General features: G+C 41.5%; 1 protein-coding gene and 1 long non-coding RNA gene across 2 annotated transcripts; one reads left to right on the top strand and one right to left on the bottom strand.

Moving 5' to 3' along the window:
* Positions 1-33529: 33529 nt before the first annotated feature.
* On the bottom strand, positions 33530-48406 carry LOC117017747 (uncharacterized). Its single transcript, XR_004422119.1, has 4 exons — positions 48334-48406; positions 37328-37426; positions 34895-35023; positions 33530-34693 (listed from the first exon to the last, which is right to left on the bottom strand). It is a non-coding gene; the product is annotated as an uncharacterized LOC117017747 (long non-coding RNA).
* Positions 48407-64976: 16570 nt separating this feature from the next.
* On the top strand, positions 64977-71526 carry ACRV1 (acrosomal vesicle protein 1). The gene is made up of 4 exons (XM_033098398.1): positions 64977-65025; positions 68455-68994; positions 70493-70642; positions 71402-71526. The coding sequence occupies exons 1-4, from the start codon at positions 64977-64979 to the stop codon at positions 71524-71526; spliced, it is 864 nt and encodes a 287-aa protein (XP_032954289.1).
* Positions 71527-72089: the final 563 nt, after the last annotated feature.

Here is a 72089-nt window from a genome sequence, read left to right as displayed (position 1 = left end):
AAAACAGAAAATTCTCAGACAATATGGCAGATCCAAAAAAGAACATAAAAGAAGTATCTCTGAGGAGTGTGTGTGTGTGTGTGTGTGTGTGTATTCTTTTCTACCATGAAACTCACCATCTGTGAGGATTTTCTGGGAATCTCAGAATTGTTCAAATGTTCACAATTCCCTAGATAGTCCCTTCCTGTGATGATGAGGGCTGGAGAAGATAATATGGACATTGAAGTGACTAAGCAGGTAGGTCTAGAATTCAAGGGAGAGAAGTAGCCAATAGCCTATCCATTGCACCTGTTATCTCTTTACAGCTTAAATAAAATGTCTTGTACTGTCAATATGCTGTATCAACAAACCTACGTATCACCAGGAGAACTCTTCCCTAAGGGTGACCTCAGTTAAGGAGAAATTAGAAACTCCTCTTCTATTCTTCAGGATGAATCCACCAGTACCTGAAAGCCATACTCAGAGACCTTTATGCAAACTGCCAGCAGTCTCAAGGTGACACAAATAATATAGATTATGTAGATTTGTGCTGATGAGTTTATGACGTATTTTTACATGGATCCCTTCAGATTATAAAAATGATCTCTCTATATTCAGAGAGACTGGCCCTGACCAATTTACTGATGCAGATTCTCCCTTGTTATTTCCTATGTGGGTGTGTAGATGTGAGGTTTTCATATTGGTGAAAAGTAATACACATACCAAAAAAAGGTATAAAACCTGAAAAGCACATCTTAAATTCTTTTAAAGTATACAATGTGACTATGAACCAGGTCAGGAAATTGAATATCGCCAAAACCACAGAAAATTCCCACATCACTGCTCCTTCCTACCTACATTCTCCTTTTTCCTCATCTACTGGGGAAATGTTATCCTTTTCTTACAGAATTTAACTGTTGTTTGTTTTATAGTTTTACCACACTATATTTTTGCTTATTTTTGAATATCAAAATGATATGTATTCTAGAAATTATTCATGTTTTTGTATGAAACTTTCCTTTTTTTGTATATATTGAGGGTGCCAAAAAAATGTACACAAGTGGACACTTCGGTCAACATTGCTCAAGCAGTAGTTCGCCGTAATCAGAAGTGTCTGGACGCCGATGGTAACCATTTTGAGCACCTTTTTTAATTGCAAAAGTCAAACGTGACTTGTAGTCATCTTTTGTTATCAATATATATTGAGTATTACAATCTTAATACAGTTTTCCTTTCTTAAAATGTGTATACATTTTTTGGCACCCTCTGTAGTATTCCATTACATGAATATTAGAGCTGAAAACTTCATTATCTCTGAAAAACATCATCTCAGAGATTCAAGAAAACAAAAATCAAAACAAAATGCTATGCAAAGGAAATTCAAAAACGTAGTATTATAGCGAAATTTCAGAAAGTCAAAGAAAATTATAAAATATTAAAAGCAACTAGAAGATAAAAAAACACATAATACATTAAAAAAATATTACACTGGCAGCTGAATTCTCAATAAGAACAATGGTAGCTAGAAATTAGTGGGATGATATCTTTAATATGCTGAAAGATGATAACTACCAACACAGAATTCTATATCCAGACAAAAACTTCTTCAGGAATAAAGTGAAATAAAGACATTATTAGACAATAGTAATGCCATCAACAAACTGCACTGACAGAAACTGTGTACTATCAATAAATATTTGTTAAATTGACTTGATATGTTTGAACCGGCCAATGCTGGAGGACAAATGTCAACATTTGTGGATTCCTGTAGAAAAGAAAGAAGAGCTTTCTGATGCTGCCATCAGTTTTCACAGGCCCAGAGTCCTCACAATTCAGACGTCCTTAATGCTTCAGCCCATACTCCAGCAATCCCGAACCCCATAATCCTCCATGTCAGTCTTCTTCAATGCTCAGGTTGGGTCCAGTTGTTCTTACTGAACCTAGAGGAACACAGACATGTTATCTCTCTGGGCCAGCAGTACCCTTGTTACTCAAGACGTTCATGAAAAAAGCATCGCTTGTCTCAAGGGTGATGTACAAATTCAGTTCAAATTCTACTAAGAGACTCATTAGAAATGTAGCCTGAAAGGTACCAATGTAATTGAGCAGATAGAGGTCATTTGTGTACACAGTGAGAAAAATAAAGGAGAGAAAGGGGAAACCAGAGAAAGAGAATAAAGAATGAACCGTCTAGCAAAAAAAAAAAAAAGTTAGAAAATAAAGTTTTAAATAGTGTAGATTATGTGAAATATATGAAATGTCTAGGAATAAATCTAATAGAAGTTGTATAACTACTCTAAGGAGAAAATAACGTAATTAAGAAAAGCTAACAAGGATCCAAAATTAAATGGAAAAATAAACCATGATTATTAGCTGGAGTATTCAGTAATGTAAATATATTAATTTCTCTCAGACCTATAGATTAAATGAATCTCAAAAAAATTCAAACAGGCTAGTAAAAAACTTTTATTTTGACAATTTATTTTGATATAATTTAAAAATCACAAGAAGCCATAAAAAATAGTACAGAGCATTTCTGTATATTTTTTATCCAGCTTTCCCAATGAAAATATTGTAAATAACCATAATCCACTTTACAAACCAGGAAATAAACAACAGTACAATACTAGTAATAAAACTATGTACTTTGAGTTCCATCAGTTTTCACATGTACTCATGTTAGGGGTATATATTATTATGAAAATGCATCACATGTATACATTTGGGTAATAATCACCAAAATCAGGATACATAACTCTTCCATCACCACAAAGAAGCTCCCTTATATTATTCCTTCACAGTCAGACTCTTTCTCTTAACTCTAAAAGCTGATAGCCACTGATCTATTCTCCATCACTATAATTTTATTATTCAGACAGTGTTATACAAATGAAATCACACTGCATGTAATCCTTGGAGACTGAATCTTTTCACTCAGCATAATACCCTTGAGAGCCATCTAGTTGTTGTACGTATCGAAGGTCATTCTTTTTTTATTGCTGAATAGTATTCCATGGTATGGATGTACCAAACTTTGTTTACCTATTCATCTGTTGAAGAAAATCTGGGTTCTTTCCAGTTTGGGACTATTACAAATAAAGCTGTTATGAACATTATTTTTCAGGTTTTTGTGTGAACATATGTTCTTCTTCGTCTAGAATAAAAACATTATACTAAGTGAAAAAGTTAGAAATAAAGTGTTCGGTTCTCTTTATATGACAGATTGTAGAAGTCAAAACTTATCTCTGCTTACAGAAAGCAGAGCAATGGTTATATGTGATAGGAGGTGAGCTGTTGGTATTAATTACAAAGGAGCACGAGGATCCTTGTGTGGTCATGGAAATGTCCTGGATCTTGATCAGGTAGGTAGTTACACAGTTGTGCACGTATATCAAAACTCATTGAAATCTATACTTCAAATTGGTTCATTTCAATATATGTAATCTACACCTTAGTGAAATTGATTCAAAACGTCTGTGCATGAGTCTCATTATTTTTCCTTGCATTGTTGTCATGCGGGAGACCCTGCTCGCTGCGCCATGTGTCGTGCAGGGTGTCATGCGGAGTCTCTGCTCCCGCTCCCCACACAAGAACGCAGGACATGGTGAGGCCAGAAAGGAACACCCACGGAGCCATAGGTAGGGGAGTCACACCACTATACTCTCACTGACGGCTGGGTTGGAGACACAGGAACCAGGAGCAACACAATTCTCAACCCTCACTGTGCCACTTGCAGGCTCAGCCACCATCTTCTTGCTCGCCCCCATTTTCTGCTAGCGTAGCCACGGCAGTTATATTAGTGCCCAATGGCTCACTGGTTACAGCTGACGGCCAACTAGCCCCAGATGATGGCCATTTGATCACAGTCGATGGCCATTTACTACCTGAGCCAGCACCTTTCCGTGTGAGGCCGAGAGCCTGGAAACTGCTTTTCGGGTCTCTGTCCCCACAATTGTTTATATATGTTTTGTGAGCATTTTCATATGTATTTTATAATCCTCAAAAATAAAAATATGGAGAAAGGCTGAGTTGGGATGCTGTTGGTTAGAAGGGTAGTACAATGATGCTGTTTGCAGATGCTGAAGTCTCACTAACAAGAAATCCCAGCCATATAAAAGGTAAATCTTTTTTTTTTTCCTTTTGATCATGGAAGCTCAGGGAAGATTTTCAGTTTTGAAGAGAAGGAGTAGGGTCAGTAGGGTCCAAACATCCACTCTGTTGAAGCTTTGATTAACATACTGTCCTCAAGGTGAAGGAATTAAAGTCAGACAGTAGTGGAGGATCCAGATGTAAACAGAGTTTCATCTAACTCCTGATGGTGATACTACGAAGGCCAAGTATGGAAAGAAGGTAGCTGGTTTCGCTAGACCAGGGTTTATACGAACGCGGTAAGATTTTTAAAACTCCTGTAATATTCCTGTGTTTCAAGAGATTGGCAGTAAAATCCTGAAACTGAAAAGTGTATGTAGGGAGATGGAGCCTAGAGGCCTATTGCATGACCAGGCAGAAATGGAGAAAATCTCCAAAAGATGCAGTGGGTCGTGGAAGTCTGGGGAGGAAGAAAGACAGTTGAGTCCCTGGATCATCGTGGGGAAGACTTGGGGGTCCTGGAAAGCTCCCAGGGAGGGCAGTGCTCTTTCCTGGTTGCTCCCTATGCAGACAGACCCACTCAATGCATCCTAGGCTTCCACAATGGACAGCCTTCCTCAGGTCCCCACGGAAGCCCCATTCTCCGTGCTCATGCGTTTTCCACTCTCTTCCTTGCTAGGAAATCTGCTCCATTTCAGGTCTTGATATAAACGTTCCTTCTTCTAGGACTCCTTCTCCAACTCCCAGCTCCTCGTGTGTTCCCACGGCGCAGTTGAGAGCCATGCTGTGGAGTCCTCGTCCTCCCTCATCCCACATTAAATCAGTGCCAGAGTCCATCTGCTCTGTCTTCATAATATCGCCACTAGTATCCCTTCTCCAGGCCTGTTCTCCACGATTGCTAGTTTTGTGATGGCTTTCATATTGCTCACCGGAAGCCTATTCTTTTCTCAGTGTGGAAGCATTTGTTGAATTATAATAAATTCATGAAATTGAGTCTTAAGAGCATTGGGTTTGAGAAGAAGGCTTTCTTCTGCTCCTTTGAGTACAGGAAGGTGTTATTAAATAGCTGGGATGCCGAAGCGGCTTGGAGGGATTAAGGGAGGAGGATCCAGGAGCTGCAAGGAGAATGTTTTAAGCACTTCAACCTGTGTTTCATGAAAGGGCCGTGTATGCAAAGTGGCCTCCAAATGCCAAGGAAGCCAAGGCGGGAGGGGTGGAAACCGACACAGACAAGTCCAATTTGTTGGGTTAGCGGGAGAGTATGTTTACAGAGAGCAGTCCTGGGTGCAGCAGGAGAGAAAGTGAATCCCCTGCACCATTCACGTCCCCAGGCAACCTGTTTATATCTCCCTAAGAAATGGACCTACTTACTCCAAAGGAATGCGGGGGGAATCTAGGGGAACAGAGGGACCAGACACCAGAGCTCTGGCACGAGGGCCAGTTAAAAGACAGAAAACGCTGACGGTGCATTGCCCTGGAAAGAAGCGCTAAATGGTGAAGAAAGGATTAATGGCAGTTCGTGATTAACTGGAAGCCTATGTGCACATTCCAGAGTCCACTGAGAGAAAAGTGGAGGAGGACGAGGGTTCGGATGGATTAGTTTTTAAACGGAGTCAGCTTTTTAAGATAAAATCAGGTCTGTCCACACAGCGTGGGAGAAGGTTCAACGGAAGGAATAAAATGATGAAACTGCAGAAGGAGGTGTTGTATAACTAAAGTCAGGAAGAGGAGGCCCGGAGAGAAATGCACCCCCTGGTCATGACCTAAGGGGCACTAATGCCGGGGGTCTTCCTGGGAGTTTCATTTAGTTCCGGACAGGGTGGGAGGTAGGCTGCGGACCCAGTGACTCAGTGGTATGTAATCCTAATAAGCCTGGGACCATTGTTCTAAGAACAGCCTGGGATCTAGCCCATGGGGTTAGGGAAACAGAACATCTTCTTCTCGGGGCTTTGAGCTGAATTAGTTTCTGATCATTGAAGTCCAGATGGGCAGCAGATAAAAGGTGAAAATCTCAGTCAGGTGCGAAGAGGGAACAAGGACTACCTGAATAAGGCAGCACTGGAGCTCTTGGCACAGTTCAGAGGTGGGTGGGGAAGGAGTAAGAGGGTATTAGTACATTTAGAAAATATGAATATGCTCAAGAGAAGAAAAAGAGCTCTTATAATTTCAAAGACTTAAACATGTACCAAAATGTTGGAAATGCAAACTTAGAAAGAGGACACAGTCTTCTCTCCATGTCTTAGAAATTTCCTGAAGATGTATGCTCACACATAGTATAAGAAAGTGAGGTTCTGGTGACACCTCCACTCTACCCTCTCATCCCAGAAATGTTTCTCCCCTAAACAGAAGTCTGGGATGCATGTCCAAAGACACCGATGAGAACGCTCTGCTTAGGGTCCCTGGGGTACACACGTCTCCATAATTTCAAAATTGGTGAAATAACCAAAAGTTTAGGAATAATTTGAATCATACTATATTTTTCTCTTTTTTAATTGTTAACTTGTTTTTTAGTTGTCACTACCTGGCAGTTATTGACAATTGTGTCTTCTGTCCCACCTCTGACCATTTAGTGCCACCCCTTGGCTTTATGGGGTGTCGGGTTGGGGGCCCTCTTTTTGGCACTTCCAGTATTCTGATGCCCTCTGTTCTTCTGGGCTGCTCCTCTGAAGACAATTAGCAGGCACAGATCTAACTGGACTCATTCAGGAGGGTTCTTAGCAAGCAACTCTGCCAGAACAGAGGCCACAATGTGAGAGCCAGACTGAGAAAATTGCTTATTTGGCACAGCCTCTGTGCAAGCAGGCACACAGAACTGTACGAAACAGCGATGATAACAGGACCACTGCCAATAATAATACCTACTGGCTTGCGTTTCAGGGTTTTTTTGTTTTTTGTTTTTGTCTATTTTAAGCACTAAAAACCCGAGGCTATGGACATCACATGACTTGTTCAGCCTTCGATCTTCTGGTCCTCTTAGTTATCTCCTCCAGTGAGCACATGTTAGCGTTCGAAATATCCTCTCTACACTGATGACCCATAATGATGACTGTCCTTCTCAGCTTCTGAGAGAGAAGAGTGAAAGCTGGGAGTGAGGAAGAGATGTGTCATCAAGGAGGCTAAAGGAAAACTGCTCAAGAGGCCCCAGGGACAGAGTAGTTGCATGACATAAATTTAGAAAGCTCCCTTGCAATCTGGTGCTGGCCACCTTCTCCTGGCAGAGCCCAAGAAGGCAGGTATTTTTCCTCAAAAGACAGAGTCTCAGTTTGGTCTGTTTCCTTTGCCCACCCATATGTTCTTCTTTCTAATGTCTTCATTCCAATTTCCTTTCAGGACTCATAGCCTTTTCACCACTACTGCCTTACTTATATGACTATATCCATGATCTTAAGAGCACATGCGGTAGAATCAGATAGATTGTAGTTCAAATCTCAGCTCTGTCATTTATTAAGAGGCTTGGCTGCCCCTCTGAACACCCCCTGTCCTATATAAAAGACCTGTTCCTCTCCTTTGCTCTCTGGACTTGAGCATGGTTCACCATTAGACCATATGTTTAACATTGCCATTCTTTGTTGTTCCCAAATGAACCCATTTTGCTAGAGTAATTTTTGGCCATTTGTTTAAGGTCAACATAGTGAAACATAGTGAACATACCTAAGAGTACATAAAACATATATTAGCAGCTTATTGAAAAATAAAGCAAAAAAAAATCTCTGTAAACTCCACTCAGGTAGAAAAATATAATATTACTAGCATGTCCCAGAAATTCCTTTGTCCTTTCTCTACCTTTCCCACTCCAGTAGAAACCAATCCTGAACTTTATTAAACCACTTTCTTGATTTTTCATTAAAGTTTTGCTACCAAATTATATATCCCTAAACAATATAACTTAATTTGCCTGCTTTTGAACATTTATAAATGGAATCATGCAGTATGTATTCTTTTATGCCTTCACAATTCATTAATATTTTTGTGTGGATATGTAATTGAACCTATAACTTATACAGTGGAAAATATACAACATTTACTCTTGATAAAAAAAAAAAAAAAAGGAGTCTTGGCTGCAACATTTATAAATGGGGATGATGGTACGGAATCCCCAAACTTGTTGAAAGGAGTCAGAAGATGGGCAAGGTGCTCAGCACAGTACCCAGTGAGGCTTCCGGAAGCACTCAGCTCTCGGCTGACTGTAAAGGTGGTTCTCTCTCAAGACACACTCTCATGAGGCAATTCAGCTTGATCTGCTTCTCATGCTGCCGCCTGGACTTCCACAGGCAATTTCACACTACATTCACATCCTGGAACCAGTCCATTGTAAGCCAATTAGTAATGTTGGCTGTATGCCAGGACCGGCTCTAATAGCCTTACACATATTAACTCATTTAATCATCGCAACAAGCTTATGATGTAGATACTATGTTATCTCCATTTTACCATTGAGGGAACTGAATCTCAGAGAAGTTACCAGCTTGCTCGGGATTGTAGAGTTAGGAAGAGGTTCAGCAGGAATTCAAATGCAGAATGCCTGGCTCAAAAGAGGATCCTCTTAATCAATAAGCTACATGCCTTTCTTCTCCCCTTGTAATAATGAAAGCAGGCTTACCGGTTTCTTTGCCTTTATACTTGAGTTAGTTGTAAATTTGCCCTTATGACCAGTTATGTTTCCTTGGTCTCTAACACACTGATCCACCTCCCTGGCTTTCCTTGCAGAAATCAATGCTCCGGAATATCTTAATATTTGACTTATTGGCATCTGCTCGGACAGTGGAGTTATATACGAGGTATAATCAAAAAAATACAGTGACTGTTTAAATTTTAAAAATTTATTACAGTAAGAGACACGTTGCCATTAACCTCTTCAAAATACTCCCCCTTGCTTCAAACACACTTATCCCGTCATTCTTGCCATTTTCTGAAGCGGTTCTGGAAGTCCTCTTTTGTGAGTGTCTTTAGTCGCACTGTTGTGGTTGTCTTAATGTCCTGAATCATTTTGACTTTGGGGAAGAACTAGGAGTTGCATGGTGCCAGATTCAGTGAATAAGGGGGATGAGGACACACCATGATGTTTTTATTTGACAGAAATTGACATCTACCAGAAGTTATGTGTGACACGGAGCACTGTCATGGTAGAGGATGATTTACGGCACACTTTAAAACCCTCGGTCTCTCAACTGTAGCTCACACCCAACTGACTGCACCAAACAAGTTGAAACTTGACACACACTGTTACTAAGGTTCAATATGCCACTTCCTTTATTAAAGATCCCTGCCTTTCCATTGGATGGCACTCGGCAGCAGCATTCACCATTTTTTTTTTTATCACATCCCCTTATATGCTTCAAAGGAAGAGAAAACAAACAAACAAAAAACTGCTGAAAGAGTCCCTGCTGTACTGAAGTCACTGGGCCAGACACTTTACACACATCAGCTGGCATGGTGATTAAAAGCTACATGTATGGACCTTGAGTGTATTATATTAAATGAAATAAGGCAGACAGAGAAAGACAAATACTGCATGCTATCACTTATATGTGGATTCCTAAAAACAACAGTCAAACTCATAGAGAGTAGAAAAATGGGTGGTGCGGAAAATAGGGAGTTTGGAAAAAGGGTACAAACTTTCAGCTCTAAGATGAGTAAGACCTGAGGATACAATGTAAAACGTGGTGACTGTAGTTGATAACACTGTATTGTATAATTGAAATTTGTTAAAAGAGAAAAACTTAAATGTTCTCACCAAAATGAAATAAAACAAAATAAAAATGTGAAATGATGGATGTGTTAGTTAACTAGATCCAGGAGAGAAATCCTGTCACAGTATATACATGTATCAAATCACCAAGGTGTACACTTTAAATATCTTACTATTTTATTTGTCAATTATACCTCTATAATGTTGACATTTTTTTTTAAATGCTGCCTGGGCTTTGGTGACAGCCCCAAGTTGAAATCTCAGTTCTGCTCCCTAGCATTTTGACCTTAGCAAATCAATTCGAAAACTGTAAAGTGGGTAGATTGATGCTTCAAGGAGAAAACAGTTTAGAGTCAATATCTCAGAGTTTTCTTCAAAGACCTCCATCAGAATGTCCACAATGTGAGATACAGAAAATGTGTTACAGAATTGTACACCTGAAATCTAGGTAACCTTACTAACAATTGTCACCCCAATAGACTTTAATTTAAAGAAAAAAGAAAGAATAATCTGAGGAATCACCTAGAACTAGAGGACGTGGGATGGAAATAGGGTGACTTGTCCTGTAGCTCCCATCAAAAGGCGTTCTTGACCGTAGCACATCTATTGGAAGAGTCTCCACTAGAATGCAGGACATCGACTTATGGCTCCTCACTGGAGTCAGTCACCTGCTGGTCCCTTGAGCTGTGAAAAAGGACTTACCTGACATTCATATAGCCATATGTAGACTATAGAGTCAGTCTTAGAAAAAAATGATTGCTTGCTGCTTAGAAGATTATATTAGCTAAGGGAAGAAAGGGGAAAGGGTGCAATGAAAAGCTCCTGGGGTTCCATGTTGATGTTTTTATTCTTCCTGCGTGTTTGTATTTGGGCCTTTGTTAATTTGAGTGAAATTAACACAGGGAATTTTTTTTGTCTTTGTCAAAGACTTCTTTTTCTTTTCAGAAGCTAGCGATAATAATGACTATAATTTTCTAAGCACCTACTCTGTTGGAAACACTGCAAATACATTTTCTGAAGTCCTCACATCTACCCATGGTGCTTATTGTATTAGGCAGTGGGCAGTTCCTAAGGACTCCAACTACCAAAGGACACTCAAGAAGGAACCAATGCATTTTTATCTATTAAAGATATTGACTTGGTAGTTAAAAGCCTTCTCACAAGGAAATCCCACATGGCTTCACCAGTGAACTCTGTCAAACATTTCAGAAAGGAATAATACAAATTCTCAAAAAAGTCTTCCAGAAAATTGAAGAGGAGTTCATTTCTCCTAACTCATTTAATGGAGCCAGCATTACCCTGATACCAAAACCAGATAAAGGCATTATGAGAAAAGAATCTGATCTGTGACATAGCTTCCAATCTCTAGAACTTTGAATGTGCCTTTCTCTCTTTAAAGAATGCCACTGACCTGCTGTTTAGTTGGAAAACCAGGGGGGAAAGGCAGTTAGAGAATGGCAGCCTTAGCTACATATTAGCTTATGATTTTATCTTAACCAAGATTGTTTGAAGAATTTACATATTAGGGGTGTATGAGTTTATGTATGTATGTGTTTAGAGTACTTTAATACTTTTCTAAAAAATGCTTCAGGGCAAGTGTACACATTTTATATAAAAACGTATGTTCCAATAAACATTAGTCATCAAAAAATATCTACTTAAAAAGGGCAGAATTTTAACATAAGAACATGTAAATGTCAAAAACGCAACTTAAAAAAAATAGCAAGTAATACAATTAATATCTAAAATATGATGTTGCTTTACTAAAGATGAAAAAGTTCAAGTAAATAATGAAGTAAGGGAATAAGTTTGTTGTTTCTAGGAGTATTGCATTCCTCCTTCTGGAACTTATTAGCCAATTTCCCGAAGGTGCCAGAAAGTTCTAAGTTTTTTTAAATGTAATTGTGTAACTGACCATCTGTACTTTTGAACTCTTTTGTTAATAAAGTTGTTGGAGATAATTAAAAAAAAAAAGAACGCCATTGATCATGATTCTGCTTAGGCAAGTCCTATAATTCCTTACATTGTACCCCCTCCATAAATTGTTGTTCTCTTATTCTAGTCAATGGTGATCAATTCCTCCTCTGAATAGACTTTAGTCTGATTAGGTGGACTTTACTCTGAAACTATGTGGAAGGAATTGGGTTCTATAGCAGTGAACCTCAGAATAGGCTTCTTGTACAAAGAGAAATATTTTTAATTCATTCCCATAGAGGTGAAAATATTTGAAAAGAGAGCAAAGGAACTGACTAGGAGACCAGCAGAAGTAGCTATAGCAGCCAGACTAAAGAGGTTGAGGCTTAGACTTGAGTGGTGCTCATAGACGTGGTCCAAAGATAATTTAATCAAGAGACATGGGAAAGAAGAGCAAGTGAACTGAATGAGTTGTCTGAAGGGAGAGAGAGGAGGATAAAGGAAGAAAAAACATGCTGCGGTGTTTGCAACCTTCAAGCTGCCTTCACGTTTGAATAGGTGCCATGGTTTTCTTAACATATAATCTCTTTGTTTGTTTGCATGGGTAAAGTGTAATTGTTACAAAATAGAATGTCGATTCTCTCCTTTATTTTCCCTACCTCCAATTTCTCCCGGCTGTGGACTGATGAATATGTTCTTCCTAAATACTGTATCCTGTGATTAGCTCACCACTTAGGACAATATGATTTGGCTATGTCTTGGATCTCTTGTGTTGCACATGTTTTTGAATGATAACTGAATTTGTTGTCTCCAACTCCATTCTTATCAGGCCTACTGAAAATCTGAAGTGAGCTAGTTCCTTACCTTCACATTAATGATGTCTCCTTTTACTGGTCCAGTGTTATGTGATTTGACTGTATCAAGGAATCCAACACAACACATGGGTGTGTCGTGCACTTGTGTGCCTTTGGGGCAAAGCCTGATACCAGGGCTCAGTGGGCTAGTTGGTAGCATCACACATAGTAAGTTGAGTAAGCAGAGAATATGTGAAATCTGTAGGTGGCTCCCATCTCTGCTTCACTTAGATGCCCTGCCTTCTCTGGAATGAGGTTGTTACTATCTTGTCTTCTTTTAGTCACCTCTTTCCTATGCAAATTCCTTGGTCCAGGCCCTGTGTTGGCTGTGGAATGGAGAGAGGAAGCAGAACACCCACTCTCTCTTAGAGGCAGGGCCTCCCAATACAGGTAAAAGAAATGCACCTTTTCTGGCCCAGAATGCAACTCACAGAGCAGGAGACGGGGAGAAAACTGCAGCTTCATCTTCATTCCACATCCTGTCTAGGGCACCATTACTGAGCCCTTCCTGGAGCTTCATTGTCTGCCTTATTATCCTTTTCCTGACCTATATGGACTGGCTCCTGTTCCTCCTGCTCCCAGAAGCCCTCCTGGTTCTGTGCTGGTCTTCCGCAGAGGGTGAGTCCCAAGACAGGGAGGCAAAGGAGGCAGTGTGATGGGGTCAGGGATTAATGTCCTAGAAAGTCCTGGAGCAGAAACTACAGGGACAGCATTTGCTGGGTCCAGGCCCCTGAGTCCTTGGCTGCTACAAATTCCCTTCCCCAGCAAGGAAACTCACTCTGGGGACTCTGCTGTGTCTGCTGTCCAATAGCTTCACCCAACTCTAACTCCCGGAATGGCATGAGGGGCAGGGGAGATAAGGAATCACTTGGGGTCTGTACACAGGCAAGTTAGAGAGTAATATTACCTCTTCTCTCAACTAAGACCCAGGTCTTGATAAGTAACCCAGAAGAGAGATGTTCCTCTTCCCTATTCCCTACTGGATCCTGGGTCATCTCTCTCAGCCAACCTTGCCTAGCCCTTCCAGCTATAAAATGCCCATTTCAGTGTCCCCATCAGAAACCACAGCTGCAGGCTGAGCCTAAAAAGAAAGAAAGGAGAGGGCTTCTTGGTAACCCTATGACTCCTAAAAACCAGGTTCTTTAATAGATCTAGGCTCTGCAGGGAGGATACGCAGAGGTCAGATGAGGGAAGCCTGGAAAATCCCGGGTCCTAGAAAATCCCGGGTCCTGGACTCAAACCTTATATCTCAAGTGGCAGCCTTCCCCATCTCTTGCCCTACCGACTTGGCATCCTTTGGTCTCACCCCGTGATTATCATATGACATCCAGATTCACCGAGGAGATTTCCACTTTGCACTTCCTGTGATGAATTTATTGGCAAGACCTGCAGAAAGAATTTCGGTTCCTGTCAATCCAAACATCCTGACTTTGCATGCCAGACCAAAGAAGTGTATACTCAACATTACACTGGAGGTAAGGTGAGGGCAGGAGAAGAAGGAGGGATGAGAGATTGAATTTTATGCCTTGGCCTCGAAAAAAAACAAACAGAAAAAACACTAGATCTGGAGTCAGAATTCTCTAGTCTCACCTGCTCTGGAGTGAACTCAGCGGTGGTCTAGGGCATGTTACTTTCCTTCTCTGAGTTCAAATTTCTCATCTGTACAATGATCGGGTTTCCATGGATGACCTCCAAATCCCATCCATCTCTGATATTCAGTGATTAAATCCTTAACAAATGCAGCTGTTATAGCTCCTCTGTTGTACATGTATGTGGGTGTTGGGGGCGGGAGTTGCCCTGGAAGGGGACTGCCCTTTTTGTGGGAGGGTCTTCAGGTCTCAGGCTCTGCCTAAGGGGACAGGAGAGAGGGAGGGTCTGCTCACTGAGCCACATTCCCTTTCACATCCTAAGTCTAACCTGGGCCTCTCTGTTATTCTCCTACCCTCTTCAGAATACATCTACAAATATTCCATCCTGGGCTGCCCAAAAAGATGTGTGGAATATATTCGCATCACCAACAGGGAGAAAAACGTGTTCTTCTGTTGTAATGAAAGCTACTGCAATAGCTTGTCAGTAAAAGATGAAGTTCCATTCACTCCCATCCAATTAGAGAAGTTAGAATTCAGCTGACTTGCAGAGACCTCTCCTGACTGCTCCAGTCCATCTTTCCCGTACAAACATCAAGATCCAGATTTTATATCCCACATATCAGTGAAATCATATGGTTCTCGACTTTTTCTGTGTGACTTATTTCACTTAACATAATTATCTCAAGATCCATCCATTTAGTCGCAACTGGCACTATTTCATCTTTTCTTATGGCAGAGTAGTATTTCATTGTGTATATATATATGCCGCATTTTTATCCAATCATCTATTGAAGGACACTTTGGTTATTTCCATGTCTTGGCCACTGTAAACAAAGCTGCAATGAACATCGGAGCAACAAAGGAACAAGACAAACAAATGAAGAAACAAAAACTCATAGACACAGACAATAGTTTAGTGGTTACCAGAAGGTGGCGGGGAGGAGGGTGGTAGATGAGGGTGAATGGGGTCAAATATATGGTGATGGAAGGAGAACTGACTCTGGGTGCTGAACACACAATGTGATGTATAGATGGTGTATTACAGAATTGTACATTTGAAACCTATGTAATTTTACTAACTAATCATTGTCATCCCAATAAATTTTAATAATAATAAAAAAAGATCCAAAAAAGCCTTTGCTCTCAAGCACCACCCACAGTGTCTCTTGAGAGCCAAGGGGCCCAAGAGAAATGAACTGTGGATGAGGAAGGACTGTGGTGCAACTTTGAAATGCTACCTGGGCCTGAGTCAGGTCCACCAGGCCGGGTCATCTGGCTCTGCTGTTCTGGCTGGAGCCAAAACCTAAGAGTAGGGGATAATATCAAAAATATATAAAGAAGTCATACAACTCAACAACCAAAAAGAACAACCCCAATTACAAAATGGGCAGAAGGCCTGCATAGATATTTTTCCAAAGACAAACAAATGGCCAGCAGGCATATAAAAATATGTTCAACATCACTAATTATTTGGAAAATTTTGGATATTAACCCCTTTCAGGATATATGATTTGCAAATATCTTTTCCCATTCAGTAGGCTGACTTTTTCTTTTGATGGTGGTTTTCTTTGCTGTGCAGAAGCTTTTTAGTTTGATGTAGTCCATTTTGTTTATTTTTCCTTTTATTTCCCTTGTCTTTGAAGTCAGATCCACAAAAATATTGCTAAGATCAATGTCAACGAGCTTGCCACATATATTTTCTTCTAGGAATTTTATGGTTTCAAGTCATATTCAAGTCTTTAATACTTTTTTTTATTAGTTTCAGGTGTACAAAACAATGCAATAGTTAGACATTTATACCCCTCACAAAGTGATAAGCCTTCTCCCCCAATCTACTACGCCTCTGACGTCACACGCAGCCGTTACATTTCCACTGTCTCTATTCCTTATGCTGTACTCCACTTCTTGTGACTATATATATACTAAATTATAGTTGACATTCATTATTATTCAGCTTCAGATCAACAGAGCAATGATAGGTCCCTGAAGTGGTCTCCCTAGTAAGACAAGCATCCATCGGATAGCCTACAAAATCTTTACAACATTATTGATTATATTCCCCAAACTGTCTTTCGTTTCCCCCGGCAACCTTGTGGTTACCGATTGTGCTCTCTAATCCCCTCACCTTCCCCCTTGTCCCCACCCCCGTCCCATCTAGCAACCCTCAGCTTTTCCTTTATATCTGAGACTGTTTCTGATTAGTTTGTTCATTTATTCTATTCTTTAGACTCCACATATAAGTGAGATCATATGGCATTTGTCGTTCTCCGTCTGACTTATTTCACTTAACATAATGTTCTCTAGGTCCATCCGTATCGTTGCAAATGGTAAGATTTCATTCTTCTTTATGGCTGTGTAATACTTCATTGTATAAATGTACCATGGTTTCTTGATCCAGTCATCTACCGATGGGCATTTCGGTTGTTTCCATGTCTTGGCTATTGTGAACAGTGCTACAATAAAAATAGGGGTGCATAAATTTTTTTGAATTAGTGTTTTGGATTTCTGTGGATAGATACCTGGGAATGGAATTACTAGGTCATAAGGTAATTCCATTTCTAGTTTTTTGAAATCTCTCCATACTGATTTCCAAAGTGACTGCACCAATCTGCAATTCCACCAGCAGTGCACTAGGGATCCCTTTCTCCACATCCTCGCCAGCTCTTGTTGTTTGTTGATTTATTGATGATAGCATTTTGACTGGGGTGAGGTGGCATCTCATTGTGGTTTTTATTTGCATTTCTCTAATGATTAGTGAGGTTGAGTATTTTTTTATATGCTGTTTGCCATCCGTATGTCCTCTTTAGAAAAATGTCTCTTCGTGTCCTCTGCCCATTTTTTAATTGGGTTGTTTGTTTTTTTGGTGTTGAATTGAATGTTTTTTGTAATAAATTTTGGATATTAATCCCTTATCAGATATATCATTGATAAATATCTTTATCCATTCAGTACGATGCCCTTTTGTTTTATTGATGGTTTCCTTTGCTGTGAAAAAACTTTTTAGTTTGACATAATCCCATATATTCATTTTTTCTCTTACTTCCCTTGCCTGAGAGGATATATCAGTAAAAATATTACTAAGGGTAATGTCTACAAACTTTCTTCCTATATTTTCTTCTAGGAGTTTTCTGGTTTCAGATCTTACATTTAAGTCTTAAATCCATTTTGAATTTATTCTTGTATATGATGTAAGGAGGTGGTCCAGCTTCATTTTTTTACATGTGTCTGTTCAGGTTTCCCAGCACCATTTATTGAATAGTGTATCTTTACCCCCAATGCAAATTCTTGCTTCCATTGTAGATTAAATGACCATATAGGCATAGATTTATTTCTGGGCTCTCTATTCTGTTCCATTGATCAATGTGCCTGTTTTTATGCCAGTACTATGCTGTTTTGATTACTACAGCATTGTAGTATAATTTGATGTCAGGTATCATGATACCTCCCACTTTGTTCTTATTTCTCAAGATTGCTGGGCTATTGGGGTCTTTTATGGTTCCATGTAAATTTTAGGATTATATGTTTTATTTCTGTGAAAAATTTCCTTAGTAGTTTGATAGGAATTGTGTTGAATCTGTATATTGTCTTTAACAGTATGGACATTTTAACGATATTAATTCTTCCTATCCATGAGCATGGTATGTGTTTCCATTTATTTGTATCTTCTTTAATTTCTCTCTTCAGTGTCTTATAATTTTCTGAGTACAGGTCTTTTACTTCTTTGGTTAAATTTATTCCTAAGTATTTTACAGTCTTTGAAGCAATTTTAAATTTTCTTAATTGCTCCTTCTGACAGTTTATTATTTGTATATACAAATGCAACTGATTTCTGAATATTAATTTTGTATCCTGCTACTTTACTAAATTCATTTGTCAGTTCTAATAGATTTTTTGGTGGAGTCTTTGGGGTTCTCTATATATAGTATCATGTCATCTGCATATAATGACAATTTTACATCCTCCTTACCAATTTGGATGCCTTTTATTTCTTTTTCTTGTCTGCTTGCTGTAGCCAGAACTTCCAGAACTATGTTAAATAGAAGTGGAGAAAGTGGGTAACCTTGCCTTTTTCCAGATCTAAGGTGAATGGTTTTAGCTTTTCTCCACTGAGTATGATGTTAGCTGTGGATTTATCATATATGGCCTTTATTATGTCAAGATTTGGTCCCTCTATTTCCACTTTCTTAGGAGTTTTTATCATAAATGACTGCTGGATTTTGTCAAATGCTTTTTCTACATCTATTGATATGATCATATGATTTTTATTTTTCATTTTGTTAATATGGTGTATCACATTAATTGATTTGCAGATGTTGAACCAACCTTGCATACCAGAAATGAATCCCACTTGATCATAGTGTATGATCTTTTTAATGCATTGTTGAATTCCATTTGCTAATATTCTGTTGAGGATTTTTGCATCTATGTTCATTAGGGATATCAGCCTGTAGTTTTCTTTTTTTTGTAATATCTTTGTCTGATTTTGAGATCAGAGTGATAGTGGCCTTGTAAAAAGTGTTTGGGAGCCCTCCCTCCTCCTGGGTTTTTTGGAAGAGTTTGAGGAGAATAGGTGATAATTCTTTTTTGAATGTTTTGTAAAATTTACCTGTAAAGCCATCTGGTCCAGGGCTTTTGTTGGTTGGGAGCTTGTTGATTACTGATTCAATTTCCCTGGTAGTAATCAGTCTATTCAGGTTTTCTGTTTCTTCTGGAGTTAGCCTTGGAAGGTTGTATGCTTCTAGAAAATTATCTATTTCTTCCAGATTGTCTAATTTGTTGGCATACAGTTGCTCATAGCAATTTCTTTAAATTTTTTGTATTTCTGAGGTGTCTGTTGTCACTTCTCTTTCATTTCTGATTTTATTAATTTGGGTCCTCTCTCTCTCTCTCTCTTTCTCTCTCTCTCTCTCTCTCTCTCTCTCTCTCTCTCTCTCTCTCTCTCTCTTTTTAATGGGTCTGGCTAGAGGTTTGTTGATTTTGTTTATCTTCACGAAAAACCAGCTCTTGGTTTCATTGATCTTTTGTAAATTTTTTTTTTTTTTGGTCTCTATTTCATTTATTTCCACTCTGATCTTTATTATCTTCTTCCTTGACTCCCTTTGGGCTTATTTTCCTGTTCTTTTTCAGGTCCCTTAAGTGTAAGGATAAACTGTTGATTTGTGATTTATCTTGTTTCTTTAGGTAGGCCTGCATTGCAATGAATTTCCCTCTTAGGACTGCTTTTGCTGCATCCCATAGATTTTTGTGTCATTGTGTTTTCATTTTTGTTTGTTTTGAGATATTTTTTGATTTCTTCCTTGATCTCATTGTTGACCCATTCATTATTTAGTAACATGTTATTCAGCCTCCATGTATTTGTGTGTTTTCCAGTTTTTTTCTTGTACTTTATTTCTAATTTCATAGCACTGTGGTCAGAGAAGACACTTGATATAATTTCAATTTTCTTAAATTTATAGAGACATGTTTTGTGGCCTAACATGTGTTCTATCTTGGAAAATGTTCCGTGTGTGTGAGAAGAATGTGTATTCTGCAGCTTTGGGGTGAAATGCTCTAAAAATATCGATTAGATCCAACTGGTCCAATGTGTCATTTAAGGCAACTGTTTCCATATTTATTGTCCATCTGGAGGACCTGTCCCTTGTTGTTAGTGGTGTGTTGAAGTCCCCTACTATGATAGTGTTACTGTTGATCTCTGTCTTTTTGTCAGTCAATATCTGTCTTATATATTTAGGTGCTCCTATGTTGGGTGCATAGATGTTTACATAGATCTATCCCTGCATTATTATGTAGTGCCCATCTTTGTCTTTTAATATACTCTTCATTTTAAAGTCTATTTCGTCAGGTATAAGTATTATTACTCCAGCTTTTTTCTCATTTCCATTTCCATGAACTATCTTACTCCAACTCTTCACTTTCAGCCTGGTGTCTTTTGATCTGAGGTGAGTCTCTTGTATACAGCATATGCAAGGGTCTTGTTTTCTTATCCACTCAGCCATCCTATATCTTTTGATTGGAGCATTTAATCCATTTACATTTAAAGTGATTATTGATAGGTACATAGTTATTGCCATTTTGTTGTTTGTATTTCTAGTCTTCATTAGTTAGATTGTTTTCATCTTTCTTCAGAGAAGCCCTTTTAACATTTCCTGCATTGCTGGCTTGGTGGTAATGAATTGCTTTAGCTTATTCTTTTCTGGGAAGCTCTTTATCTCTTCTTCAATTTTAAATGATAGCCTTGCTGGAAAAAGCAATCTAGGTTGTAGGCCTTTGTTTTTCATCACTTTGAATACCTCCTGCCACTCCCTTCGGGCCTGCAAAGTTTCTGTAGAAAAGTCATTTGATAGTTTTATGGGAGTTCCCTTGTATGTAACCCACTGTCTTTCTCTTGCTGCTTTTAGGATTCTCTCTTTGTCTTTAACCTTTGCCATTTTAACTATAATGTGTCTTGGTATGGGCCTGTTTGGGTTCATCTTGGTTGGAATTCTCTGCACTTCCTGGGCTTGTATGTCAATTTCCTTCACAAGGTTAGGGAATTTTTCAGTCATTATTACTTCAACCATGTTCTCAATCCCTTGCTCCCTCTCTTCACCTCTGGTATTCCTATGATACGCATGTTGTTGCACTTTATGTTATCCCACAAGTCTTTTAAACCATTTTCATTGTTGTTTTTTTTTTTCTTTTTGCTGTTCTGCTTATGTGATCTCTGTTAACTGGTCTTCTAAATCGCTGATTCGATCCTCTGCCTCATCTAACCTGCTGGTAGTTCCTTCAAGTGTTTTCTTTATTTCAGTTAGTGTATTAGTTAGTTCTAACTGGTTGTTCTTTATGATTTCTCTATCCTCCTTTATGTCATTACTAAGCTCCTTAAACATTCTTTTTTTAAAAATTTTTTTACTAGGGAACAGTGTGTTTCTCCAGGGCCCAACAGCTCCAAGTCACTGTCCTTCAATCTAGTTGTGGAGGGCGCAGCTCAGCTCTAAGTCCAGTCACTGTTTTCAATCTTAGTTGCAGGGGGTGCAGTCCACCATCCCATGAGGGAATTGAACCGGCAACCTTGTTGTTGAGAGCTTGTGCTCTAACCAACTGAGCCATACAGCTGCCCCTCCTTAAACATTCTTATCATCAGTGTTCTAAACTCTGTCTCTGATAGGTTGGTTATCTCTATTTTATTTGGTTCCAATTCTGGAGGTTTCTTCTGTTCTTTTATTTGGGACACGTTTCTTTGTTTCCCCATTCTGGCTGACTCTCTGTGTTTGCTTCGATGTATACGTAGATATCCTAGGGTTTTCAGTCTTTGTTAGGTGGTCTTATGTAGTACGTGTCCTTTATATTTGAATTACACAGTCTCCCTATTCTCCTGTGTGTGTGCTCCAGTGGTGTCCCTTGCGTTGTGTGTATTCTCCTGTTAAAGTTGAGCTTTAGTTGCTTTTAGCTTGTCAGTAGGTGGGATTGACTCCTAGGCTGACTAGTGGTGAGAATTGGCTATGCCCACAGTGAATGAGCTGTTGTGTGAGGGTTGACCCCTCAGATGAGGCTTGGCCCTTATGGGCTCTTGTGCCTGTAGAGAATTCCCTCTGGGTGTGTCACTTGTAGGTCAAACCCAGTAATACTCTGGTTTGGTCTGGAGTTGGCCTCTGGGTGTGTTGAATCGTGTTCCTCTTGGGCTGGGCCCTTCAAGTAATCCTCGTGTGAGTCTCTTAGCTGTTCTGTGATGAGCAGAGAGTCCTTTGATGGGTTATAGATGTTCAATTCATGGTAAGTTCTGAAGGAGAACTCAAGGAGCCCACCTCACTGCAGCCATTCCTATGACCATCTCTTTAATACTTTTTGAGTTAATTTTGTGTATGGTATAAGACAGTGGTCTAGTTTCATTCTTTTGCATATGGTTGTTTAATGTCCCCACCACCGTCTATTGAAGAGACTGTCTTTTCTCCATTGTATGTTCTTGGCTCTCTTGTCATAATTAATTGACTATATTTGTGTGGGTTTATTTCTCAACTCTAAATTCTGTTCCATTGGTCTGTATGTCTGTTTTTCTGCCAGTATCTTACTGTTTTGATTACTATAACTTTGTATTATAGTTTGAAGTCAGGTAGTGTGAAATCTCTGGCTTTGTTCTTTTTTCTCAGGATTGCTTTGGCTAATTCAGGGTCTTTTGTGGCTCCATACAAATTTGAGAATTTTTTGTTCCATTTCTGTTGAAAATGCCACTGGGATTTTGATACGCTTGCATTGAATCTGTAGATTGCTTTAGGTAATATGGCAATTTTAGCAATGTTAATTATTCCAATCCTTGAACATGAATTATCTTGCCATTTCTTTGTATTTTCTCATTTTTTTTCAACAATGTCTTGTAGTTTTTAAGTATACAAGTATTTTGCCTTCTTTGTTAAGTTTATTCCTAGGTATTTTATTCTTTTTGTTGCAAATATAAATTGGATTATTTTCTTCATTTTTCTTCCTGATAGTTCTTTGTTAGTATATAGAAACACAACTGATTTCTGTATATTGATTTTGCATCCTGCAACTTTACTGTATTCATTTACTGTTTCTAATAATTTTTTGGTGGATTCATTAGAGTTTTCTATATATAAAATAATGTCATCTGCAAATAGTGACAGTTTTACTTCTTCCTTTCCAATTTGGATGCTTTTTATTTCTTTTCCCTGCCTAATTGCTCTAGCTAGGACTTCCAGTATTATGTTGAATAAAAGTGGTGAGAGTATTTTTATCTTGTTCTTGATCTTAGAGGAAAAGCTTTCAGTTTTTTACCATTGATTTGTTAGCTGTGGGTTTGTCATATATGGCCTTTATTGTGTTGAGGTACTTTCCTTATACACCCATTTTATGAGTGTTTTTATAGAAATGGATGTTATATCTTGTCAAATGCTTTTTCTGCATCTACTGAGATGATCACATGATTTTTATCTTTTATTTTGTAAACGTGGTATATCACGTTGATGGATTTGCAGACGTTGAACCATCCTTGAATCTCTGGAATGAATCCCATCTGATCATTTTGTATGATCCTTTTAAATGTATTTTTTTCAATTTACTAATTTTGTTTAGGATTTTTGTATCTATGTTAATCAGAGATATTGACCTATAATGTGTGTGTGTGTGTGTGTGTGTGTGTGTGTGTATTTTTCATGAAAAGGTCCATAAGATACACATCAAATTATAACAATGTTTATATCTAATGAGTGATTTGGGTGGGGTTTTTTTAAAAAAATAACTTAATTTTAAAATAGATTTAGATTTACAGAAAAATTTTGTGACAACTAGTGAAAAATATTGATTAATTAGTTTTTACTAAACTCCATATTGTATTGAGATTTCATCAGCCTCATGCCTAATGTCTTTTTTTTCTTCCAGGATTTCACATTTCAGTTACTCATCATATCTCATTACCTCTTCTGGGCTGTGACAGTTTCTCAGAGTTTCCCTGTTTCTTATGATGTTTAATTAATTTGAGGAATGAAGAACAGGTATTTTGCAGAATGTCCCTCACTATGGGTTTTCCTGATGGTTTATTCATGGTTAGACCTGGTTTATAGACATGTAATATTACCCTGCCTTATCATTGATGACACTAATCTTGACCACCTGTCTGAGCAACTGTTTGCCATATTATTCCTTGTAAAGTTACATTTGTCCCCATTTCCATACTGTACTCTATGGAGCAAGTCACTAACTACAGCACTGTTAAAGATGTATTTAATTGTTTTTATTAACATATTTGTATTTTCCAAATTTTTTACAATATGCACAATTTTTCCATTGGTAATTAGTGAAGTAGGGAGGGAGTGATAAAAGGCAGGAGTTATTTTTGTTTTTCTTTTCTTTTCATTTTTATTGAGAAGGGTAAAATGTGTGTTTTTTAATTTCATTTTCTGTTTTTCAAATTCTCAATTGTGATAAAAACACACAAATAATATTTACCATCTTAACCAATTCTAAGTGTACAGTTCAGTAGTGTTAAGTATATTCACATTGCTGTAAAACAGATCTCTAGAAATTTTTCATCTTGCAAAACTAAAACTTTATACCCATTAAATAAAAACTCACCATTCACTCCTCTCCCAAGCACCTGGCAACCACGATTCTACTTTCTGTTTCTGTGAATTTGACTCCTGAGGACCCGAATATAAATGGAATTATACAGTATTTGTATTTTGGAGACTGTCTTGTTTCACTCAGCATAATGTTCTCAAGTTTTGTCCATGTTGCAGCATGTGTCAGAATTTTCTTCCTTTTTAAGCATGAATGATATTCCTTCACATGTATACACCACATTTCATTTATCCATTCATTGGTTGGTGGACGTCTGGGTTTCTTCCCCATTTTGGCTATTGTCAATAATGCTGCTATGAACATGGGTATGCAAATATCTCTTTGCGACCCTGCTTTCAATTCTCTTAGATGTATACCCAGAACTGGACTTGCTAGATCATATGGTAATTCTATTTTTAATGTTTTGAAGAACCATCATGCTGTTGGCTGCACCACTTTACATTTCCACAAACAGTGACCAAGCCTTCCTATGTTTCCACAGCCTTGCCAACACTTTTGTTTTCTGGTTGTTGTTTTTTAATATTAATATTAGACATCCTAATAGCTGTATAGGTTTGAGATGATAAAAGGCAGTTTTTAAAATAAAAGCTTTCTCATTGGCCTTGCCTTCATCACTGTGACACATCTATTGTTCTTTCTGGTGAGATCAGACATTATAAGTACACCCAGCTTAACATACACTGGTATATTTGGGTTGGGTTTTATTGCCATTGATCTTGATGGGGTTGTTGCTGACATTTTAGCATTTACTAACAAGTCTCTGGCTTAAATTATGCTCATAATGTTTAATCCAACCAGTCTTCCCTTCTATCGCCAATCTCAGCTGAAATATAAACGTGAAATCTATGAAAAATATTTAAATTTGATATTCTTTTAAAAAGTAGTTTTTTTAGAAGATTTTTCTTATGATTTTGAAATTTTTTTAACTAAACAAAAGTCACAAAAAATGAATTTATTTAGTCTTTCCAAGAGAAATGTAAAATGTTCCATTTATTTTGCTTTAAATTGTGAAAGGGAAGCACTCAATAAGTAATAAAAATACAAACAATAAATTCAATTTTCCCATAGCAAACAGGAAAGGAAAAGATAAAAAAGAGACTAAGGACAAGAGATGAAAAGAAAAAGAAAGAGGTGACCAAAAAGATCAGAAAATATTACATAGAGAAGAAAAGAAAGATAGGGAAATATACATTGCTGCAGTTACAATGAGAAGACTTTTGCATTAAATTAACGTGAAACACCAAGAAGAAATGTTTTGTTGCCACAAAATATTAAACTCAGTGTTCTTACGAAACAGATTATTCCACTTTCTCAATTCTTCCCTAACTTTGTGGAAGACTTGTCCACACTCACTACTTCCCCCTGTCATAGTCCACTCATTCCTCAACCCACAGTAATATGGCGTCTGTGCCCCTTCTCCATTGATCCTGCTCTGCCAATAACCAGCAAGTCGTCACAGAAAACAAATACTGACACCCTTCCATCTGGTTCCCCATCTACTTCTGTAACCATCACCCATGAATCTTTTTGTAGAAGGACCTTCACCCATTTTTCATTTTGATGGTCTCTCGTGTTTATGATTCATTCACCCTTGTTCCCTTCTTCTCTCATTGGACAACCTCTTTAAGTCTCATAATGTAAGCTTCCAGGAGATTCTGAATATGTACGCAACATCTAAAGCTGATGACCCCATCTTTTGCCTCAGGCCTTAGAACCTTCTTGGATTTTGAAGCTTCTCTATCCATCAGCCAGTTGGACACATTTTCCCGAGTTTTCCAGTGACCCCTCAAAATCCTGATGTGTAAAATGGGACCCATCCCCTTTGTGGGCACATTCCAGTCACATCTGAGTTGGTGGGTTTAGAAACCAGGCAGCCAGTCAGCCAGAGACGTGTGGTGATTTTGAGGGACCAGGAAATGCAAGGCAACAAGGACTGATGGTTATTTGCCGATGTGCGTGAAGCAGAGACCTGAAACAAGGGTAAACTGAGAGTGTTTGGTGTCACAGGGAAGGAGCCAGTGGCCAGGAGAGAAGTGAAGAGGGAAACATGGAGGAGATAGGAGGCCACTGCATGCTCTTTGGTAGCACACGTAGAGGGAGACGGGACCAGAGATGCCAGGGGCAGGAGAAGGTGAGTGGACACCACCATGGACAAAGGAATGAGCAGTTACTGAACTTTATATTCCCGTCCTTTTCCTTGATATCTGTTACAGAAATCTTGACCTTTGCAACAAAAGGTCGAAATCTTCAGGGCCCCAAAATAGAAATTTGTAGGCGAACAATAATCTGAGCAGTCCAATTCAGTGTGGTTGTAGCGCCACCCATCTGGAAGAAAAGAACATTCATACTCATTGCCAAAGAACAATACATGGAGCTCCAGTACGAGGACCTTCCCCAACCACACCAGGCCTCATGTCCAGACTACAGACACGCCCACCTCCCATCAAGGGCTCCATCAAACAGGAAACGCGGTGCACAGTGTCCGAAATCAGGCGCCAGCTCAAGGCACTAGAGCCTGGCTCAACAGCATTACCTCTCTCAGTAAAGATGAAGAAATCTCTGGTTCTGCATCCAGGGCCTTGTTCCATGGTGCAATTGCCCTTGCCCCGCAAACAATGACCTCTCTTAAGAGTGTTGCAGACCATACATAATGTGGATGGAGCTGTGGAAAGTAGACGTGAAGATTGGTCGCAGGGCTGAATGGGAACAAGGTGAGCTAGAACACTGATACGGCGAAGGACATCAAAGGAGAAGCATTACAAATACCTCCTCCAATACACTCTTAAAGCCTGGAAATGTTCCCATCAGATTATGTCCATTGATTCTTTAAGGATCTGGGCCTTTGACACAGGTTCTTACTTCCATTAAAAATAAAGTGAAAGGTCTCCCCTTAGCCGTGGTGCCATTAAGCAGAATACAATGAGAGCATTTGCATACAGCTGTCTGAGTCTAGAAATCTATCAGAATATCATGGGACATAATAACTGTACTGGTTCCAAGGTGGGGACGCAGTCCCACAAATCTCTTACCACATCTCCTCCCAAAAGTCATTGAATATGCAAACATATCTAAGTGATAACTGTGCATTTGCCATGGAAATACTGGTTCCAGACAAGTCCTTCAGTGACCTATTCCTGGTAGAGCACTGCCCCTAGGCTGCTTCTTTACAGAAAGTCTTGAACAATCAGTGCTCTGCCTCATAGGGCCATCTCAGACAGCCCCAAGGTCCTAAATTGAGAGGAGCTCCCAGCCTCAATCTGCCTCAAGAGTGACTTATCTTACTTGACATCTTGGGCAAGTACTTGAACCCTTTCTGTGGAACAGCAGAGAGACACCCCAAACCCTGGCTGCTCAGATCATCTCAGAACCTCACCCTTGACCTCATTCCCTCCCAAGCTGGTCAGATCATCAGCCTGGGACTGTTCTCCCCTCCCTCCACGTCCTCACCCCTGCCCAGCTACCCAGGGCCTCACCCACTCCCTGGAAGAACTCGACAGGGGAGACTCCCAGAAGCAGGAGCAGGAGCAGGAGCTTGTCCATCTCGGTCTGGGATGGCGGGGGGATGTAGAGGGGGTGGAGCAGGGGAGCAGAGTGCCCAGGAAGGGCGAGGACAGGCTGCTCTAGCGTGCAGAAAAGAGAAGCCTGGAGACCTGGACTCAGCTGCTCCTGGGCTGGGGGCAGAAGCTTCCTTTTACACCCGTGTCAGTGGGCGTTTCACTGCCACCGGGGCCCAGGAAACGTTCCCATGGAACGACACCCTCCCACCCCCATACTTCTGAAGATGGAGGATGTCCCTGGTGCCCCTTCCTGTTCCCCGGAGGCTGCCTCCTGATAAGGGGGGACATGATGCTTGACCAGATCAGCTGGACCCCTCAAAGTTCTACTCCGCAGACATCCCACTTCCCAGGCCCAAGCACAGGGCCTGTAACGTGGGCAGGGCTGTGCTAACATGCCCATGTCCTCTGGGTCCAGTGCTGCTGTGACCACCTCCCCTCCAGGCCTGCGGCACAAGCCAGTCCACAACCTGGGCTGACACCCTGCCTCAGGGCTCAGAACGCTTTCATCGTAGGTGCAGTCTGGGCCTCTGCTTCTCCTTCCCTGTGCCTGTGTTTGTGCGCAGAGTTAGGACCAAGTTCCAGTGCTAAATATATATATTCGTGATACTTGTTAAAGATCGTGAGGTAGACTTTATTCAAGCGGACAATGACAATGGGGTTTTGTCATAGGTGAGAGAGATCAAACTGAACTCTGAATACAAGGAGGACAAGTGCAGATTTATAGCCAAAAAGTCAGGTAGGGGGTCAGTGATACAAAATTACTAAGAGGAACCATCAGATATCAAAGTGGAGGGTTTTACTAAACTGAGCCAGCAGGATTCTTGCTAAAACTGGAGCTAAACTTGTCAAGGACAGAGCCCAGACCTGAAAATAGTCAGAGAGACTACTCAGAGTACCTTGACTCACGTTTGGCTTGGCGAAAGCAGAGCGTTTTTGTCATCTCTCAGTACGAAACCATTGTTGTCAATCACGAGAGAAGTTATACATAATAACAAACACTTAGTATTTCTATAAGCCAGATCTACATCCTCTGCTACCACGCAATACAGCATTTAAGATATATCTTCAGCCTGTCGTAAACACATAAATATACTGCAAATACTACCCAAACAGTGAAATATAGAGGACTTAAAGATAGATAAATGGCTAGGCTATTTTACGAAGTGAAAAGCAATTCCTACTATATTCAACGGTCTTATTTTTGTAGCCACTACAAACACAGACCCATGTTCACCAAGCAGCATGTGTATATGATAGAGGCTCTTGTTGATTGATCCAGGACTTGGTTGGAAGGCTCAGAATTTTTACAAACACTTCTTCATCATTGTGAACTAACTAGGGTGGGGCATACAAAGCAAGTAGGGTGCAGAATATTTTTCAGATTTCTTAATTACCATTTTCTACTTACATTCTATAAGTGTCTTCATCTCACTAATCATGCTTAATAAAAACAGCCCAGCCCCTACCAGAGTGTTTATGCTTGGAGATCCCGTCAAGGGAAGGAGAAAGGTCCTGGAGCAAGATCTCAGTGTGCAGACTAGGGACTGGAGATGACATTCCGGGGAGGGGAGGCAGTCTCCCTTTCCTCTCTCTCCTTCTCCAGCTACTCACCCCTTTCATGACCGAGACCTTGACAGTCATGTTCACCAGCAAACCAGAAGCACTGGGCACAATGCGTGGTCAGGACAGGGCCTCAGTAAATGGCTCCAGCTAAACAAAGAATGATGGGACAAATAAATGCATGCATGAGGGTCGGCCAGCCAGAAAGCATCTAGGGGAGGGAAAGAGCCAAGAACCCCCAGGCACCCTAAGACTGAGAACAGAGCTGTGGGGCTGCACCCCACACTTGAGAGCAGAGCTATAATGCATGAGAGCTCCCCTTCACCACCTCCAGAAGACAAAGATCATGCACAGTAGACTCTGGAGGAGTGTGGGGTGCATGAATAAATCATTCTGTTTTTTTTGTCCAGTCTCCAAGCTGAGTAACTTCGCTGAGTAAGCCATGGCCACCTTTATGTTCGGCCTGCCTCCCTAACGGGGTCGTAGAATTCCAGGGGTGCTCACAGTTCCCCAAGGACGACATAACCCCCATCATAATTGTGCAAGAAAAATGGGGGAGGAAGGGTGAAATGAAGGAAACAGGAGATAGGCAAATTGAAGCTGCCAAAGAACAATTTTATTCCTGCATAGCATTATTTTACTGATGATACGCTATGCTGTGCAAACTTGAAGAGTGTAATAATAATGATAATCCATCAGACATGACGTGACATTGGAAAGGGATGGTTGTCATGACGGAACTTAGGAAAAGAGAGTGAGTGACGATCTGGTCAACGCTTCCTGTGGGAATGTATGCTCCACGAACATCCCGATGGTGTTTCCTAAGGAGAGCAGAGTGGTGGATCTTTTACTATGGAATCTTTCAGCATGATGTACCTGTTCTATCGGTTGCTTACACCACACAAACCTTCTTTGAAAGATTTATGGGATGTGGCCTCGCTAGAAAATGTCTGTGACAGCTATCTAATTATAGTGAAATAAAACTGAGATGCTGTATGACTGAAATAGCTCCACTTGTATATCTGATAGCACACATGAATCATTTAGAGACGTCCTAAGTTCAAACTATACCCGCAAAGGCCGTGATCACCTCACAGAAGAATATACAGCCCCAGCCTCCTGGTTGGTTGGTCTGCCTTCATCTGCTCTTCCTCAACACCATTCCATAATGTCTCTAGCTCAATTTGGACAGAAAGGTAATTTTAAATGGTAGAGTTGTGCTGAATAAGTTGTGGAGGTTTCCTGACTATTCAGGAGGAGGGCCGTCCTGGGAGGTCCAGAGGAATTGGAAGCAAGATGGATGCTATATAAGAAATTCGTTCGGAGGCCATGAGTGCTACTCAGACTCACATTGTTGGCAGAGACCTAATGGACTAACCCCTGCATCTATTCCAAGCTTAAATATTAATAAGGACCCACTTATTTCCAAAGTGTCCTAGTCTGGAGGATAAATTATATGACCCACTGCCTTAGAGGTCATCGGGCACAATCTCTCTTCCAGTGCAGGAATGCCCTTCTCTACAGCATCTAGACAGTGGGCGTCCCGAATCAGCAGAAGCTTCCAGGCCCACGCCATCCCCATCGGATCTTCCAGTAATGTGTCTAGGCCTAGATCCAACAAGGAAGTGCTCAGACTCAGATATCAGACAGATCTAAGTTTAAAGCCTGGTTCAAGCATTTACAAATTTTGAGACCATGGCAATTTACATCATCTCTGTATAACGTAGTTTCCTCTATGAAGGAGAGATTTCCTCTACCAAGGAGAGATGATGATAATTGAACTTAAGTCATAGAATGGCTGTAATGAAAATGTCTGTGTGTGTGTGTGTGTGTGTGTGTGTGTGTGTGTGTGTGTGTGTATTGAATGAATGTCAGGTGTTTTTAAACACAATATGCAATACAGACTGATAGACCCCTGCTCTGATGAGTCTTAGTGGGGCCAGGGAAAGTCCTGGTGTAGGATTCCTGACTCCTCCCAACCCCTCCTGTGGAGGAGAGACTGTTCCATGACCTGACCGCTGCCTGAACACTGCTGGACCCTCGCACTAGATCTGGTTAGACCCGGGATAGAATAGAGACTGCTTCCTGTAACCCCCTCAGAGACTATTTGATCCTACCTGTGTGGCCCAGGAATGCTGGTTCCTGGGACAGGCCCTTATCCTTTTCCAGGCAAACATCTAAGGCTTTTTCTTATCTGGGGCAGGTCACACCCCAATACCCCCATCCATCCTGCCCTGTCCTGTATAACCCCTTGGCACCTGCCACTCAGGATAGCTATGTTTTGCTGCCACTTGAGATAAGGCTCATATGTAAGTTCCCTTAATAAAGTCATAATATAATGCTGGAGTTGTCAGCCTCTTTCTTTGGTCTCTCACCCCGAGAAATTTCATGTAACCCCTCCCCTGAAGGAGATGATCTGTGAGAGAGTCTGAGAGGATAGGCTGGAGCAGGATCTAAGCTGGTCTAAGATAAATCAGGAGTCTGAGGCTTTGTCTGTGGCTTTGTCCTGGGCCATCAAAGAACAGTTGACATTTAATATACATGTTCTATGTATGATCCTGCTCTTGTAAAATATGTGTATAAAAAATTACGTATATGTATTTGTATTTTATCTCCATGTACGCATGCATGCTTTTGAGAAGTCCTGTACTATATACATAAAATTTTAAATGTTAATCTCTAAGAATTGGTTTAGTGGGGTTTTTTTAAATAATTATTTTAAATTTGAAAATACTTTTAGACTTACAGAAAAGTTATAAAGATATTACAGTTTCTCACCCAATTTCCTCTACTGCTAGCAGTTCACATTACGTTGGTACTTTTGTCGTAACTAATGAAAAATATTGATTCATTATTATTAACTAAACTCTATATTGTACGAGTATTCAGATTTCCTTCACTTTGTGCCGATTTTTTGTGTGTGTTTTTCTCTTCCAGGGTACTGCGTTTCTTTCACTCATCATGTCTGTCTGCTTCCTCTGGACTATGACAGTTTCTTAGGATGTCCCTGTTTTCTGTGATGTTGATCATTTTGAAGATTACTGTGCAGATAGTTTACAGAATGTCCCTCAGTTTGGGTTTATGCGATGATTTTCTCATGATTAGACTAGCGTTATGGAGATTGGGGAGGAGGACCACAGTGATGAAGTGTCATTCTCATCACATCATATCAGAGGTATGTGCTCAACCTGCCTTATCGCTGTTGGTGTTGACCTTGATCACCTGGCTGATGTACTGTTTGCCAGGTGACTTCACTGTAAAGTGAGTTTTCCCCTTTCCATGTCATACTTTTTGAAAGTAAATCATTAAGTGTAGCCAGTAAGTCTGTTTTTAATTTTTCTGTTACCTTATTAGTATTTTTAAAATATTATGCAGTAGTTAGGGTTTACAGTGCTGATAAGAATATGGCTAATAAAGCAGTTTGTAAGACAAAAAAGGCCCCTCACTGGTCCTGCCTCCGTTACCCGGGCCCACCCATGGCTCTCTTCAGTACAGCAAGGCCTAACTAGACAACGTTAACGTGGGCTGGAATACTTGAAGTGGGTTTTATCACTACGGATGCTAACAGGCTTGTTCCTGAGTTTCAGAGTTTTACGACAAGGCTCTGGCTTAGACTGTGCCGTGCGATGGCTCATCCAACTGGCCTCACCTCTTATCTCCTATCTCACCTCAAGTTTAGGGAGGATACCCATGAAAAATATTTACGTTTGACATTCTGAAAATAAAAGTACATGTTTAAAAGATATTCTCGCGATGGTTGCGTAACTTGGGGAGTATATTAAAAGCCATCGAATTGTAAACTTAAAAATGAATACATTATACTTAGCTATGTTACAATCATAAAGCAGGGGGAAATAAACTTTAGGGAAAAAATTAAAAGCATACTCTGTTGCTCAGAGAAACCCAACTTAAAAAAAAATAAAATAAAATAAATAAAAGGTATTCTCATGAGTCCCCCAAAATTTTAATTCAATAAAAATCACGCAAAATGAATTTGTTGTGCATCTCTACAAGAAAACAAAATAGTCCTCTTACTTTGTTTTAATTTATAAATGTAAGATTATATTACATAAGTAACTTAACATGATAATATTTTCCATTTTAGCATCATGACTGATTAAGGAAACAGAATGGAGGAGAGAGATAAGGACAGAAGAAGTGTAATATACAAGGGAAAAGAAAGAGAGGTCAAAAGAACACAAAAAATACATATAGAAGTGGTGATAAAAGTTTTAAAATACACATTGAGAAAGATAATATGATGGTAAAAGATATTCCTATAGTCATAATAAGAGAGGCATCTTACACTAAAGAGAAGACATAAAATTTCCTTTGCCTAAAAACATATTAAACTCTCTGTTCTTACGAAAGATACTATCCTACTTTCTCAATTCTTCCCTAACTTTGTGGAAGACTTGCCCACACTCACTACTTCCCCGTCATAGTCCACTCATTCCTCAACCCACAGTAATGTGGCTTCTGTGCCCCTTCTCCATGGATCCTGCTCTGCCAATAACCAGCAAGTCGTCACAGAAAACAAATGCTGACACCCTTCCATCTGGTTCCCCATCTACCTCTGTAACCATCATTTTTGTAGAAGGACCTTCACCCATTTTTTATTTTGATGGTCTCTCGTGTTTATGATTCATTCACCCTTGTTCCCTTCTTCTCTCATTGGACAACCTCTTTAAGTCTCACAATGTAAGCTTCCAGGGGATTCTGCATATGTACGCAACATCTAAAGCTGATGACCCCATCTTTTGCCTCAGGCCTTAGAACCTTCTTGGATTTTGAAGCTTCTCTACCCATCAGCCAGTTGGACACATTTTCCCGAGTTTTCCAGTGACCCCTCAAAATCCTGATGTGTAAAATGGGACCATCCCCTTTGTGGGCACATTCCAGTCACATCTGAGTTGGTGGGTTTAGAAACCAGGCAGCCAGTCAGCCAGAGACGTGTGGTGATTTTGAGGGACCAGGAAATGCAAGGCGACAAGGACTGATGGTTATTTGCCGATGTGCGTGAAGCAGAGACCTGAAACAAGGGTAAACTGAGAGTGTTTGGTGTCACGGGGAAGGAGCCAGTGGCCAGGAGAGAAGTGAAGAGGGAAACATGGAGGAGATAGGAGGCCACTGCATGCTCTTTGGTAGCACACGTAGAGGGAGACGGGACCAGAGATGCCAGGGGCAGGAGAAGGTGAGTGGACACCACCATGGACAAAGGAATGAGTAGTTAGTGAGATTTCCACTGCAGTGATTTTCCTCGATATATATTGCAGAAATCTTGACCTTTGCAGCAAAAACTTGAAACCTGCAGGCCCCCACGAAACAACTTCCAAGCCTTACACAGATTAGAACAGTCCAATTCAGTGTGGTTGTAGCGCCACCCATCTGGAAGAGAAGGACATTCATAATCATTGCCAGAGAACAATACATGGAGCTCCAGTACGAGGACCTTCCCCAACCACACCAGGCCTCATCTCCAGACGTGCCCACCTCCCGGCAAGGGCTCCATCAAACAGGAAAGGCCCTGCACAGTGTCCGAAGTCAGGCACCAGCTCAAGGCAGTAGGGCCTGGATCAACAGCATTACCTCTCTCATTGAAAAAGTAGAGATCCCTGGTTCTGCATCCAGGGCCTTCCTCCATGGTGCAGTTGCCATTGCCTTCCAAACATTTGCTGTTCTTAAAAATCTTGCAGACCATACACAATGTAGCTGGAGCTGCAGAGAAACATGAAGGTGGAGTCCGGGGTTGAAGGGGCTGAGACCAAGGTGTGATAAGACACATTAAGACCCAGGAATTTAGGAACAAAGCATGACTCTAACTATTTCTACCACACACAATGTACTCTACCACTAGGTTACATCCATTGGATAGTTACGGAAATGGGGTCTTTGACATGGGGATCAAAATCCATTAAGAATAAATAATTTTGTGTACACTCTATGTGTGAATTGTATGGTGTGTGAATTATATGTCAATAAAGCTGCTCTAAAACAATAACTTTGAACAAAAATATGAGATGTTAACTGCCAGATGATATGGGAGATACTGGGAGGTGAAATATAAGGGAAAAAGGTATGGGTTCTAACCAGGCAAGTGAAATTTCCAAGTTTGTTCCTAAACAACACTGTTTCTTTAATTTTTGTTGCCTTGGAGCCTGGCTGAATTCCCCCTAGTACCAGCTCTATACCCACATGCTCATAAAATCTGAGAGAGGGTCACAAAATAAATCATCTCCCCTTAGCTATGGAGCCCACAATGAGAGAATCTATGCATAGCCAGGCCGGGGCCAGGATCTCTGGGGAAATGGATGGGGTATATGGACTACACAGCTTGAAGATGAGGAGGCAGATTTTAGTCTCCAAAGATTTCCCAGCACAGCACCAGAAGATATCAAAATGACACACAGATCTAAGTGAAAAGAATGCTATGAAAATATTGGTTCCAGATAAGCCCGTCAGTGACCTGTTCCTGGTAGAGCACAGCCCCTAGGCTGCTTCTTTACAGAAAGTCTTGAACAATCAGTGCTCTGCCTCATAGGGCCATCTCAGCCAGCTCCAAGGTCCTAAATTGAAAGGAGCCCCCACCCTCAATCCGCCTCAAAAGAGTGACTTATTTGACATCTTGGGCAGGGACCTCAACCCTTTCTGTGGGACAGCAGAGAGACACCCCAAACCCTGGCTGCTCAGATCATCTCAGAACCTCACCCTTGACCTCATTCCCTCCCAAGCTGGTCAGATCATCAGCCTGGGACTGTTCTCCCCTCCCTCCACGTCCTCACCCCTGCCCAGCTACCCAGGGCCTCACCCACTCCCTGGAAGAACTCGAAAGGGGAGACTCCCAGAAGCAGGAGCAGGAGCAGGAGCTTGTCCATCTCGGTCTGGGATGGCGGGGGGATGTGGAGGGGGCTGGAGCAGGGGAGCAGAGTGCCCAGGAAGGGCGAAGACAGGCTGCTCTAGCGTGCAGAAAAGAGAAGCCTGGAGACCTGGACTCAGCTGCTCCTGGGCTGTGGGCAGAAGCTTCCTTTTACACCCGTGTCAGTGGGCGTTTCACTGCCACTGGGGCCCAGGAAACGTTCCCACGGAACGACACCCTCCCACCCCCATACTTCTGAAGATGGAGGATGTCCCCGGTGCTCCTTCCTGTTCCCCAGAGACTGCCTCCTGATAAGGGGGGACATGATGCTTGACCAGATCAGCTGGACCCCTCAAAGTTCTACTCTCCAGACATCCCACTTCCCAGGCCCAAGCACAGGGCCTGTAACGTGGGCAGGGCTGTGCTAACATGCCCATGTCCTCTGGGTCCAGTGCTGCTGTGACCACCTCCCCTCCAGGCCTGCGGCACAAGCCAGTCCACAACCTGGGCTGACACCCTGCCTCAGGGCTCAGAACGCTTTCATCGCAGGTGCAGTCTGTGCCTCTGCTTCTCCTTCCCTGTGCCTGTGTTTGTGCGCAGAGTTAGGACAAGGCCTTCTTAGTACTGAATCAGTGTTGACAACGGTGTGGGTAGTGACAATAGCAGGCATTTAGTTAGTATTTTACCCAAACAAGTATCCACAGCTGCTATCATGCATAGCTTAATCTGGACATATCTTCACCTATCTTAAACACATCAAATATACAGCAAAAACTATTCAAACAAAAAAGTAACAAAAGCACTATAGAGAACAAGCTTATTTTTCATGTTAAGAAACTATTCCCACTGCTTTACTCTTATTTCTCTGGACCTTCAAAGGAAGCAAATGATTTTTTCTGATTTTTAAAAGAAATAGTCTTTCTATTCAGAGGACTACCTCCACACCAATATCTCTGAAAATACAAACCTGTAGTGTCCTGATTTCACTCAACATGGTTAATAAAAACAGCCCAGCCCCTACCAGAGTGTTTATGCTTGGAGATCCCGTCAAGGGAAGGAGAAAGGTCCTGGAGCAAGATCTCAGTGTGCAGACTAGGGACTGGAGATGACGTTCCGGGGAGGGGAGACAGTCTCCCTTTCCTCTCTCTCCTTCTCCAGCTACTCACCCCTTTCATGACCGAGACCTTGACAGTCATGTTCACCAGCAAACCAGAAGCACTGGGCACAATGCGTGGTCAGGACAGGGCCTCAGTAAATGGCTCCAGCTAAACAAAGAATGATGGGACAAATAAATGCATGCATGAGGGTCGGCCAGCCAGAAAGCATCTAGGGGAGGGAAAGGGCCAAGAACCCCCAGGCACCCTCAGACTGAGAACAGAGCTGCGGGGCTGCACCCCACACTAGAGAGTAGAGCTATAATGCACGAGAGCTCCCCTTCACCACCTCCAGAAGACAAAGATCATGCACAGTAGACTCTGGAGGAGTGTGGGGTGCATGAATAAATCATTCTGTTTTTTTTTTTTTTGTCCAGTCTCCAAACTGAGTAACTTCGCTGAGTAAGCCATGGCCACCTTTATGTTCGGCCTGCCTCCCTAACGGGGTCGTAGAATTGCAGGGGTGCTCACAGTTCCCCAAGGACGACATAATCCCCCTTGTAATTGTGCAAGAAAAAGGGGTGAGGAAGGAGTAAAATGAAGGAAACAGGAGATAGGCAAATTGAAGCTGCCAAAGAACAATTTTATTCCTGCATAGCATTATTTTACTGATGATACGCTGTGCTGTGCAAACTTGAAGAGTGTAATAATAATGATAATGCATCAGACATGACGTGACATTGGAAAGGGATGGTTGTCATGACGGAACTTAGGAAAAGAGAGTGAGTGATGATCTGGTCAACGCTTCCTGTGGGAATGTATGCTCCACGAACATCCCGATGGTGTTTCCTAAGGAGAGCAGAGTGGTGGATCTTTTACTATGGAATCTTTCAGCATGATGTACCTGTTCTATCGGTTGCTTACACCACACAAACCTTCTTTGAAAGATTTATGGGATGTGGCCTCGCTAGAAAATGTCTGTGACAGCTATCTAATTACAGTAAAATAAAACTGAGATGCTGTATGACTGAAATAGTTCCACTTGTATATCTGATAGCACACATGAATCATTTAGCGACATCCTAAGTTCAAACTATACCCGCAAAGGCCGTGATCACCTCACAGAAGAATATACAGCCCAGATTCCTGGATGAAGGATGGTCTGCCTTCATCCGCTCTTCCTTGTAAAGCTTAATGACCATTTTGTAAAATATCTACATCAAGTTGTACAGGAAGATAATTGTCATTTTAAATGGTGGAGTTATTCCGGATTCTACATGCATGTCCCTGACTGATATGTGGTGGAAATTTTCTGGCTTTTCAGGAGAAGAGGCTGGGGAAGTCCATCAGGAATTGAGAGCTTGGTAGACGTAATACATTAAATTTGTCCTGGGCCTATGAGGGGCTTTCTCCAGACTCCTACAGTTAGGAGAACTATAACAGTCCTAATTCATGACTTTAGTCCAAGCTTACTTATTAAATTATCCCTTTTACTCCTAAAATGCCCCAGTCTAGAGAATAAAGTATATAGTCAGTCTACGTAGAGTTTGTCAGGCACACTCTCCCTTTCAGAGCAGGAACCTCCTTCTCTGCAACATCAAGACAGTGGGCGTCCAGAATCAGCAGAAGCTTCCAGGCCCACGCCATCCCCATCGGATCTTCCAGTAATGTGTCTAGGCCTAGATCCAACAAGGAAGTGCTCAGACTCAGATATCAGACAGATCTAAATTTGAAGCCTGGTTCAAGTGTTTTAAAATTTTGAGGCCATGGCAATTTACATCATCTCTGTATAACGTAGTTTCCTCTATGAAGGAGAGATTTCCTCTACCAAGGAGAGATGATGATAATTGAACTTAAGTCATAGAATGGCAGTAATGAAAGAAATGTATATATTGTTAGGTTTTTAGCACAATATTCAACTCAGAGTAAGGATATAATAAGTATGGGTTCAATTATTCATATTATTCTTCTGCTTCAATGTTAACAATTATGAATGTCAGATCAGAAAATTTGGAATTTAAACTGGGACTAGGAAATATCACAGGTTTATATTTAGTGACAACTATTCTCTGCCTAATCAGCAGTCCTAACCTCACCCAACACACACACATTGACAACACACATCCTATCACTTGTTTGTCTATTGTAAACAAATAAAATCCTTTATATCTCCCTTTTAAACAAAGAATGACACATCCATCCATGAAAAAGTGCCTGTGGGTGTGTGGGCTCTAACACCATTCACCAAGAGATGCAGGAGGAGTCTTGGCTACCTGTACATTTAGCAATAGACAGACAGACCTCGGTATGGGCTGCACATACCTGCCCAGATCCCTTTTGCCATGGTCAGGGAAAAGCCTGGAAAGTCTTGACCCGAGCAGATTCCCATGCATAAGAAAGAATTTGCAGAAGTCCAGCCTTCCCTAGGGAGATTGTAGCATGGCATTGGAGCATAAATAAATAAGTAAAAATACAAATTTGGTCTCAGCAGAGTCAATAATAAGGGAAAAAAAGACAACTTTTCCAGTGTTCCCCTTCAAAGAAACACTTCTGGGGCTGATCTATCTGGCAGTGGTGACCTCTCCCAGAGGGAAAAGGAGATTGCTGAGTGAGTGTCCGGCTACCTCAGTGGTATGAGATGTGACTGGAGAAATCCATTTTTCAGCAGCAGCACTCAGAATACTGAGGCAGGACCCCCATGAATAGGGGGAGGGAAGATATTGGGAAAGCGGTAGATAAGAATTTCAAAGGGTCATAAAGGGATTGTGCTCAGCAAAGTCTGCCCGTGAGGCCCTGGGGGTACCGCACCCAGGGATCTCTCAATTGAAGTCTGGGGGCACCCCAACACCCAAGTGATAAACCCACATATACCCCTACTCAGGAGCCAGCTCTTTGTGCCTGCTTCTGTGTCTGCCCAAGAGAGAACTCTGGTGGATGAGAAGCATTCAGAAAACAGGCCAGAAGAAGCTACAAACTTGAGCTATAAGCGCCACCTTCTGGAAACCAGAGTCAGCTTGATGAGTTTAAGAACCAAAAATAAAAAAGCTTAAGAATTCTGCCTCATGAGAGATCAAGAAACGTGGAGCAGGTATACCAATAAAAAGAGAGAGGAAACTTCAGGTATAACGACACCATCGAACAGTATGAAGTTAATTAGCAAAGAATTAAAGAGGTGTCTGCTACTTCAAATGTCAACGCAGCAATGCTAAACTACAAGAAACATGAAACATGAAAGCAGCAATGCTAAACTACAAGATGTCAAGCACACATGCCAGCCATCACAAAAAAGTAATAATTCCCCAATAACCAAGCTCAAGGGCACAGAATTCTGTGATCCAGCTGATAAAGAATTTAAAAATTCTATTTTGAAGAACTCAGCAAGCTACAAGAAAACTCAGAAAGACAATTCAATAAAATGCCAGAAAGAATACATGATCAAAATGAGATTTTTACCAAAGAGATAGATATCATAAAAAAGAACAAAACAGACATTCTAGCTGAAGAACTCCCTGAATGAAACAAATAAACAAAAAAGCAATAGAGTATCTGCAATATAATGGAGAAATTATAAGACAGAATAAGTGAGTTAGAGGGTAGAAACTTTGAAATAACCCAGTTAAAAGCAAAAAAAAAAAGAATGAAAAAGAGCATAGAAAGACTATGTGATTTATATGATTGCATCAAAAGGACAGATATTAAGATAATTGAGGTTCCAGAAGAGAGGGAGGAGAAAGCAAATAATTTATTTAAAGAAATAATAGCTGAGAGTTTCCGAAACCTGGGGAAAGAATTGGAGTTCCAGATACATGAAACTAATAGTTCACCATATATCTCATGCAAAAAGACTTTCTTCAAGATTCATTACCATGAAACTGTCAAAAATCAAGTATAAAGAAAGAATTCTAAAAGCAGGTAGGGAAAAAAAATGATTGTAACATACAAAGGAACCCCCATTAGGCTCTCAGTCGATTTCTTAGCAGAAATCATACAGGCCAGGAGAGAGTTGAATGACATATTCAACGAGTTTAAAGAAAAAAATTGCTAACCAAGATATTCTAGCCGGTAAAGTTATCCTTCAGATATTAAAACACACACACACACACACACACACACACACACACACATACAATACATTCCTCGACAAACAAAAGCTAAAGGAATGCATCACCACTAGACCTGCCTTGCAAGTAATGATGAAAGGAGTTCTTCAGACTAAAATGAAAGGATACTAATAAGTAACATGAAAACATGTAAAAGCATGCAACTTGCAGGTAAATAAATATACAGTCAGACTTAGAAAATTTCAAATCTGTAATAGGATGGTGTGTTAATGACTGAACTATAGTATAAAAGTCAAAGTATTAAAAATAATTTAGCTACTATTATGTGTTAACAACTATACAATATAAAAAGAGGCAAATATGACATCAAAATATAAAAGGGGATATACAATGTCAGAGGAGTAATATATTGGGGGGAGTTATCACTTAGTGAGGGGTGTAAATGTCTAACTATCATATTGTTTTGTACACCTAAAACTAATTAAAAAAAACATATATAAAAGGGGAGAGTAAAAAGAACTTTTATATGTAATTGAAGTTAAGTAGCTTAAAATGGACTGTTTTATCTATAAGATATATTTTTGGGGGGAGTGGGGGGGATAGTGTGTTTTTTCCAGGGCCTGTCAGCTTCACGTCGTTGTCCTTCAATCTAGTGGAGAGCGCAGCTCAGCTGTCCAGTCACCGTTTTCAATCTTAGTTGCAGGGGGCGCAGCCCACCATCCCATGTGGGAATTGAACCTCGCCCTCTAACCAACTGAGCCATCCAGCCGCCCTATAAGATATCTTATATAAGCCTCATGGTAACCCTGGAACAAATGCACTACAGATAAAAATAAGAGAACAGAGCAAACCATCATGAAAAATCACCAGTTTACAAAGGTGAGCAGACACAGAAAGGGAAGAAAGCAAAAGAAATACAAAACAGCACACAAAAAAATTAACAAGATGGCATTAGTAGGTACTCACATATAATTATAACTCTAAATATAAATGATTGAATTCATCAATCAAAAAACAGAGTGGATGGATGGGTTAAAAAAAAAAACTTAACTATATGCTGCCTACAAGACATGCAGTTCTGTTTTAAAAACACACATAGGCTCAAAGAGAAAAGATTTAAAAAGATATTTCAAAGCAAGTGGAAACCAAAGAGAGCAGGAGTAACTTTACTTATCAGACAAAATAGACTTTAAGCTAAAAACAATAACAAAAGACCAAAAAAGTCATTATATAATAATAAAGGGGTAAATTTATCAAGAAGATATAACAATCATAAATATATACACATCCAACACTGGAGTATCTAAATATAAGAAGTAAATAATAATAAATAAGAAGGGGATAATATAACAATACAATAATAATAAGGGACCTTAATACCCCACTTTCAGCAATAGTTTGTCCAGACAGAAAAATCAACATGGAAATGATGCACTTAAACCATGTATTAGAACAAATGGACCTAACAGATATTTATGAATATTCAATCCAACGGAAGCAAACTGTATGCTTTTCTCAAGTGCACATGGAACATTCTCCAGGGTGGACCATATGATAGTACACAAAACAAGTCTTAGTAGATTTCAAAAGACTGAAATAATACCGATTACATTTTCTGACCCTAATGGTGGGAAACTAGAAATCAAAAACAGGAAACCTGGGAAATCTACAAATATGTGGAAATTAAACAACACATCCCTGAACAACCAATGAGTCAAAGAAGAAATCAAAAGAGAAATTAAAGAAAATATCTTAAACAAATAAAAATGGACACAACATATCAAATTCTATGGGATGTTGCAAAGCAGTTCTGAGACAGTTTATAGCAATCCATGCATATGAGGCTTGAAAATTATGCTTGCGAACTTGTTGCAACAATGTTGCTAACTTTTTTCGATATCAGAGGGATTTATTCATTATTAATTTGCACCAGCTCAACAAACAGTTAATCAAGTTTACTATTTAGAAGTGCTGAAAAGGCTGCATGAAAAAGGTAGACGACCTGAACTTTTCACCAACAATTCATGGCTCTTGCATCACGACAATGCACCAGCTCACAGGGCACTGTCTGTGAGGGAGTTTTTAGCCAGTAAACAAATAACTGTATTGGAACAGCCTCCCTATTCCCTACTCCCCTGATATGCCCCTCAATAACTTCTTTCTTTACCCGGAGATAAAGGAAATATTGAAAGGAAGACATTTTGATGCCATTAAGGACATCAAGGGTAATACAACGACAGCTCTGATGACCATTCCAGAAAAAGAGTTCCAAAATTGCTTTGAAGGGTGGACTAGGTGCTGGCATTAGTGCATAGCTTCCTAAAGGGAGTACTTCGAAGGTGACCATAGTGATATTCAGCAATGAGCTATGTAGCACTTTTTCTAGGATGACTTTGCAAACTTAAATGTTTGACCTGGTATATTAAGAAAACACAAATATCTCAAATAAAAATCCTAACTTTACACCTCAAGAAATTGGGGAAAGAACAAATTAATCCCAAAGTTAGCAGAAAGAAGGAAGTAATAAAGATCAGAGTAGAAATAAATAAAAGAGACTAAAAATCAAAGAAAAGATGAAGAAAACTAAGAGCTGTTTTTTTTTTCAAAAAGATAAACAAAACTGACAAAATTTTAGCTCATCTAAGAAAAAAAAAAGAGAATCCACGAAATAAAATCAGAAAAGTGGAAACATTACAATTAATACTACAGAAACACAAAGATCATAAGAAACTGCTATGAATCATTATATGCCAACAAACTGGATAACCTAGAAAAAATGGACAAATTCTTAGAAACATACAGCCTACCAAGACTATCAACTGGGATTTATCCCTGGGATGTAAAGATGGTTCAACATACACAAATCAATATGTAATATATCATATTAACAAAATGTAAGATAAAACTTATATGATTATCTGAATTGATACAGAAAAAGCATTTGACAAAATACAACATCTTTTTATTATTAAAATCCTCAAATTGGTATAAGAAGGAACATGACTCAACATAACAAATACTATATATGACAAACCCGCAGGTAACATTATACTCAATGGTGAAAAATGGAGAGCTTTCTCTCTAACACCAGGAAAAGATAAGGATGACCACTGTCACCACTCTTATTCCGTATAGAACTGAAAGGCCTAGCTAAAGATATTAGGCAAGACAAGGAAAGAAAAGGAAGACAAAACAGAAAGGAAGAAATAAAATTGTCTTTGTTGAAAGATAATATGGTCTTATATATAGAAAACCCTAAAGACTCAATCAATGATATAGCCAATAAGCGGTTGATATCCAAAATATATATGAAACTCATACAACCCAATAACAAAAAAATAAGCAATCTGATAGAAAAAATGGACAAAGTACATGAAAAGAAATTTCTCCAAAGAAGACATACAGATGGCCAACAGACATGAATAGATGCTCAACATCACTAATCATCAGGGAAATGCAAATCAAAACCACAATAAGATATCACTTCACAACTGTCAGAATGGTTATAATAAAAAATTCACAAATAATGTGTTGATGAGGTGTGGAGAAAAGGGAACCCTTGTGCACTGTTGGTGGGGCTGCAAATTGACACAGCCCCTATGGAAAACAGTATGGAGATTCCTCAAAAAACTAAAAATAGCTAACCACACAACCAGCAATTACACGTCTGGGTATTTATCCAAAGAAAATGAAAAGATATATGCACTCCTATGTTTGTTGCAGCATTTTTTACAATAGCCAAGGTATGGAAACAATCTAGGTGTCCATCAGTAAATGAATGGATAAAGATGTCACACACACACACACACACACACACACACACGCACACAAAACGGAATGTTACACAGCAATAAAACAGAATAAAATCTTGCCATTGCGACAACATGCATGGATATAGAGGGTATTATGCTAAGTGAAATAAGTCAGGCAGAGAAAGACGAATACTGTATGGTTTCATTTATATGTAGAATCTAAATACAAAACAAACAAACAAAACAAAAACAGACTCATATTAACAGAGACCAAAGGGATAGTTACCAGATGAAAAATGGGAGGGGGGATCTGGGGCGGGTGAAAAGGAAATGGGGAATATAGTCAATAATATTGTGATAAGTTTACCTGGTGACAGATGATTACTAGAATTAGTGAGGTGATCACATTGTAAGGTATAAAAATATCAAATCACTATATTGTACACCTGAAACTAATATAACCAACATAAGATTATATCATCTATATTTAAAATAAATTTAAAAAATAAAGACTCAATCAAACTTCTGTTGAAATTAATCAACAAATCCAGTAAAGTTATAGAATATAAAATCAACATATAGAAATTCAGCAATAAAAATAAATGATATACTGATATATGCCACAACATGGATGGACATTGAAAACAGTATGCTAAATGAAAGAAGCCAGATGCAAAAGGACACACATTATATGATATCTTTATGTACAATTTCCAGAATAGGCAAATCCATACAAATAGTGTGTAGCTGCAAAGGACTGGGTATAAGTTGATATGTGGAGTAACTGCTAATGGGTACAGAATTTCTTTGGTGGAAATGAAATGTTCTGGAATTAGGTAGTGTTGATGACTGTACAACTTTTTGAGTATACTAAAAACCACTAATTTATATATTTCTAAAGTGTGGGTTTTATGGTATGTGGCTTATATCTCAATTACATATTCAACCAATAAAGTAGATTAATGATTGCCAGGGTTTGGGGGAAGAGGGATGAGTACAGGGTTTCTTTTAAAGGTGATAAAATATTCTGCAATTCAATAGTGGCAATAGCTGCCCAAATTTGTGAATATACAAATTGCTTTTTTAATCACTGAACTGCATACAATGAAGAGTGAGTTTAATGGTATGTCCATTATATCTAAATGAGAAGGAATGAAGGAGGGAGGGAAGGAAGGAAGGAAGGAAGGAAGGAAGGAAGGAAGGAAGGAAGGAAGGAAGGAAGGAAGGAAGAGAAGGAAGGAAGGAAGGAGGGAAAGAAGGAAGGAAGACAGAGAGAGATGGGGAAGGAGGGGAGAAAAGGAAGCCCAGCTTTTACTCGATTCAGAGCAGGGTGAGGACAAGACTTGCTGAGGGAAAGGAAAGGATGTCATTAATTCAGGCAAATGACCAGCTTAGGAGAGGCCTGTTTCCCTGCTCCCCAGAGGGCCAGGGGAGAGAGTGGCGTGTGAACGAGGGTGGTGCCGGGGGCTGTGCTCCTGACCACCATCACAAACAGAGCCTTAGCCCTCAGCTCTCTCCCCACCCAGGGAAAAATTATCTCATTGACAGTCAGGAGCACTGGTCACAGAGCAGAGTGCCGATAAAGGTTCACTTCCATGCAGGGGAGATGGAGAAACTGTCATCAGATTTGAATAGCCTTTTGTGGTTTTCAGAGGTGCTGCACATGCCTGTCTCAACTGAACTCTTCACAGCAGATCGGGGACTAGCAAAGGATGTTTGGTATCTACCTTACCAACGAGGTGATGTCACAGAGAGGATCGAACCAACCGGTGACTTCCATTTCCTTCAAGAAACATTCACAGAGATTTCCGAAGCCAGTACTTACAGGACTTCGGTACAGTTAGCTCACCAGCCCCTTCTGTGTCTCATTTCCCTTTGAAAGATTCATGAAAGAAACACTGTAGTATTGTTGCCAGGGACCACAGTTCTAGAGGAAAACTGCCTAGGTCTAAATCCCAATGCTGCCGCCATTAGCTGTGGGACGTTGGACAAATTCCTCAACCTCTCTGCCGCAAAACAAAACCTACCCAGCGTCATCTTTATGAAGATAACATAAGGCCCAGACAGACGGGAGGGGAGAGAGAACGACGCAATATCCCGGGACAGGTTTCCAAGGAAGGAGAGCAGAGCACAAATGCTTCAGGGAACTTAGGGGAGGGGGCTGACAATATTGGGTCCCATGTCCCGAACTTCCTGTGCTTTGTGGACCCATGAGGCTCAGGGCCGTGCAGCCTCTTGGAAGGCAGCCAGCCTCGATGGGGTCTGACTAGCTACACTTCCAGGTCCTATAAACAATGCTTTGAAGCTGTGTTGCTCATTCATAACTTAAAAAATAAAAGTATGCCAAACAGCAAATCCCTCAGAACCAGTTGGGGTTGAGCTTTCCCTACCTCCCCCAACTAAGCCAACGACCCAGAAGCTTCCTTAGGAGTCTAGGACTCCTCAATGACTCAGCAATCATGGGCTCAGCCAAGGGAGAATGCAGACCCTCTTCCTGCCCTTTGTCCCTGCAATGCTCCCTCCCGCCCTCTGGCTGCAGCAGTCCCTGCGAGAGGAGGGGATCCCTGATGGGCGTTCAGGTTGGGAAGAGCCTCCATCATGCAAGTCCTGGCTTGTGCTCAGGGCTTGTTCCCCAGAGCACGTGAAGCCATTCTGTTACCTCTTTGGAGCATTTGGCAGTTGTCATGCAGGGTCTCAGCTCCTGCTCCCCGCACAAGAACGCAAAATATGGTGAGGCCAAAAAGGAACACCCACGGAGCCATAGATAGGGGAGTCAGACCATTATATGCCCGCTGGTGGCTGGGTTGGAGACACAGGAAGCAGGAGGCACACGATCCGCAACCTGCTGTCTACTTCTCTCTGCCAACCAACCCCTCAGCCTAGCCACGGCAGTTATATTAGTGGCTAATGGCTAACCGGGAACAGCTGATGGCCACCCAGCCACCGGATTACAGCTGACGGCCATCTAATAACCAAGCCAGCACCTTTCCACGTAAGGCCGAGAGCCTGGAAACTGCTCTCTGGGACTCTGTCCCCACAGTAGTTGTTCTCCTTTGAACAAGTTCCTCTTTCTCCAGACCCTGACTGTTAATACGAGGACAGAGGAGGAGGGCCTCTTTCGGGCTTGGTCATTTTACCAGCCTCATACAGGGGACCTAACTTTTCTGTTATTTCTCTGCAGTCTTAGAGAGCCCCGGCCTCAGCTTGTCCTCACTCTTGGATTTCCCGACCCTGCCCTTGAAACAATTATCCCCTCACCACCTACCTCCCCATGGTGGGCATGTGCACAGGTGCAGCCGGGAGGCCTGCATCAGCCTCTCCTTTAATGCAGAGTCCTTGGTCCTGTGAGGCCATTTTGCTACCAGGAAACGATGTTGACCCTCGGCTCTTTGTCTTCTTAAAGGAATGAATTCAATCAAGAGACAGTTTGTCCAGCATGAACAGCAGAAGTTTATTAGTAACAGAGAGTAAACTCTGAGAGGGAAGCAGCCTTGCCTTACGTTGCGTGAAGGCTTTTATTTCTATGGGTAAACTTGCCTGCCCCTCTCCCATCTCTTACTGCTTTCTTCCCCTGTGGTTCCTAATCCTCCCTTCTCTGGCATTTAGTAACGCATTTATTTGACTTAGTAGATGTGTAAACACATCCCTTTGGTTTTGGGGGCATGTGCAAACACATCCATTTGGGGGGGTGTGAAAACCTGGAATCCTGTTGGGCAGGAAGGTTTTGGTGGTCCTGACAAATGGAAATGTTCCCTGCTGTGCAGGATGTCTTCCTCTCTTAACAATGTATTACTTTGATTTAGGGACATGTGTAAACACAATCCTTGGGAGTACGTGTAAGCCTGGACTCCTGCTGGGTAGGTGCAAGGGGGGGTCTTGACCTGAGCAGGAGCTTCAGCAAGGGGCTTTCTAACTGGGATTAAGTTTCTCCTTCTCCTGCCCATTTCTACCTATCTTCCTACCCTGTCAATGTCGTGCCCCACAAGGCGCCATCCCACCTCCCTCTCAGCCTTCTCTGTCTCCTTCAGGATCACGAACAGAACGTTTCTGCTTGGGCTCCTCCCAGATCTGTGTGAGTCCAGTGACTAGGGCTAGGAACACAGAAACCAGCTCCACAAGGGAAGATCACCCCACCATTTTCCCTCTGACCTGTTCATACCCAGCAGGAACAGCGTGCAGGCCAGCGAGGAGCTGGGCTTCTGCTGCCTCCATGTCAGGTGCACACTATGACCAACTATCACTGTCTACCTGTGGTTCCTTCCTCAGCGAGACACTCAGAGCTTCAGGCATTTTCTTGTCGGCCCCTCCTCTGGGCTGCAGCGGGCTCAACATCCTAAAGAACAGCTGGAACTTCTGGAAGCAGCTGACTTGGATGTGATGGGTAGCAGAATACTGACCCCAAAATATGCCACTTGGGCATGTGGATTATTTTGAGTTGTAGGCAATCAAGGCCTAAGACCCAGGAAAGGTTTGTTTTTTACCTCTCCCTTAACTGCCTAAAATAATTTAGGTGGTGTCTGTACCAGGAAGAGATCGATTACCAGATTCGACATTTTTAGATCAGAAAGCGTTATTGTAAACGTTTGCTCTTCTGATCTTCCTGTGAATTGTCTTCCTCCCCTTTGTAGACCCCTCCCCCTTCTTTCTAGCTCAGGACAGTGTATGAACCTCAACTACCTGACTGTCCAGGAGCCTCATATCTTTGGGGCTCCCATACATGTAAAATTAAATTTCTTTTTCCTCTGTTAATCTGTCTATGTCAATTTAATTATTATACCAGCTAAAGGAAGCAGAAGGGAATAAAGGGAAAGTTTTCCTCCCCTACCATCTTGGCGTCTAGCCTGGGACTCTTCACTGGCCGGACACTGCTTGCTCTGGGACTATTGCAGCTAGGAGACGCTGGGAGTCTGACAAGAGCCAGCAGAAGGTAAAAATTCTTACTGAATCAGTCTCTCAGATCTCTGCATACTGGGTCTGGGAGAGTAAGAGTAGTGAGAGTCCTTTTCTTTTCTAAACTATTTAAATTAGCAGGAGAAAATATTTGTGTGAATAGCTCCTTGGGTATAGTGACTTTGGTAAAGATTTGTTATGCGTACTCTTGTTTTCTGTTGATCCCTTTCCTCCAAGAGATGGTCATGTGTTTTCCTTCATCTGTCTTGTTTGTTTGTTTGTTTATTTGTCATAACGAGGAAAACCGTAGGGTAGAATGCAGGCATAGGTCCTATAAGCTGTTGTTTGAGGCAGCCTCACGGACTAGTGAGTTCACAGTTCTCACCAGACTGTCATCTGTTTAGACAAACTCTGCTGTGGGTCCCCTATTTAAAAACCAAATGAGGTTTTCCTTTCATTTTGTTCTATGTCTTGAGAGCTTGGCTTTGTGACCAGAGAGAATATTTGCTCTGGTGTCTGCCATCTGAAAGGTGTATTACCAGGATCCATCTGGAGGCCAGACGAATTGGCTGGGATTCTGAGACCCGAAGTCATAGGCAACAATCTCTTTTTCTGGACATGCCAGCTGCTCTCAGGAAGTTCGTCTTAAGGAGCTTTAGTCATCTCTACCTCTATTGCTTTGTTAGTACTGGAGAAGTCCCATTTTCGTCACACCTGCACAGTGTCACATGTTAGTGGATCTGTGACTGAGAGACTGAAGACACCATTTTTCATATACAATTCTTACTGTCTGTGACAACGAAGGTCTTTGCTTTCTTGGGCTAACTCTTGGAGTGAACTTTCTGCATCTTGTAAGGGACGTGATTTTTACACTAAATTTGGCACAGTAAGAGATTAACAACAATAACAAATAATAAAACAGAACAATTATAACAATAAACTGTAAAAAATACATGAATATTCTCCTTCTGTCTCTCAAAATATTTTATTGTACAATACTCGCCCTTCTTCTTGTGATGACGTGAGATAATATAATGCCTATGTGATGATATGAACTGAGGTGGATATTCTGGAGAAAAAGATGCTTCATGTCCTGGAAAGGACAGAGCAAGACAGGCCTGAGATTTTATCACGCTACTCAGGACAATGCACAATTTAAAACTTATGAATTGTTTATTTCTGGAATTTTCCATCTAATCTTTCCAGACTACGGTTGACCACCGGTAACTGGAACTACAGAAAGAAAAACTGTGGATAAGGGGAAGACTACTGTACTGATTGTCTGACTGAAATTAGTTTAACTGAACTGACCTATTGTCAGGGCAGAGACTGGACTGGTTCAGTGAGATAGAGAAATCTACCAACTCAACTTCTGGACTGTGAAACATCTTGGGGGAAATTTTAAAGTCAGGATTGAGGGGAAGCAGAATACATGATTGCTAAATATGCCACTTTGGCATATGGATTATTTTGAGCTGAAGGCAATCAAAGCCTAACAGACTCTGAAAGAGGTTTTTGTTGTGTTTTGTTTTTTACCTCTCCCTTAAGAATTTAGGATAAGGGGCACGTCTGTACCAGGAGAGTTATTACCAGAGACAACTTTTTACATCAGAAAGACTTATCTGCATTCATTTGCTCTTCACATCTTCCTGTGAATTGTCTTCCTTCCCTTTGAACTCCCAGACTCCTACCCCCTTCTCTATAAACCTCAATTGTCTTACTGTCAAGGAACTTCATTTCTTTGGGGTTCCTGTATGCACAAAATTAAAATTTGTTTCTCTCCTGTTAATCTGTCTTACATCAATTTAATCTTTCGACCAGCTAAAGAAAATAGAAGGAAACAAAGGAAAAAATTTCCTCCCCTATAGATGATATTTATCTTTGGTGGGTTCCCTGGGAAGAAGACTCACTCAGCAGCCTGCACTTGTGCATGAGTCCAGGCTTGGCATGTCTCTGAGTGTGGGGGAGGGAGGACAGCGGACGGTCACTAATGAGTATATATGTGCTCCCCTGGCTACCCACATAATCCAAAGGCCTCAGGGCTAATCCAAAAAAAGGACACATCTTATTACGCTTCTTACTTCCCCGGGTATGGTTTGAGTTGCATACAAGGTCAGGAGAAAGTTTCTATCCTGTCCCCATGCTTCTCCACACACCCATCATATTAACCTGTTTAGCAGAAAAGACTTTCAATGTCTGGCCTGAGGATAGGACCAGGCATGGCATGGGGTAATGTCAGACCTTAGTTTCCCAAACATTCAAGTGAGACATGAAAAGACAAAGATCCAATAAGCCAGCAGGGGACTCATACTCACTCAAATTAAATCTAACTTCACTGATGCATGATTTTTGAGGGCTCTCTGAAGGCTCACCTGTGACAGTAAGTATAAGGGTAGTTGGTATGGTTTTGCCATGACTATATGCTTGTGGTCAAGAATGCCACATTTTCTATTTTCTTCACTCAACTTTAATCTGACTCCCAGCCATCATATACCTGGTTGTCAGATAATTCAATCGCTGTCATTACTGGGGTTTTCCCCACTCTCGTCTCCTGAAAAAAGTGTGTCCACAAGAGAAACACACCAGTGGAAACCTGTCAATATTTTTCCAAACGTAAGGTGGCGATGTCCATGCTATAGCTCCTTGGTCCATTTTTGTTTCATGCTTGGGTCTGTGGGGGCATAAAAAAAAAATTCCTCCCACTTTCTAAATTCTTTAGCTAGGCTAATAATCAAATTAACATAACACAGATTAACAGGTAAAATGTCCAAAATTTATTATAGATGTACGTTCAGGGGTATCATAAGAAACAAGACCTGAAGACACAATGGGCAGTTGAGATGTATATACTATTTTCGATAAAGGAGAAAAGGAGAAGGAGGTAGGAGACTCGGACTTCAAAGAAAAAGTAGGCAATTCACAGGTAGATGAGAAAGAGCAAACATATGGTAAACACCTTCTTGCTGGGCCACCCAGAAACAATGGGACACAGAAGGAAGTTTTAACAAACAGGCTTTGCTAGATTTCTTCCCATACGCCACATTTAGTTTATATTATGATGTTAACATGAGGCTTCCTTCTGGGAACCTGAGGAGAAATATGTCTGTCAAAATGGACTCCTTATGGTTAACTGGGCCCAAATTCATAACCAGGCCCTAATGTCCACTCTTGACAGAAGCCTCTTACACTCTCTGCATTTTGGGAAAAGCCACAGACTGAGCTCCTGTACTATGTCCCCGCCTGTTCATGCTGTTTGAGTCAACCACTGTAGGGAAGCCCAGGTTTTGTCTTTTGACTAATGGATTGAGACCTGTCTCGTCCAATCAGAACTATACAAATTGTATCCTCATTTGCATTTTATATTGAGCAAGCAGGACTTCATGATTTGGACCAATCAGACCTGCACTACTTGGAAACTTCATTTGCATAAAATTGGACACTTGGGTGGGAATTCCCACTATAAAAGATGGCTTCCCCTTTGTCTTGGTGGAGCACAATTTAGGTTGCTTCCTGAATCTATGTCTCCTGGGCTACAGCTCCTTTTGTGCAAATAAATACTTTTTATTCTTTATTAGGTCTAAAATTAACTTTCGTTTACTCTTTGTTTAAGCAGGTTTTTTCTATCTGAATTCTTTTAGGTGGGAAGGAGGAGGGTCAAAGGTTTTTTTCTGAGTCTTTTGTTTCTTAATAACCAGTGTTGGGACGGAGTCCCAGAGAGCAGTTTCCAGGCTCTCAGCCTCATGTGGAAAGGTACTGGTTTGGTTATGTAACCCGCTCAGTTATGTAACTAGTTGGCCATCAGCCGTAATCAGTTACACATCAGCTGCTATTGTTCTGTACGCTATATCACTGCCATGGCTACGTTAAGCAAACACAGATGTTGCAGACCTTGCAGACCCTACTTCCTATGTCTCAGCTGGCTGCCTTCGAGACTGTGGTGCAGGAAGGCTCCTTTTTAGGGTATTGGCAGATGTTTGCTTCTTGTGTCTCGACCAGCCGCCATCGGGAATATAGTGGTATGACCCCCTATCCATGGCTCCATTGTTGTTCCTTTTCGGCCTCACTGTATCCTATGTTCATCTGCTGGGAGCTGAGCCCCTGCATGACAAGCAACTTAAAATCAATATCCCAAAAGGCATACTTTGGGGTGGCAAAACTCTGGTCCCTCAGGGCCTGATTCCTGACAAGTCTGAAATCCATGGAGATGTGGGGTCACTTTCTTAAGTGTACCACCAGCCATACCACTCTGAGGTCCCTTGCTCCTTCAGGCACTGTCAAAATCTATAATGGGACCTAGGACTCCCAGCTCGTTCCCTTCCCCTTCTGGGAGAAATGTATTCATTGTTCCAAATGTTTATAGAGTGGATGCCATGTGCCAGGTAAATAATGTTCTTGGTATCCTGGGATACTTAGTGAATTAAACAAGGAAAAAACAATTTGTCACCCTTGTTGTTGTTTTTAATTGGAGTACAATTAAATTTAATTGGAGGGACATTAAAATAACTGTTAAAGAACAAAATTCAACTGAGTAAATTTGAAGGCCTAATTGGTTTTATTAAGTGATTCATAAATCACATAGCATCCCATCTAGCAAATGGAAGGTGTTGTACATTATGGAAGGTTTTTACAGGCAGAAAAAGGGTGGGACAAGAAAGTTAAGAGGGGATTATTTCAGGGAGGTGGTCTTATCAGGCAGATTATCTCGTTAGTGCTGACCAGGAAATTCCAGGCTGATTAGTTAAAATTCCACTCCTCGAAGAGGCTGAAACTAAAATTAGGTTATGTAGAAAGTCTTGGTGAGGCTTAGCAAAAGTTACCCCTTTTGGGTCTGTTGTTTCTTTTTAATTTGATGAATTAATATGTTAAAAGATTGGAAAAGTAGACAACATGCACGAACGGATGAAGAAATTGAAAGGAGAAATAAAATTTCTAAGAAAAAGTTCAATGAAGATGCTAGAAATAAAATAGCACAATATCAGAAGTAAAGAATTCCTGCAACGGGCTATTCAGTAGACTCAATACAGCTGAGGAAAGAATTAGTGAACTTGAAGATTGAGCAACAAAAATTACTCAGACTGAAACATGAAGAGATATAATAATAATAGAATAATAGTGATAAACCAGCACACAGCCTCCAAGAGCTATGGACTAATGCCAAACCTTCTAACATATGCTATTTGTTTCCCAGAAGTAAAAGAAAGAGAAAATACTTTCATAATAGCCAAGACATAATAGCCAAGAGTTCCCCAAAATAATGAAGAATATCAAAATACAGATCCAAAGAAACTAAAGAACCTCAGACAGGACTAATACTGGAAATAACAATAAAATCAAACTGCTTAAAACCAAAGATAAAGAGAAAACTTTGAGGACATCAAGAGAAAATGAATTTATATATTTTAAGGTACACTGTGATAAATTAAAGATGTGTACTCTAAGCCCTAGAACAACCACTAAAAATATTTTAGAAAAGAGGTACAACTAATAAGCCAATAATAGAAATAAAATGGAATCATAAAAATACACAATCCAAAATAAGACACAAAAAATGCCTATATTCTTCTCTGGGAAAATAGTAAACAACCAGCAAGATGGTAAATTTTAATCCAACCACATTAATAGTCACATTTAATGTAAGTAGTATAAGAGCTTTCAATTGACAGCAGAGATTGTCAAATTATATTAAAAACAGAGGCCAAATATATGCTGTACTCAAAAAACAAACACACAAAGATACAGATAGAAAGGGTAAAAGTAAAAGAATGGAAGAATACATATATGAAAACGTTATTCCAAAGAAAGTTGGAGCGCCTAAATTATTATCAGATAAAGCAGGTTTCGGGCAAATGAATATTATCACAAGCAAACAGGAGCATTAGTTAATTATTAAAAAGATCAATCCACCAAGAAGATTTAATAATCCTAAATGTTTTCTGCACTAACAAAGGAAAAACCAATAGAATTGAACAGAGAAATAAACATTTATAATAATAGTTACAGATTTTAAAACTATCTCTCAGTATTGATAGAACAAGTAGACATAAAATTACTAGATGGAATATTTGAATACACAATCAATCACTTGTTCTATTGATTGATGTCTGTCGAGTACACAGCAGTAATAGATACATATTCCTTTCAAGTGCACATGGAACATTCACCAAGACAGACCATAACATGGGCCATAAAACCTCAACAAATTTAAAACAAATTGAATCATTCAAAGTATGTTTCCTGACCATAATAAAACTAAACTAGTAATCAATAATAGATAACTGGAAAACTTCCAAATTTTGGAAATTAAACAACACTCTTCTAACCAAAAGAAGAAAGTCAAAGTAAAAAACAGAAAATATTTTGAATTGAATAAAAATAAAAACACAATATATCAAAATTTGTGGGGCACAGCTAAAGCAATGCTTAGAAGACATTTATAACATTAATCCAAATCAAAATATCATCAACCACTTTTTTCTTAGAAATCATTAAGCAGATTTGAAAAGCTTTGTGGCAATGCAAAAAACTTAGAATATCCAAAACCACCTGGAGAAAGAACAAAGTTGGCAGACTCACACTACCTAATTTCAAAATTTACTATAAAGTGACTGTAATCGAGGCAATGTGGTATTGGCATAAAGATAGACATGTCTGGAGAGTCCTGAAATATCCCTACACCAATATATAGGTCTATTAAACAAAGATGCCAAGGTGATTCAAAGAAGAAAGGACAGTCTTCTCAACAAACAGCACTGGAACAATTGGATATTCATATGCAAAAAAATAAAACCCCAAACACCAACAACATAGACCACTCGTAAGTGACCATAAGTGACCATATTTGAGGGAACTGTACACTTAAAAAGTATGACTCTTACTGTACATCAACAGTGACTTAATAAAAAATAAATTTGATTTTTTTAATTGAAAATAATCTAAATAACTATACAGAACTTGTTAAATACATTTTTAGATCATATGATGTACTAAAATGTAACTAATAAAAGATGGTAACATAGAAGTATAGTTGGAAAGATATTCGTGATACATTCTATTAAAAAGTAGGGTATCATTTTTAACTTATGTAAATGTATATATATATTTATATCTAAAAACACACACAGATGCACATCATGACCTACTTCTGCTTTTAAAAGCCTGGAAAGATACCTGAAAATGTAAATAAGGTAAGTGTCTGCATGATAGGATGGGGTTGTTAGTGATGTCTACTCTTGCCAGTATTTTGTACTTTTTCTAAATTGCATATGTATTCTACTCATATAGTTAAAATACAAAAACAAAAATTCCCAGCAATACCAACCTAAAAGAATATAGGATTTATTAGGAAAAAAGCTAAGTAGTAGAAAGGGGGAAAGACTGAGGAAGAGAGTGTGTGTGTGTGTGTGTGTGTGTTTAAAACTTCCAGCCCTAAGGTCTATGAATAAGAGGGAGGCCAGATATTGGAGCTATGGCGACTTTGGTCAGCCTGGCAGAAAAGGAGCTATTAAGCTGACGGCACACTGAGGCACGATGAGACCTTATTCCCTGTTACGTAATCAGCTCCTAATTACAGGGCTTAGTAATCAGAAAATGTTTGTTAAAGAGACTGGGGGGGTCTTGCTATATGCCAGGGGAAGGGAGGAAGGGACAGAGAGAGCAAGGGAAGGAGATAAGAATCTAAGAAAGAAAGAGAGAGCACCAAGGGTGCTGGGAAGGAGAAAGCCTCTATCTAGCGGGTTAAGCTGTTGAAACACCAATACCTGTAGCTAAGTAGGAGCAGGTTTCAGGATTGAGAAAGGCTATATGAGTATAGAAAAGGGCTAAACCAGACGCCAAGGCTCGTGAACAATAGAACAGGGCAAGGAAGAGCCAAGTCTCTAAAGCCTGTTACAGAAAGATGTGTCGTTGCAGCATACGAAACCCACTCGAGCATCTTTTTTGAAGAAAAACATGGAGAGGCGCAAATCCCCACAGCCCTGGTATCCATACAGGAGCTTGTCACCTGGAGAGGAAGAAAGACAAGAAAATGGGATCTCGGATTTGTGGCCTCCAAGTTCAAGTGTTTGTCACATAAAAAGTAAACTATAAACATTGGTTTAAAAAACTAAGTGATTCAATGAGTGTGAAGAAACAGCACATTGACCTGAGGAGTCAGGCTGCCAGGTGGCAGGTAGGAAGGGACATCGGCCACCCTCCGATGATTGAGGTGGGCCCCTGGTTGGCCATCCTCCCCAACCCCTAAACTTGCCCTCACCGAAGTCTCCAGCTCCCCACATGGCTCCCACAAACAAACTCCAGTGGAATTTTTATAGTCCGATTCCTGTCATCTCTGCGTACACAAGGACCCTGGGACCACTCAACAAGCACTTTTTGTCCTGATACGTCTATTGGTTCCATCAAGGGCCAGTGGCAGTCCAACACCACGTCTTGGGGATCCTTTCCCAATTTCCTAGGAACCCGCCCCGCCCCCCACACACACACACAGGGCTCCGGAGAGAGCCACCTCCTGTAAGACCAGGCAAAGGTCGCCCCAGGAGTCGTCTCAGGTCCCTCTACTTTCGTAGACCTTCCTCAGAAAGCACTGCTGGCTGTCTTGCGTCTGGCAGAAGCTTTCCCCACTCGCAAACGCCACTGGCGCTGACTAGCTGACACTCGTGACATTTTAGAGCTGCAAAGTCAAAACCAGCATAGGGGCCGGCCTGGTGGCTCAGGCGGTTAGAGCTCCATGCTCCTAACTCTGAAGGCTGCCGGTTCGACTCCCACATGGGCCAGTAGGCTCTCAACCACAAGGTTGCCAGTTCAACTCCTGGAGTCCCGCGAGGGATGGTGGGCTGCGCCCCCTGCAACTAGCAACGGCAACTGGACCTGGAGCTGAGCTGCGCCCGACACAACTAAGGACAACAACTTGACTTGGAAAACAGGCCTGGAAGTACCCACTGTTCCCCAATAAAGTCCTGTTAAAAAAAAAAAAAAACCCAGCATAATGAGGGGTTTCCATCCCAGCCTCCCAGCCTCCCAGCCTCCCTGCTGGTCAGGAAAAGGAGCACACCCTCTGGCCCAGACACAGCCTGGACGGTGACCGGTTCCCACGGCCTGATGAATGCTGAAAAGCAGGTGATTTCTGAGGGACCTGGGAGGAGGCATGTGCACCCCGGGTGTAAAGTTTGTGCCCAAGTATGGGCTGTGCTGCTGGAGGAAGGTCAAGTCCTGACCCCACGTAAAGCCCGTGATCAGTAGCAGCCCACATTCACTGCCCATAGACAAAGGACAGTTTTTGCTCCCTTTCAACTCAAATTTCGAGCTCTCAGCAAGAAAGCTTGAGAAATTGGGGAGTATCAAGGATTGGAAATGAGCTGGGAAGGAGACGGAGGCTGAAATACAATTGGGACAGAAGGGAAAGAAGAAAGGGAAGAGGAGCAGAGTGGGGCTCAGGGTGGAAGAAACAGAGGAGGAAGAAAGAGAGTGGGGTGGGGTGAAGGCTGTTGTCACCTCTAAGGTTAAGCCGAGGTCCTTGTGCCTTGTTCTTCACTTCCCCGATGCCCCCTCAATCCACAGCCCCCCCGACTGGGCCGGCTCACCTAGGCCCAGTACCCTCGGCCGCCCCACAGAAGCTCACCTCGCAGGGAGCCCAAGAGCAAGGAGAGGTCCAGCAGCAGCAGGTGTGCGTAGCCACCTGGCACCCAGGACCAAGGTGTAGCGGAAGGCATGACAGAGCTGCAGGCGCCCAGCCCCTGAGAATTCGGCTTTATAACCCGTCTGGGAGGGGCAGCCAATGGGAACCGAGGCAAAGGGCTGTGCACTTCCCCAGGATGCGGAATCAAAGGAGTTTCTAATGCCTCGGGCTCGGCTCACCCCCACTGGCCTTACCGAGGGTGAAGGAAAGAGGGAGCCACATTCTTTCACGGGTTCTTTTGCTCTCACTTTCCCTAGCTTTTACATGGGACAATTGTGTCTGCCTTACTCAGGCCAAGGACTGGTGAGATTTGGGTAAGTATGTGAACCTGGAGGGTTGGGGCTCACGATGCCATGATCTTCCTTACTGAAGGGACTACAGTACTTCCCTGAATAAAGTGTGAGTCCAGCTGTTGAAGTCGCCTGATTTCATGGAAATGGCGATGCCTAGACTAATAAAGCACTGGCATATTTAGGTCTATCTTCCAGGCAGGCTGCATTTCAGATGAGATCGAGATTTTTATGAGGAATGTAATTTTTAAAACACTGAGCTGGAGAAAAAGTTTTGTAGCTTTGGCTTCAGGCTCCTCAGCAACCTTCGGCACACCCCAAAACCTGGGTCCACCCTTGCCCAACACCGGACTTCAAGAACGAACACATCCTTTCCTTTCTGTATTGTCCTCTCCCAGCTTAAGAACAGGAAACAAACTGAAATGGACGGCTGACTCCACAGGGTATGTAATTACTCCCCAGCCCAGCTCTGAACCCCGAGGAGGTTGTCACATACTCCGTCCCAGAACAACATGTGACCTTGATTGAGAGCTTTGCTATATTTCAGCCACCGTGCTAAACACTGGAACAATGTTATTCCATTTGATTCTCAAACAAAGGTCTTTATGGTCATTATTAAGATCTCCATTTTACTGATGAGAAAACGAAAAGGAAGCAAGCGGGCTCAGATGCCAAAGAGGATAAAAGGGCAGACTCAAGCCCAGATCTGCAGACTCTGTTGACCCTGTGTTCGTAAATGCAGACCCAGGGAAAAGGCCCGAGACTGAAAATCGACCTCCATGGTGAAGAAAAAAGGTGGGTCAGTCCAGTCTGGCATTTAGTGGAGTTTTTGAAGGGAGACTTCCATACAAGGCTTGTGTTAGGTGGCTGCAAGACGAAATGGATCCCAGCGTGGCTTGGTAGGTGCCAAAGATTCATATGGGGGTGGGGGGCATGGATTGTCTTAGGTACCAGTATGTGAATGCTACCAGCTACAGCAAATTACTACACATGCTTGACCAGGCCAGGACAGCGGCCTGTTCCCGGAACCAGCACATACTGTAGCAGGAGGCAAGGGATTGGTGATGATTTCTGTCAGAATGAACATTCATTGCAATCAAACTGTCTTTAAGGGGGGTTTGCAGCAAGCAACCTCCGTTCTGCCGCGGTCCAGCTCGTGGGATAGGCAGCGGTTCCATGATGGAGCAGTCTCTGCTCCACACCCTGCCACTGTGCCAGGGAAACACAAGTCTTGATGGGTCCCAAGAGCCTCCAAATCAGTGTCCAAGGACTGGAGGGCAGGATTCCTGCTGCCAGAGATGGCTCCTTCAGACACAGAAGTTCCCTAGCTCCAGATCTACATCATGGACAAGAATGGGTATGTCTCATCAGAAATTGTTTTGTATAATCTGCAAAGAACAAGGTTTTTACTAAATGATTCTTCTGGGACTCCATTTAGTCCTAATCCTGGTATGTTCTGGAGTGGACAGAGGAGGTGTGCCTCACTGCTGACCCAGCCCTGGGGATTCTTTTCTCTCCGCTCTCTGCAGCTTCTCCCTGATCCTCCTTCCGGTCGCCCAGTTGCCCAAGCTCCCCGAGGTCAGGGACTGCCTTAGCTCCTGTTCACAGCCCTTCATGCAGCAAAATAGGCAGACAAGACCCATGTTAGCCTGTGGGGGCTGAGGGACTCAACGTTGTGTGTTGTGCATGACTTGGGGGTGGGTGCAGATGACGTCAGACTCTTAAGGTGGGAGAGCATAAGTCCTTTTAATAAATATTGAACTAAGAAGAGAGGAGTTTGTTGCCCAAATCAGTAGCTTCGGGAATTCTTCAACTTGTTGGTGGTGATTGGCATGGATAAGACTTCCCAGGGAGTTAAGAATTAATTCTCATCAGAAAGATGAGATGGGGCAGTATGATTTCAGGAAAAGTGGGGAGGGCAACCATGAAAATGCAGAGAACACTGCATATTCAGAAAAAAACTGGCAGTTGTATATAGATGTGGCTTGGGATGGAGCATGGGATGAAGATGGAGGAAGGGAAGGGGAGGGGCAGAAAGATGAGACGGAGGAAGTAAATGTGGGGACAGATTGTAAAAGGGACTGGTGCCTTTCACTGGTGGGAACACTACACAGATGAAGCCACGTGTCATTCAGTTTTACTGGCCACCTCCCCTCCTTCTGACTTTTGGGAAGTCTGAGGATGGTTACCATGGTGAGGACCCTTTTTCTAGGTCTCTTAACATGGATTAGCCCAGTAGGGGTCACACAGACCCTCCATTCTGGCCGTGTGGATGGCACGGGAGGCCTGCTTTGGAATTGTGTGCAAAAGGGAAGATAAAGATAGTGAGAGATTAGACGATGAAGAGTCTGTCTCTTGAAAACCGAATATGAGGAGAGTCAACAGTGCACACTAGGGCCAAAAGTTAGACAAAGGCACACATCAGAGCCAGGGGTAAGCCCAGGCCGCAAGTGAGCAGAAGTAATGGACATTCAGAAACGAAGCAAAAGTTATGAATCAGTAGGAGTTATGAATAAACAGAAGTCACAAAACAAAGAAAGTGGGTTTAGAATGAGAGCAGTAGGAAAATAGGCAGGGTGACTATAAGAGACTAAGCCCTACAAGATAACTAGAACTAGCATGGCTGTGTATCCACAACCACATTTCAGGTCTCCTTGAGACCCGATCTGGGTGGTGTGTACATCTACTAATTCCCCATTATTTAAGGTAAACGGAATGAGGCATGGCATCTCTCATTTTTTCTGTGTTCTTTTCTATGACCCTTTCCTGGACTTCTACGCTTGCTCATCCTTCCTTTGGCCCCAAATAACGGTCTCAGCACATGAGTCTAAATGACCTTTTAACTCAGCTCTCCATAGCTAATTGTCTCTGTTTCTGTGTTTCAAGTGCAAATTCCTAGGAGAAGACTCTGTCTGGCTCAGCTCATGGTTTTGAACCAGGCCATGAACATTACAGGGGCTGAGTTGGCTGGTTCTTTGGTTCATCGAGGGGCATTAGAAACTGGAATATTAGCTCATCTAGGATGAAAGAGATTAGCAGAGGAAGGAGGCAGGGACTGGATCACCTCTGGATGTCTTAGCTCCAGAATTCTTCAAGTTCCACAGTGACTTCTCCGTCACCAGGTTTTCTTATATGGTGTGCTCAGATACTCACAGGCTTGGCTACAAAGTGCCAAACTGCTGGATTCAGGGAAGAGGTTTCCAGAACAGAACCCAGGGAAAGCCAGCCTGGGGAAGACTAGGATATAGAGTCCTATAAAGCCTTGGAAAAAAAGGATAAAAAAGTTGGAGGATAAGGCGTAAGGAGAGAATGTTCAGGCTTTACGATCCTGTTTCTCAGTACCCCAGTGAGGGGTGAGGCAGGGATGTGCCAGAAAGGTCAGATAATTGCAAAGAGTGGTGCTGCCAAACTTTAAACAACTGGTGGGTGGTATAAATAGCACCTCTTCCTTTCCACCAGTTTCCACTGCTTCTATCAACAAAAGTCTGACTCAATGTGATCCCATAGCCATTTCTCCAATCTCACTCCATATGAAGGAAAGGAACCATTGACAACATGCTTTTTCATGCTTTTCCCTCCTCCAAAGGAGCCCAGCCTCAGACCCAGAAATCCTAGTTTTATCCTACAACTAGGGCCAAGTAGAGTAGGCCTCCTGTGCAGCTTTTAACCCTTGGTGACCCTGCTTTCTCCAGCTGACCCAGAATCTTCAGCCAGCCGACTCCAGGGACTCTCTATAGACTTTTGTCCATGAGGCAGAGAGAGGCCCAGAAAAGGCAATTCCTTCTTTCCTTCATTCAGGAACATTTTATTATGTACCTATTATGTGGCAAACATGCTGCTAGGTCTTGGGAATACAGCAGTGACCAAGCCAGACATGGACCCTGCTTTCAAGGAACTTAGAGCTTAATGGAGGAGACAAACATCAAACATAATTACGAGAAAGATAACCACACCTATTGAGACCCAGCATGCCTCAATGTGGTCCGAGGGAGACCGGCAGGGAAGAAGTAGGTGAAGGCTAGGGGCTCTCTGCCACCCAGTCCCCCCCAGAGTTCCAGGTTTACACCGGGTAGATGTCTCACCACGTCCATCTCCTCAGCTTGGCTACTCTCTGGATAGAAGATACAGATCAAGGCTTTCAACTATCCCTCCTTGATCCCTTTTCTGTGCCCATGGCATATAAATTCTCCTCAGTTACCCATCTGTTTCCTACCATAACTATGATTGACATAGACTCTTTATGAAAAGACTGTTTACAGAAGTGGGCATGGTTAAGGAAACAAAAACAACAAAAAAAGGAAAGTTGGGGAATCCAGATTTTAGCAACAGCAAGAAATCATCATCCTTATGCTTAAGGGGACAGGGGAAGGAAAACACCTTACCATTGCCTGGCTGAGAGCTGGAGCTGAAGAAGAAAACACTCGACAGAAGCTTCATCATGGAAAGGCTCAGCCAGTGTCAGAGTGTCGTAGGAAGGGAATAGAAAGAACAAGTACTTCCCGCTCCTGCCCCCCACCATCTGTGTGTGTGTGTGTGTGTGTGTGTTTCCTCCTCCAGTCTTCCATTGGCTAAATCCAATCTGAAGCCAAACCCAACCACCACTTACGTGATCAAGTCAACAGAAGTCAGCCTTCTGGGGGTACAGGGCCAAAAAAAAGCCTAATTTAGAGAGCCAAACAGAAAATAACCAGCCAGTCACAGCTCACTGTCAAGAATACTTTAAGAAGAGAGTAGATAGCTTTTAAAATTTGTTACAAAGAGTATATATTATTTTGGTAATAAGATTTTTTTTTAATAGGGCAGAGAGCCCCGAGACACATCTTACACGTGGCAAACACGCAGCCTGTACTGGTGGTTTGATATGGGTTGTTGGAGGGCCAACCTACCTGACTGGTTACATGAAAACCTCAGAGCACAATCCATTGTGAGCCAATATGGCTTGTTTCTGAGGTTCTAGAATTCCCGGAGGCTGTGACTCAGCATTGGGAGCTTCTGCTCAGTTTTTCTTCACGGCTCTTGGGGGCCCCACACGAGGGTCCCCTCTTTCTTAAAATCCAGATGAAGTTTCTCTTACTCATGAGCTTTTACCTGCTTGGATCTGCCAGAGGTAAGTCTTTTACCTTGGCTAAAAGGCCTCTTTCAGTTGGTACAGCCCTTGAAGAAGGACGACCAGTATCTTAGTTACCCAAACCAGAGTGACTCAGAATCAGGGATAGCTAAACAAATTCATCTGTGAGCTGCTGCACCGGCTGATTCGTCCTAGTAATGACTTCACTCTCAGAAGAGCCCACTGGCTTGGCACAGTCCCATTCCTACTTCTTTCAGCCACTCAACACTTGGACCTGATGCTCTGTGAGATGAGAAGCTAGGTCTAGGGGTTCTGTGGAAGTCCAGTGAAGGCTTGTTCCAAAGAACTGAGCCCGAGATCCTATGTAGTTAATGTGGCAAGGAAAGACATAAGGAGGTGGGAACGCAACGTGCCCAGAAAGCCGTCTCAGAACCCAGCAGGGCCTGGGTCAGAGACCTTACATTTCTCTCCTTCACACCTATGTTCTGTCCCTCCACTTGTCTGTATTTCCTCTTTCAGGACCCCCATTCGTGGTGGGCTATGTTCCCTCCTTCCTCCTGTGGATGAGAAAGACCGTGAGCTCAGAGCTGTTGGTTAAACAACAGTGTTTTCTGTAATGTTGGTTCTCAGACATACTCTTTTTTGGCTTTCTTAGATTTTCAAAGGTTGACTCAGAAACATAGATATGTACTTACCAGAAGATAGTATGTACCAGCCACGTGGTGAAGCAGTGAGTTATAAACTATAAGAATGACTAAGATATCAGTGTTCCTTTTTCAAGCTTCCTATCAGAGATATTGTATTAAAGCTTCTGCTAACTATTGAAGAATCAGTCAAGCAGATATTTCTGTAACTTTTTAAAAATAAAAACCTTTAAAAATAAAAACCTAAAAGCCTTACTAAGTCCTACCTTTCCTTTATCAATATATTCTAATCCTAGTCATTCAGAAAGTCATAGACTGTAAAAACTGCAAATCACCCAGAATGAATATATGAATATATATGACAAATAAGTTCACAAACTTGCCCCCGGGCACTTACATTGGCAGCACTGTACACACAGTTCGGTCAGGTTTCATAACCTTGGTGTATCAGGGTCTCACAGGTATATCATGTCGACGAGTAGTGGTGTCTTGCTGAGTGGCATTCATTATTGTTGCATGTTTTTGCGTGCCATCGCGAGAATGTCTGAGCTTGAATTAAAGCAACAAACAAACATTAAATTTCTTGTTAAACTTGGCAAGACTGGAAGTGAAATCAGGGACATGTTAGTCCAAGTTTATCGGGATAATGCCATGAAGAAATAGCAGTGTACAAATGGATTCAACGTTTTTCTGAGGGGAGAGAACGCATCACTGATGAAAAGAGGTCAGGGCAGCGAGTAACGAGCAGAACTGACGAAAACATTGCAAAAATTCATCAAATTGTGCGTCAAAATCGTCAGCTGACTGTGAGGTGCATAACAAACCAAGTAAAACATCGGTAGAGAAACAGGAAAATCTTAACTGAAAATCTTGGCATGAAAAATGTGTGTCCTTTTTCATGTGCAAAAATGGTCCCGAAGGAGTTCACCGATGAACAAAAGCAAAGGAAAGTCGAAGTTTGCCACAACCTTTTGGAGAGGGTAGATGATGTTTTGGGCCGTGTTATCACTGGTGATGAAACATGGGTGTATCAATATGTTCCTGAAACAAAGCGTCAAAGTGCATAATGGAAGTCAGCCGATTCCCCATGACCAAAAATTTCTGTGAGTCCAAATCAAGAGTCAAAATGATGTGGCTAACTTTTTTTGATATCGAGGGATTATTCATTATGAATCTGTACCAACTGGACAAACAGTTAACCAAGTTTACTATTCAGCAGTGCTGAAAAGGCTGCGTGACAAAGTTAGACAACCTGAACTTTTCGCCAACAATTCTTGGTTCTTGCATCACGACAATGCACCAGCTCACACACACTGTCTGTGAGGGAGATTTTAGTCAGTGGACAAAAAGCTGTATTGGAACACCCTCCCTACTCACCTGATCTGGTCCCCAATGACTTCTTTCTTTACCTGAAGGTAAAGGAAATATTGAAAGGAAGACATTTTGATGACATTCAGGACATAAAGGGTAATACAATGACCGCTCTGATAGCCATTCCAGAAAAAGAGTTCCAAAACTGCTTTGAAGGGTGGACTAGGCTCTAGCATCAGTGCATAGCTTCCCAAGGAAAGTACTTGGAAGGTGACTGTAGTGATATGCAGCAATGAGGTATGTAGCACTTTTTCTAGGATGGGTTCACGAACTTAGTTGTCAGACCTCGCATGCCCATGTATACATATTCATATATGTATAACTCTTACAGAGCTAAAGTACTTTAGGGACTTACACTACCTCAGCCTCAAAGATCTTGTAATTCCTCTCAACTTGGCTAGGATTAATGACTCAGTTGTAGTTACTTGCCTTCCTCTAGGTTACTCAGTTGAATGAAAGCGTAATCATCAAATTCTCTGTTTGGTGCTACATTCAATGAAATTCATAAGGAATATTTGTTTGACAGTCGTTGACAAGATGGATTACTGGTAGAAGAGACTGTCCAGAAGAGAATGCCCAGCTAAGACTTTTGTAATTTCCAATGTAAGGTGGGGAGGAGAGAAAACTAAAATTAATTGAACACTTAGGCAATGGACTAGGCACTTCACATTTATCTTATTGAACACTCATGACAACTCCATGAAGTGGGTGTACATGTTATATCACAAAGAATCTCAAATCGGAGATACATAAGCAAATAATTTTTTATCTTAAAAATTAATAGCAACCTTACTTTGAGTCCCCAGCCCACATGGATTGGGGATTGAGTGTGGGAAAGAACTTGAAATTGCCAAATTAAGGTGTCTTAATCCCTTCTGATAATCTTTGTGTTCATGAGATATTTGTCATTTCTAGTTTAAAATTTATCTTGTCCAAAGGTAAAAATCTTCCACCCTTAATTTCAGCTACCATTACCCAGCTATTGAAAAAACTTAATTTCTCTCTCCCTCTTGTTATCTCTCTTCTTCTTGCCTTTCACTCACAGAGGAACTGGAGGGAGGGTTTGTGGTGAACTGCTGGTTACATGAGTGATGGTATGTTGATTTCCTGATGCTGGCTTTGTCAAGGAGGCACAGCATTTCCCTGCAGGTGCTTTTGGTGCATGGGCAAGTGGGCCTCCTGTGTATTTCTTAGTACTGTGGATCTTTAAATTCTTCCCTTTAATCCCAGAGGTGGACTCTGTGCGTTTCATTAACACCTCTGTCTTTCATGGTCTCTTGGATAATTAGCTGACTTCCGCCAACATATGTAACATCTTCATGTGCCTGATCTAGGCCCATAGGAAACGTAGGAATCCAATACCATTAGCGTTACTCCGTAGGAAAGTAGTCTTTACTCCGGAAACGCTTTCTCTCCCCTTGACAACCTCTCTTCTGTTTCTTCTCCATCCCAGGAGCATCAGGTCTGCCTGATGAGTCTCCTGGCTCGATGGATCATCAAGCTTCCATTCGGCAACTTTCAGGTGAGTACTTTTCACTTGCAAACCCTTCAGACAGTGAGGCTTTATATAAGGCTTCTTCGGGCAAGAACACTTTCAATGAGCACGCTTCAGGTGAGCACGCTTTAGTTGGAGGTGCTTCAGGGGAGCACGGTTCCGGTGAAGCTGCTTCAGGTGATCCCAAATCGGGTGTGAGTGAACATGCATCAGGTGAACAGCCTTCAGGTGGACAGCCTTCAGGAGAACAGCCTTCGGGAGAACAACCTTCAGTAGAACAGCCTTCGGGAGAACAGCCTTCGGGAGAACAGCCTTCAGTAGAACAGCCTTCAGATGAACAGCCTTCTGGTGGACAGCCTTCGGGTGAACAGCCTTCAGGTGGACAGCCTTCAGGTGAACAGCCTTCAGGTGGACAGCCTTCGGGTGGACAGCCTTCAGGTGAACAGCCTTCAGGTGAACAGCCTTCAGGTGGACAGCCTTCAGGTGGACAGCCTTCAGGTGAACAGCCTTCAGGTGGACAGCCTTCGGGAGAACAACCTTCAGGTGAACAGCCTTCGGGTGGACAGCCTTCAGGTGAACAGACTTCGGGTGGACAGCCTTCGGGTGGACAGCCTTCGGGAGAACAGCCTACAGGTGACCAGGTCTCAGGTGAAAAGCCATTGGCTGAACAGCCTTCAGGCAGTCCACCTTCAAGCACAGGTGAGCCACCTTTGGATGAGTGCCAGGCCTTAACTTCTGGTGGGACAGAGGCAACACATGAAAACCCCGAATTTTAAAGAAAGAGTGTAGAAGAAAGAATAGTTCACAAACAGCTACCCCCAAAACTCTCTTGACAATAATACCAGGAGGCAGGAGCAAGGTTTTGTGGGGCCCTGAAGGCTAAACAATTTGGAAGGCCCTCTTTAAGAAAAATAACACAAATACAAAATGCCAGTAGTCCCTCCAGCTTTACTCTACATATGGAATTATGGATACAAATGGCCACAGCTCCCCTTGGAAAGGGGTTTCTGGACGACTCACCTTCACGAGCTTCATGCTCAATCTGTTCCTTAACAAACTGTTAGAACGCTGTGCAAACTCTGTAAAGACATATCTAGCTCTGGAGCTGGAGGCTCTTTGTTCTTGTTTGTTTGAACATAGAAAGTAAAACGCGAAGAGACTGTTAGATCCAGAATTAATTTCCTAGGACAACTACAATTCTTTGGCTCTTACAAAAAAGGGGTTATTTGCAGAAGGAAAACGAGATCCCAGGTTTGATGCCTCAAATTTCTACCAGACATAAATCATATTTCACCCCATTGTATAAGTAGCAGTCTTCCAAATTTCCAGGTGAGAGAAGTGAGGTTAACATCACATGGCTAGAAAGTGGCAAACCTTGGATTCAAATATAGGTCTGACTCCAAAGCCCATATTCTTTCCACTTCTTATGCTTCCTTTACTAGGGAATTGGCAGTGGAGATCATAAAAGAGGCAATGTGGAAGCATTTCAAAGAGAATGCCCCTGTGAAAGGCCCTCTGTGACCTTATGGAAGGCCAATTTGAAAATGGAGAATGATATAGACTCTTTATGGGGTTTGCAACACTAGAGCATTTTAACAAAGCTTATTCATCAAATTTTACTTTGCGCTTTTGGGTGAGAATATGGTGAGGAGTGCAAACGGGAGCCAGTCATGTAATAAGTTCTTTGCTCCTGTTGAGTTAGAGCAGAAGGTCAGCTCATTATAAATGTCCAGGAAGTCAGCCCACGGGGCTATGAATTGGAGTAAAAGTCAGTATTAGAAAGATGAATTTGGCATTCATCAATGAAGATCATAGATGAAGCAGTAAGAAGGAAGGAATTTCCTCTGTTATGGGCGAGAGAATATGCTCCATCAGACACAGGGCCTTCAGGTCCCCAAGAAGAACCAATAAATGCCATGTGTTACATCCAGCCTACTTGGTGCCCATCATCCCTCCCCAGATACGTGACTCAAGACTACACACCTGATCCACAAAGGAATTTCATCAGGCTTTATTAAATTTTCAGACCCAGTGTTAAATTGCCACACATGCTCTTATATGAATGATCAAGGAAAATGTCTTCGTGGAGAGGGAACTTGTTCCACTCAGAAGTCCCAGCAGTGCATGTTAAAAAAGATCTTTGAAGGTATGTGGGGACTTCATGAGGCAATCTTTGCCAGAGAATACGTCAACCGAGTACTGATGGAGAGCAGTGTGGTGGGGCGCGGGGGCCTGAGCAGCGATCAAGCTGTGGTTCCCAGAAGCTTGGAGATTCAGGAGAACTTACTTTATCCTTTCAAGAATTAAGAATAGAATTCCAGCTATTGATGGAGAGGTAGAGCCCCTTCCCAGCAGGCCCGTGATATCTTAAAAGGAGGCAGGGAGACTGGCTGTCTCTTCCTATTAAAGAAATATGAATTGCCCTTTAAGCCATCGAGACATTGACTATAAGCTCTGGACTGTGTCTAGCTCGTTCATGGCTATGTATTCTTAGCACTTAGCACCATGTCCAGTACATGGGAGGGAGGCATTTAAGTAAATACTGAATACATGAATAAACAATTGTCTGTCTGTGTCCACAGGTTGCCAGACCTGAGTATATACGCACGCCTCTTTACCCTCCTACTCACTCCTCATCCCCCAAATAAGGGATTTCGGTTACTTCCATCCCATGAACCACACTGCCTGAATTCCCTTGTGGTTTGTCTGGTCCCTTATTAGACGGAGTGGGCAACTGATGGGGGAAAGCACCCAGATGAAGCAGATGGAAAGGGACAGGGAGGAAGAATATATAAATTGGAGGTCTTGGTCGTGCCTGCATGGGGACACTGGGGACCATGGGATGAAGGCTAAGGTTGGAGGATGAAGCCTGCTGCTCACTACGGTTTGTCCCTGCTTCTTTCAGGTGGAAAACTCCAATTCATGGTTCAGGGGTGTGAGAACATGTGCCCATCTATGAACCTCTTCTCCCATGGAACCAGGATGCAAATTATATGCTGTCGGAATCAACCTTTCTGCAACAAGATCTAGAAGCCTGTGCCTTTGCTACCAGTACTGACTGAGGCAGCAAAAATCCTCCATCAACCCCCTGGGCTCAATTTATATTTCGTTTCTTTTCAGGTCAACAACTAGTCAATCGCATGTCCTCTGCCTGAGTGTCAGATGAGGTGCTCAGATATCTTCCCTCTCCTATCCATGCCATCACACATACTTCTCTGTCCTCTGCCTTCCCTGTTCCCCAAACCCATCTCTCAACAGTCTTTTCTTTTCAAATAAATTCCACATGGTTAAAGAATATAGACTCCAGACACACTTCTTTTCCTGTCAGCCAGTTACAGGATCCTAAGTGTCCTTCCACTCCACACATTAAAGTGGATGCACTTTTAAACCACTCCATATTCATCAAAGTGAAGGGGTTCTCAGGGCAGAGACCACAAGAAGGAATACAAAGTAGGCATTAACCTTTGATGAGCTTAAACAATACTGAGGGTCCTTCTCTCTGACTCCCACCTTTCCATCCGTATAGAAACCTCATCCCCTTGTACTTATCATTGGGTGTCCAAAACTCACCCTTTCTTTGGCTCTTGAGACTT

This window comes from Rhinolophus ferrumequinum, chromosome 25, assembly GCF_004115265.2.
Source record: "Rhinolophus ferrumequinum isolate MPI-CBG mRhiFer1 chromosome 25, mRhiFer1_v1.p, whole genome shotgun sequence".
Lineage (NCBI taxonomy): Eukaryota > Metazoa > Chordata > Mammalia > Chiroptera > Rhinolophidae > Rhinolophus > Rhinolophus ferrumequinum.
Note: the sequence above shows the minus strand (reverse complement) of the source record. Positions and strands in the feature narration are given on the sequence as shown.

Bases quoted from the DNA above. Each gene is read 5' to 3' on its own strand.
- ACRV1 (XM_033098398.1), top strand. From the start codon at position 64,977: ATGAAGTTTCTCTTACTCATGAGCTTTTACCTGCTTGGATCTGCCAGA. The intron at 65,026-68,454 runs GTAAGTCTTTTA...TCTCCATCCCAG, and splicing joins CCTGCTTGGATCTGCCAGAG to GAGCATCAGGTCTGCCTGAT. The intron at 70,643-71,401 runs GTATGTGGGGAC...TGCTTCTTTCAG, and splicing joins GTTAAAAAAGATCTTTGAAG to GTGGAAAACTCCAATTCATG.